The following is a 71,471-nucleotide window of genomic DNA, read 5'->3' as shown; positions in this document are numbered from 1 at the left end:
AGCTTGGACGGATCGGCTCTTCGATGGTATAATCAACTCGGTAGAAAAAAGATCTGATCATGAAAAGACTTGGCGTCAGCATTTTGTGAACAATACAAGCATGTATCCGACATGGTGCCTGATCGACTAACTCTACAGATGATGGAAAAGAAGCCGACAGAGACTTTTAGACAATATGCGCAAAGATGGAGGGATATCTCGGCTCAAGTAGAACCCCCATTGACTAAAACTGAAATAACGGTCCTCTTCATCAACACTTTAAAATCACCATTTTATGATAAGTTGGTAGGAAGTGCCACGAAAGACTTCGTAGATATTGTAATATCTAGCGAACTTATAGAAAATGCCATCAAAAGTGGAAGGATGGAAGGTTCTGAGAGCTCGAAAAGGGCAGCACCTGTAAAGAAAAAAGGGGCAGAAGCCCATATGGTGGGAATTGAGAGCCACCACACTTCTAATCTTTACCCAGTCCAGCCACAACTTTGATATCACCCACCTCCAAACTTTTATTATCCACCCCAAAGCCCTTACTACCAAGCACCTCTTCCTTACCCCGTCTACGCCACAGATAACCAAAAACCATTTGCCATGTTCCCACCAAATACCATGTCTACTCAAATCCAACCCAAAAATGAACAAAGACCGACAAGATCCAATCCTGAAAAACCCCAGTTCACCCTAATTCCCGTGTCATACAGAGAGCTGTACCCAAAACTGTTGGAAAAATAATTAATATCCCCACATTATATGGCACCCCTGAAGCCTCCATACCTAAAATGGTACGATCCTAATGCCAGTTGCATGTACCACGCCGGAAACCAGGGGCATTCTACAGAAAATTGTCTAGCTTTTAAAAGGAGGGTTCAAGGTCTTATCAATGCAGGTATTTTACGATTTGATGGTGCTAGCAATATGGCTGGAAATCCGTTCCCTAACCATACTGAAGGAAACGTGAGTGCGTTGACAAAAGAAAATATGTGACGTACCAAAAGTTGTGTTTTTGAAATAAAGACACCACTGCGAAAGATTTGGGAAGTAATGGTTGAAAGGGGTTGTTCTGTCAGCGTAACAGAATTTTCAAAGTAGGAAATACAAAAATTCAATATTTTTGTGATTTTTATGGGATCGAGGGGCATGACATCCAGTCTTGTGAAGGATTTAGAAAACTACTTCAAGACATGATAGACAACAAGGAAGTCGAGATTTTTAACAAAAGGGAAGAGGCCAATGAAGGAGAAGTATACACTTCTGAAAATCAATTATCAGTTTTCCCTTATAGTGCCAATCGACCATTGGTGATTTATTACGATGCAAAAAAAGAACAAGTGAAACCAAAGATGATAATTAAAGTACCATCTCCTTTCCCTTACAAAGACAATAATGCAGTACTATGGACATATGATGTTAACATTATCATACCTGAAGGTGAAAAATCCAAAGTCACGGCTGAAAATGTTGGTGAAGTAGGACACTTCACACAGCAGGAGGTGTTATTCTAAAGTGGTCGAACCAATGAAGAAGACTAATGACTTGAAGCAGAAAGGAAAGGCACCAATGCATAAGGCCGAGGTCAAACTTGAGACTCCGTCCAAACAAGAAGTTAAAAGGCCTGTGAATGAAGAGGAAGCACATGAATTCTTGAAGTTCATCAAACATAGTGAATATAACGTCGTGGAATAGTTAAGCAAACAACCGGCACGAATCTTGGTATTCTCCCTACTGTTGAATTCAGAACTATATCGGAATTCTTTACTGAAAGGGTTAAATCAAGCTTACATGGCAAGCAATATATCTGTCGAAAAACTTGATAGGTGGGTGAATAACCTAAACGCGGATAGTTTTATTTCTTTCAGTGATGACGAAATACCGCCAAATGGTAGGGGCTCCATAAAAGCATTACATATCACAACCCATTGCAAAGGTTATATAATACCGAATGTGCTCATTGATAACGGGTCAGCACTCAATGTCATGCCTTTGGCCACGCTTTCTAGAATTCCAATTGATATATCTTATCTGAGGCCTTGTCACTCTACAGTAAGAACATTCGATAGGACAATATGAAAAGTCATGGGAAAAATCAAAATTCCTCTAGAAGTGGGCCTCTATATATATGACATCGAGTTTCAGGTTATAGACATCACGCCTTCGTATAATTGCCTTTTAGGAAGGCCTTGGATCCACTTGCTGGGGCAGTTCCTTCATCTCTCCATCAAAAAGTGAAGTTTATAATGGATGGTCTTTTGGTCACTGTCGTGGGTGAGGAAGACATTGTCGCATCTATCTCTGCTGATACACCATGCCTCGAAGTAAACAATGATGCAGTAGAATGTTCCTTCCATTCCTTCGAATTTATCAATGCTACGTTCGTTGCTGAAGGGAATAAAATTCCCATGCCAAGCTGTCAAGGAATACCAAGATGGGAGTTGAGCTGACTGTGGGAAAGGGAGCCCGAGCAAGGAAAGGTTTGGGAAGATATTAGCAAAGGATAGTTAGAGCTCTAAAACCAATGGCCCATAAGGCTCGATATGGTTTAGGGTTCGAACCGGATATGCGAAAAAGAAGAAAACAGTTGCAGAAAGTTCGAGAAAGGCGGATTGCAAGAGCCTTAGGCCGATAATTAGAATGGGAACCCATAACGTACCCTCCTTTGTAAAAACATTTACATCTGTAGGAATGATATACTCCGGGTAAGATAATCCACGAAGCACGCACTTATTAATTGAAAAGGGTCTTCAGAATGTCAGTATAAATGTCATTGACAAAGGAAATGATGCAATTGAAGATGTTTCAATGATACGCCATTGTCCTCCTGGATTCGTTTTGAACAACTAGATTGTTGTGGATCTCCTTGTAGTTTCTAAGTCTTCTACAGAGTGCTTGGATATCAACGATATGAACAAACCCGTTATAAATCTTGAAATCGATTTCGAGAAGGCTATTTGTTTAGGAGAGTTTTAAACTGAGGAAAATGCTAAAGACTATATCTCGTCTCCTGACTTATTAAGAATGGTAGAACAAGAAGATAAATAGATTCTACCTCTTCAAGAATCTGTTGAGACAGTAAACTTGAGAAATAAAGAAAAGAAGCAAGAAGTAAAGATTAGGACCTCCATTTCAGATAACACCAAACATGATTTGATCGCTTTGCTTCATGAGTATAAAGATGTATTTGTATGGTCGTATCAGGACATGCCAGGATTGGATGAGGATGTAATGGTCCATAGACTCCCACTGAAACCAGAATGCAAACCCATTCAACAGAAGCTAAGACAAATGAGACTTGAAATGTTGTTAAAGATAAAAAAAGAAGTCAAAAAACAATTCGATGTTGGCTTCCTACAAGTCTCCAATTACCCACAATGGGTAGCTAACATAGTCCCAGTACCGAAGAAAGACGTCAAGGTACAAATGTGTGTGGATTATCGCGACTTGAATCGAGCAAGTCCTAAAGATAATTTTCCCTTGTCACACATCGATTCATTGGTGGATAATACAGCCAAACATTCATTGTTTTCATTCATTGATGGACTCTCGAGTTATAATCAGATAAAGATGGCTCTTGAGGATATGGAGAAAACTACTTTCGTAACGATGTGGGGAACATTCTGTTATAAGGTGATGTCATTCGGATTAAAGAACGTTGGGGCAACATATCAGAGGGCCATGGTGATGTTGTTTCATGACATGATACACAAAGAAATAGAAGTCTACGTCGATGATATGATCGCCAAATCCAAGGAGGAAAGAGAGCATATTGGGAACCTCAGGAAGTTGTTCGAAAGACTGAGAAAGTTCCAGTTGAAGCTTAATCCAGCTAAGTGTACGTTTGGGGCTACCTCGGGAAAATTGCTAGGCTTCATTGTCAGCGAGAGAGGCATCGAAGTTAATCCAGATAAGATAAAAGCCATACAAGAACTACCACCTGTAACATTCCGAAATAGGGCCTAAACGGAATAGTGGTTGCGAAACCACAAATTCGGGGTAGAAAAAAATTTTAATTTATTATTATTTTGAGGTTCATGGTATGATTACATGATTGTGCGAAAATTTCATAATAAAATTCTATGCATAAAGTGCTTAAGTTGAGGTTAGGGACTAAATCGAATAAATTGCAAAACTTGCATTCTAGAAGTTTTTAGTATGAAATTATTTTGGAATATTAATTAGGAGATCTTAAATGGTAATTTGACCAATTTTAAGTTCATGGACAAAATTAGGACATGGAAGGAATTTTTGAAAGTTTATTAAAGAGGGGCATTTTGGTCATTTGGTTATTAACATTAATAAAAAGGTAAAAAGATGATAAAATTGTATCATCTTCTTCAAGTTACCAGCAGAACCTTACCTCTCTCCATAGATGGGGTTTTTTTCCAACTTTCAAGCTTCATAGTAAGTGATTCCAAGCCCCGTTTTTAATGATCTTTACGTTTTTGAAGTCCCGGTAGCTCGATAAAGCTTATGCTAGCAATAATTTAAGTTAGGAATCAAATTTGGAAAAATACCCATAGGTAAAATTTGTGTATTTTGATGTTTTATGATGGAATATGAGGTTTTAAATTATGTTAGACAACTTGTGCTACTTGGTTTTAAGTGAAAACGAGTAAAAAGGCTTAATCGGTAAAAATACCTAATAGTCATAAGTACATGTTAGTGTGTGAATTTGATGTTTTCATAGAAGGGAAAAATGATCAGAATGTCATAAAACATAAGAAAATAGGATGAAGTTTAATTTACGAGCCTTGGGGAAAAAGTGCAAATATGTGAAAGTTTAGGGGCAAAAATGTAATTTTGCAAAAGTTTGAGTAAAGGGTTGTTTTGATAAATGTTGATATTAAATAAGCTAAATTTGCTATTATAGATCAAGAAGAGCGAAATTCGAGAGTAGATCGGGGAAAAGAAAAAGTAAAGGACTAAATTGTAAAGTTTAGTCACATTTTGTATCGAGGTAAGTTTACAGTAAATAAATGCAATATTATTTTATTTTACATTATTATTGTCAATTTCCAGCATTTATATATTTATGTTATGAAAATATTTAAAGTCGAATTTAAGGTGAAGTGACAGAGGAAAAGTGTTAGAAAGCCCCGGTTGAACCCTAGGAATGTTAGGATATTAGGGTTGTGAGATGAACAAAATGAGCCATGTAAGTCCATATTAGAAATATGGCTTTGGAGACAGGATTGAGCCATGTAAGTCCATATTATATATGGCATTGGAGATGTGAATAATTCATGTAAGTCCATGTCAAAGACATGGCATTGGCAGGATATTGATAGACAGGAACGACCCTAGTATCCTTAGTATTTCGAGTGGTTCAACGGGTCAGGATAAGAGTTAAATTACAGTGAATTAACAGCAAAGGAAAAGTAGATTATACTTATGAAAAAGGAAAAGTCAGGTAAGAAAGAAGGTAAGGGAATAAAGAAGAAGATAGAAATTGAGAAGTAAAGAAATTTATGATGTTAGATGATATTATGCATAATTATCCATTATGTTGAATGTTGTGATTTATTTGCTTGTAAGTTTACTAAGCCTAGTGCTTAATCTCTTTATTTTCTTCTTCTTATAGTACTTATCTAGCCACTCGGGGATCGAAAGAAACATCGGAGGCCGATCACACTATCAAAGAAATAACTCGGTATAATTAGACGTTTTGTTTTGTGTATGGCATGTATAGAAACTTAGCCACTTTTGGTATAATATGAACAAGGAATGATGTGTAAATACTTGCTAGTGATTAGCTAATAAAAATGGCCGATGATATGCATGTTTATTAATATGTATGATTGAATGGTGATTATCACATGAAAATTATGAAAAATGTGAAAGTAACCTAAAAACAGATTCAAGTAACAGCAATGACGTAACTTTGAAAAATCACTAAAAATTGTATAAACATAGTTTGAAGATGAATAATATATGAAATTAAATCTTATTATGTCTATTTTCTTACGGAATAAGAAAAATAGGTAAAGGTATTATATTTCATGATATATCTGAGTTTTAGTGAAACAGGGTCAGAGCGATTTCTGGAACCCCTATTTCAACTTTGGAAATTCACCATAAATTGTACAAAACTAATTATAAGGTATACTTTATATGGTTATAATCCTTGTTGAGTCTAGTTTTAATAGAAATAAACGGCTTAGTGATATGAATTTTTTACAGGAAGAAACATGGTTCGTAGTAACAAGAGGTTAGTGCAGTGGAGTTTTGAAATAGGGGAAACTTTAACTAATAAACTGTACTAATTGGCTAAGTAAAAAATCTATGAAAAAAATTAGTAGATAGATATATGAGTCTAGTTTCAGAAAAAATTTACGGATCTTAATTTCGAGTTTCGGAACTCAAGATATGAATTTTTAGGCGACTACGACGCAGAATGGCAGCACATTCCGAAATGCTTAAATAAACAATTTAAAACTATTTAAGTGATAGATTAAGTTTAGTAATGCCTCGTGCTCGATTCTCGACAACAGTCTCGGTAAGGAGTGTTACATTTATTGGTATCGAGCAGGTTTAGTCGGTTCTCAAACAGTTAGTGTGAGAAAAGTCTAGCTATACATGCCATACTTGTATTTTGATAGTGTGACGACTCTCGACGATTTTTTTAAATATTTTGTTTTATAGTAATGGATCCCGGCAGCTGGTGATGATGATGTAGAAAGTAATGCTGCTTCCACGTATGGGCAGCGCCATCGAGAATAGGCCAGAATAGTTGATCGGGAAGAGTGACTCGAGAAGCTCTCTTCGAGCTTTGAATGATTTGTTTGCCGAGTTCGTTCGCACGAATCCGCGATTAGACCTCCACCCCCGATGATTCTCGGGCTACCCATGTAGCTCAAGCTTCCCCGATCCACAGTACAATGGTAAGAGAAAACCACCAGTTGATAGAATCAGGAAACAAGGGGCAGAAGAGTTCCGAGCAACAAAAGATGATGATGCAGAAAGAGCAGAATTTTGGTTAGAAAATACTATCAGAGTCTTTGACGAATTATCTTGTACACCCGAGGAATGTATGAAATGTGTAGTATCACTTCTTAGAGACTCAGCCTACTACTGGTGGAAGACACTTGTATCAGTTGTACCGAAAGAGAGGGTCACTTGGGATTTCTTTCAGGAAGAATTTCGTAAAAAGTACATCATCGAGGTTTATTGACCGTAAGAGAAAGGAATTCTGGAATTGAAACAAGGCAATATGACGGTGACCGATTATGAGCGTGAATTTGTCAGGCTCAGTAAATATGCTCAAGAATGTGTGTCCACAGAGGCTCTCCTGTGTAAAAGGTTTGAGGATGGGTTAAATGATGATATCCGACTGTCAGTGGGTGTCCTAGAAATAAAAGAGTTCGTTATTTTAGTTGAGAGAGCTTGTAAGGCAGAGGAGTTATTAAAAAGAAAAGGCAAAGTTGAGACAGAGACACAAGATACAAAGAAGAGACAGATGAGCAGATCATTTCAGGCTACATCCAAGAGGCCCAGAGAGTTTTCTACCAGATCTAGCTTTTCGACAGGGCAATCTAGTCAGAATAGAGGTAGCAGATTTAAGGATCCGAAGGCTCAAACCACCTCGACTACGAGTGTAGGTAATGTCAGACAGGGTAGATCAGGGTGTCCACGGTGTGGTAGACTTCATTATGGTCATTGTCGGGCGGGCGAAAATGTTTGCTATAAATGTGGTGCTCCAGATCATTTTGTACGAGAATGTCCAGAAGTGGCTAACCGAGAGGTAACACAGAGTGCTAGATCCGGAAATGCTCCTACTAGAGGCAGATCACCGAGGCAACCGGGAGTAGGAGCAAGTAATGAGGTACCTCTAGAGATTCGGTGTGAGACCGGATGTTAGAGCCCCGCAAGGACTTATGCTATTCGTGCACGCCAAGAGGCATCCTCCCCGATGTGATTACGGGTACATTTTCTCTACATGATATTAATGTCATTGCTCTGATTGATCCGGGTTCAACTCATTCTTATGTTTGTATGAAATTGATGCCTAGTATAAGTATGCCTATAGAATCTCTGAATTTGTGATTAAAGTATCGAATCCATTAGGCAAGCATGTATTAGTAGATAAAGTATGTAGAAATTGTCCTGTAATGATTAGAGGCTCTGTTTTTCTACCGATCTCATGCTATTACCATTTGATGAGTTTGATGTGATTCTTGGTATGGATTGGTTGACTACACATGATGTGATAGTGAATTGTGGAAAGAAATTCATTGAGTTGAAGTGTGAAAATGGTGAAATTCTTGAGTTAATTCGGAAGAGTCGATAGTTCATTTCCATAATTTCGTATTATGTCCGCTTTCGTAAATACTTGAGAAAAGGGTATGAAGCTTATCTTGCTTTTGTGTTGAACACTAAATATCCGAATTGAAAATTGAATCAAGTGTTCGTGGTATGTGAGTTTCCGATGTGTTTAGGAAGAACTACCGTGTTTGCCTCCGTTAGAGAAGTTGAGTTTGGTATTGAGTTGATTCGGTACCACGCCCATTTCTATTGCTCCCTATAGAATGGCTCCATTGGAATTGAAAGAATTGAAAGCTCGCCAGTGAATTAACAGATAAAGGCTTTGTAAGACCCAAGAGTTCACCATGGGTGCACCAGTGCTATTTGTGAAAAAAAGACGGATCAATGAGATTGTGCATAGATTATCGGCAACTTAACAAGGTAACAGTAAAGAACAAGTATCCATTGCCTAGAATTGATGATTTGTTTGATCAATTGAAGGGAGCTACTGTGTTTTCCAAGATAGATTTGAGATCCGGATACTATCAGTTGCGAGTTAAAGAGTCAGATGTCCTGAAAACTGCTTTTCGGACTAGGTATGGTCATTATGAGTTCCTTGTGATGCCATTTGGCTTGACTAATGCTCCTGCCATTTTCATGGACTTAATGAACCGAATTTTTAGACTATACTTAGATAAGTTTGTAGTTGTGTTCATTGATGATATTTTGATTTATTCTCATGATGAGACTGAGCATGCAGAGCATTTGAGAACAGTTTTACAAATTCTGAGAGATAATCAGTTGTATGCCAAGTTCAGCAAAAGTGAGTTCTGGTTACGAGAAGTTGGTTTTCTTGGACATATTGTCTCAGGTGAAGGTATTAAGGTTGATACGAGTAAGATTTCAGCCATTGTTGATTGGAAGCCTCCTAGAAATGTATCAGAAGTTAGAAGTTTTCTTGGTCTTGCTGGATATTATAGACGATTTGTGGAGGGATTTTCCATGATAGCTACCCCGTTGACGAGACTGCTACGGAAGGATGTTAAGTTTGAATGGACTGATAAGTGCCAACAAAGTTTTGACAAGTTAAAAGCATTGTTGACGGAAGCTCCTATCTTAGTACTGACCCGTAAGGGTAAAGAATTTGTGATTTACAATGATGCATCCTTGAATGGGCTTGGTTGTGTACTCATGCAGAAGGAAAGGTAATTGCTTATGCCTCTAGACAATTGAAGCCACATGAGAAAAATTATCCGACACATGATTTAGAGCTAGTCGCTATTGTATTTGCATTGAAGATTTGGAGACATTATTTGTATGGTGAAAGGTGCTGGGATATTTACCGATCATAAAAGCTTGAAATACTTGATGACTCAAAAAGATTTGAATTTGAGGCAAAGAAGATGGTTGGAATTGCTTAAAGATTATGAGTTAGTGATTGATTATCACCCAAGTAAGGCAAATGTAGTTGCTGACGCTTTAAGCAGGAAACTTTTATTTACATTGCGAGCTTTGAATACCAACTTAGCCATGTCAGATGATGGTTCTATTTTAGCTGAATTTAGAGCTAAACCGGTATTTCTTGAAGAGATTTGTGAAGCTCAGAAAGATGATAATGAGTTACAAGCTAAAAGAGTTCAATGTGAGTCAGGCATAGAATCGATTTCGGATTGGTTCGATGGTTGTTTGATGTTTAGAGACGTAATTTGTGTACCAAAGAATGATGAGCTTATTCGGAAGATTTTACAGAAGCACATAGCGTTCTTTATCTATTCATCCAGCAAGTACAAAAATGTATAATGATTTGAAGAAATTGTATTGGTGGGTAGGAATGAAAAGAGATATTTCGAGTTTGTTTCTAGATGCTTGATTTGTCAACGTGTAAAGGCCGAACATCGGTACCCTCGTGGATTATTGCAACTGTGCTAGTTCCTAATGGAAATGGGACAGAGTTACTATAGATTTTGTGACAGGATTACCGTTAACACTCGAAAAAGAAAGATGCGTATGGGTTGTGATTGATAAGCTAACTAAGTCGGCTCATTTTATCCCAATCCGTATGGATTATTCACTTGACAAGTTGGCCGAGTTATACATTTCGTAGATAGTTAGACTACATGGAGTGCCATTATCGATCATTTCGCATGAGATCCAAGATTTACTTCACGGTTGTGGAAGAAGTTACAAAAGGCTTTAGGTACGAAGTTGAGTTTTAGTACGGCTTTTCACCTCTCGATCGATGGTCAGTCAGAGAGAGTTATTCAGGTACTTGAAGATATGCTTAGATGTTGTGTATTAGAATTTCAAGGTAGTTGGGAAAAATACTTACCATTGGTAGAGTTTGCCTACAATAATAGTTATTAGTCAAGTTTGAAGATGGCACCTTATGAAGCTTTGTATGGACGTAAATGCCGCACACCTTTATATTGATGAGCTTAAAGAAAGCCGATTTACGGGTTGATCTAGTTAAAGAAATGAAGAAAAGTGAAAGTTATCGAAATTGTTTAAAAGCGACTTTGAGACGAAGCGTAAGTCGATGCGATTTAAAAAGAAAAGAGATCGAATATCAAGTTGGTGACAAAGTTTTTTGAAAGTATCCCCGTGGAAGAAAGTTCTCAGATTTGGCAAGAAAGGCAAACTAAGTCTACGTTTTATTGGACCGTTTGAAGTGATTGAGAGAGTCGGACCATTAGCATATCGGTTAGCTTTGCCGATTGAGTTAGAGAAGATTCATAATGTATTTCATGTGTCTATGCTACGTCGTTATCGTTCAGATCCGTCACATGTGATTTCTCAAACAGAGGTTGAGATTCAGCCAGACATGACTTACGATGAAGAACCGGTAAAGATTCTAGCTCGAGAGGTAAAGCAATTAAGGAACAAAAGTATTGTACTTGTGAAAGTATTATGGAATAGACATGGGGTAGACGAGGCTACATGGGAACCCGAAGAGGCTATGCGAAAACAGTACCCATATCTCTTCACAGGTAAGATTTTCGGGACGAAAATCCCTAAAGGGGGGGAGAAATGTAACATTCCGAAATAGGGCCTAAACGGAATAGTGGTTGCGAAACCACAAATTTGGGGTAGAAAAAAATTTTATTTTATTATTATTTTGAATTTCATGGTATGATTACATGATTGTGCGAAAATTTCATAATAAAATTCTATGCATAAAGTGCTTAAGTTGAGGTTAGGGACTAAATCGAATAAATTGCAAAACTTGCATTCTAGAAGTTTTTAGTATGAAATTATTTTGGAATATTAATTAGGAGATCTTAAATGGTAATTTGACCAATTTTAAGTTCATGGACAAAATTAGGACATGGAAGGAATTTTTGAAAGTTTATTAAGGAGGGCATTTTGGTCATTTGGTTATTAACATTAATAAAAGGTAAAAGATGATAAAATTGTATCATCTTCTTCAAGTTACCAGCAGAACCTTACCTCTCTCCATAGCTGGGGTTTTTTCCAACTTTCAAGCTTCATAGTAAGTGATTCTAAGCCCCGTTTTTAATGATCTTTACGTTTTTGAAGTCCCTAGCTCGATAAAGCTTATGCTAGCAATAATTTAAGTTAGAATCAAATTTGGAAAAATACCCATAGGTAAAATTTGTGTATTTTGATGTTTTATGATGGAAAATAAGGTTTTAAATTATGTTAGACAACTTGTGCTACTTGGTTTTAAGTGAAAACGAGTAAAAAGGCTTAATCGGTAAAAATACCTAATAGTCATAAGTACATGTTAGTGTGTGAATTTGATGTTTTCATAGAAGGAAAAATGATCAGCATGTCATAAAACATAAGAAAATAGGATGAAGTTTAATTTACGAGCCTTGGGAAAAAGTGCAAATATGTGAAAGTTTAGGGCAAAATGTAATTATGCAAAAGTTTGAGTAAAGGGTTGTTTTGATAAATGTTGATATTAAATAATCTAAATTTGCTATTATAGATCAAGAAGAGCGAAATTCGAGAGTAGATCGGGGAAAAGAAAAAGTAAAGGACTAAATTGTAAAGTTTAGTCACATTTTGTATCGAGGTAAGTTTACAATAAATAAATGCAATATTATTTTATTTTACATTATTATTGTCAATTTCCAACATTTATATATTTATGTTATGAAAATATTTAAAGTCGAATTTAAGGTGAAGTGGCAGAGGAAAAGTGTTAGAAAGCCCCGGTTGAACCCTAGGAATGTTAGGATATTAGGGTTGACAGATGTAATGAAATGAGCCATGTAAGTCCATATTAGAAATATGGCTTTGGATACAGGATTGAGCCATGTAAGTCCATATTATATATGGCATTGGAGACAGGAATAATTCATGTAAGTCCATGTCAAAGACATGGCATTGGCAGGATATTGATAGACAGGAACAACCCTAGTATCCTTAGTATTTCGAGTGGTTCAACGGGTCAGGATAAGAGTTAAATTACAGTGAATTAACAGCAAAGGAAAAGTAGATTATACTTATGAAAAAGGAAAAGTCAGGTAAGAAAGAAGGTAAGGGAATAAAGAAGAAGATAGAAATTGAGAAGTAAAGAAATTTATGATGTTAGATGATATTATGCATAATTATCCATTATGTTGAATGTTGTGATTTATTTGCTTGTAAGCTTACTAAACCTAGTGCTTAATCTCTTTATTTTCTTCTTCTTATAGTACTTATCTAGCCACTCGGGGATCGAAGGAAACGTTAGAGGCCGATCACACTATCAAAGAAATAACTCGGTATAATTAGACGTTTTGTTTTGTGTATGGCATGTATAGAAACTTAGCCACTTTTGGTATAATATGAACAATGAATGATGTGTAAATACTTGCTAGTGATTAGCTAATAAAAATGGCCGATGATATGCATGTTTATTAATATGTATGATTGAATGGTGATTATCACATGAAAATTATGAAAAATGTGAAAGTAACCTAAAAACAGATTCAAGTAACAGCAATAATGTAACTTTGAAAAATCACTAAAAATTGTATAAACATAGTTTGAAGATGAATAATATATGAAATTAAATCTTATTATGTATATTATCTTACGGAATAAGAAAAATAGGTAAAGGTATTATATTTCATGATATATCTGAGTTTTAGTGAAATAGGGTCAGAGCGATTTCTGGAACCCCTATTTCAACTTTGGAAATTCACCATAAATTGTACAAAACTAATTAGAAGGTATACTTTATATGGTTATAATCCTTGTTGAGTCTAGTTTTAAGAGAAATAAACAGCTTAGTGATATGAATTTTTTACTGGAAGAAACATGGTTCGTAGTAACAAGAGGTTAGTGCAGTAGAGTTTTGAAACAGGGGAAACTTTAACTAATAAACTGTACTAATTGGCCAAGTAAAAAATCTATGAAAAAAATTAGTAGATAGATATATGAGTCTAGTTTCAGGAAAAATTTACGGATCTTAATTTCGAGTTTGAACTCAAGATATGAATTTTAGGCGAATCTGACGCAGAATGGCAGCACATTCCGAAATGCTTAAATAAACAATTTAAAACTATTTAAGTGATAGATTAAGTTTAGTAATGCCTCGTGCTCGATTCTGACAACAGTCTCGGGTAAGGAGTGCTACACCACCTCTGTGCACGCAAAAAGAAGTCAGAGGATTTTTAGGGAGGTTGAACTACATCGCTCGATTCATTGCTCAACTTACCAACCAGTGTGACCCAATTTTTTGACTCCTTCGAAAACATAATCCGGGAGAATGGAATAAGGAGTGCCAAGTGGCTTTTGACAAGATAAAATAGTATTTGTCTAGTCCTCCGGTGCTAGTACCGCCAACTCTAGGAAGACCGTTAATATTGTATCTGACTGTGTTAAAAAATTCAATGGGTTGCATACTGAGGCAACATGATGAGTCAGGGAAAAGAGAAAAGGCGATTTACTATCTCAGCAAAAAGTTCACAGAATATGAGACAAAGTACTCGTCCATTGAAAAATTCTGTTGTGCTTTGGTTTGGGTAGCTCAAAGACTCAAGCAATATATGTTTTATCATACGACATGGTTAATTTCAAAGTTGGACCCCATAAAGAACATGATGGAATCACCCGCACTCTTAGGAAAAATGGCGCGATGGCAGACCCTATTATCAAAATACGACATCGTATATGTGAGCCAAAAGTCGATAAAAGGGAGTGAAATAGCTGACTTCTTAGCAACTCGAACAACGGATGAATACGAGCCATTGAGATTTGATTTCTCAGATGAAGACTTGATGTGTATTACAGAGAAAAAGTGCGAGTCATCAAAAGAGAAGTCATGGAAGATGAGCTTTGATGGTGCATCTAACGCATTGGGGCATGGGATTGGAACAGTCTTAGTATCACCGGAAGGGAACCATTATCCGTTCATTGCCATGCTGAGTTTCTTTTGTACCAATAACATAGCGGAAAATGAAGCCTGTATCATAGGACTTCGTGCTGCTATTGAACAAAACGTCAAAATCTTAGAGGTGTACGGGGACTCAGCGTTGGTGATATACCAAATCCGTCGTGCTGCTATTGAACAAAACGTCAAAATCTTAGAGGTGTACGGGGACTCAGCTTTGGTGATATACCAAATCCGTGGAGATTGGGAAGTGAGAGATTCGAAACTAGTTAAATATAGTGATCTAGTGGCAAAACTGATTAAAGAATTCAAAAAAATAACTTTTAGTTACTTCCCACGAGAAGAAAACCAATTGACTGATGCCCTGGCCACTTTGGCTTCAATGTTCAAAGCGAACAGAGAAACAAAAATAATGCCTCTTCAAATGAGCATATATAAAGTCCTTGCACATTATTTCAACATTGAAAAAGAGTCAGATGGACGGCCATGGTTCCATGATATCTTAAAATATGTCAAGAATCAAAAGTATCCCGAACAAGCAAATGAGAACGATAAAAGAACATCAGAAGAATGGCAGTAGGATTCGTTCTTGATGGGGGCATTCTGTACAAAAGAGGAAAATGTCAAGTGCTATTCAGATGCGTAGATGCTGTTGAAGCCAGAAAAATACTTGAGGATTTCCATGAGGGAATTTGTGGGACACATGCCAATGGTTTCACTATAGTCAGGAAGTCGGTTATTACTGGCTGACAATAGAAAGCGACTGCATTAGTTATGCAAGAAAATGCCACAAATGTCAAATTTATGGCGATAAGATTCATGTAGCCCCTTCGCTCCTTCATATCATGACTTCTCCGTGGCCTTTTTCTATATGGGGTATGGATGTTATAGGGCCAATTTCCCCAAAAGCTTCTAATGGACACCGATTCATTTTTGTGGTTATTGATTACTTCATAAAATGGATAGAAGCCGCTTCGTTTGCCAATGTGACGAAGACTGCAGTTTGTAGGTTTTTGAAAAAGGAAATCATTTGTCGGTATGGTTTGCCTGAAAGAATTATTTCAGATAACGCCTTGCATCTGAACAACAAGATGATGAAGGAAGTGTGTGAGCAATTTCAAATAAAGCATCATAACTCATCATCCTATCGCCCGAAAATGAACGGAGCTGTTGAAGCGGCCAACAAGAATATTAAGAAGATTATTGGGAAAATGACCGAGATATATAAAGACTGGTACGAGAAACTACCACTTGCTTTGTATGCATATCGCACATCTGTACGGACATCTACGGGAGAAACTCCTTTCTCTCTGGTCTATGGAATGGAAACTATGCTACCTATCGAAGTTGAGATCCCCTCTCTACGAGTCTTAATGAAGTCGAAACTAGAGGAAGTAGAATAGGTTCAAACTCGATATGACCAGCTAAACCTTATCGAAGAAAAACGTTTGAAGGCAATCTGTCACTCGATATGACCAGCTAAACCTTATCGAAGAAAAATGTTTGAAGACAATCTGTCATGGACAGATGTACCAGAAGAGAATGATCGCGGCCCATGATAAGAAAATACGGCCAAGAGAATTCCACGAAAGAGAACTCATACTGAGAAAGATTCTCCCAACACAAAAAGACTTGCGAGGAAAATGGGCACCAAATTGGGAAGGACCATACGTCGTAAAGAAGGCCTTCTCGGGTGGAGCTTTGATTCTCACTGAGATGGATGGGAAGGAGTTACCAAATCCAGTGAACTCAGATGCTGTGAAGAAATATTATGCTTGAAAAAAAAAGATCAATGTGAAAACCCGAAAAGGGCGTCTTGATTAACACAAAAGATTAGGATGAAAACCCGAAAGGGCATCCTAATGAAGCAAACACTGGGCTTAAAAAAGCAAGGCGTTTTGAATGATGGGTCAAACAGTGAGACTACAGTATTTGAAGCATTTCTGAAAACTCGAGATCTTCTACGCAAGAAGCCATGCTTGAAAAGATTCTTGATTAAGAAACATGGAAGAGTTCATGCGTTGAAAATCTAAGCATTTGTATCCGCTGAATGCGATCCCCTTTCTTTTTATTACACTTTTTACTATTCTTGGTTAACTTTCTTTGTTTGTCAAATTTGAAATAAATAAATGGAGGTATCCCTTTCGTACCTACCTGACCATTTTCATGCATCTCATTGTGTGGTTTATTTAAATAATAAATAGTAAAATGACATACTCTGAACAAAAGAAATGTTAAGCATTACCCGGATAAGAATTTGATAAGTACAAGAGCCTCAAAGCAAGGACAAAGTTCAACCAGGGACAAAAGAGTGATATCTGAGAAACGCAGATTGTTTGTGAACCTTGAGGACAGGTACAGGGCCTAAAGAGAAAGTCAAGAGCCGAAGTAATAAATGCAGATCATCACAAAAATCGTGACGAAAAAGGACATACGACAAACATGCCTAAGGCACATAGCATAATCATGTAGGCATAAAGGCATTTAAGACAAACATGTACATATCATGATAACATCATGCATGACATATACAGGTATTCCAGCAGAGAAAGAGGTTATGATGATAGTTGTACTGAATCAAGGAAAAGACACCCGAGCTCCACCAGATGACATGTTTTGGTACTCGGATGTTTTAATTTCTGTTTTTCAAAAATCAACTCATATTGCGAGAGGTGAGTTGAACCTCGGACATGCTGAGGTATTTTCAATTTCTGTTTTTTATTTTTGTTTTCAAAAATCAACTCATATTGCGAGAGGTGAGTTGAGCCTCAAGACACGTTGAAGTAATTTTAATTTCTGTTCAAAAAAATCAACTCATATTGCGAGAGGTGAGTTGAGCCTCGGCTCACATGGTGAGGTATTTTCAATTTCTGTTTTTTAATTTTTGTTCGTCAAAATCAACTCATATTGCGAGAGGTGAGTTGAGCCTCAGGACGCGCTGAGGTAATTTTAATTTCTGTTCTTCAAATTATGTTTCAAAAAAAAAAAATCAACTCATATTGCAAGAGGTGAGTTGAGCCTCAGGACACGCTAAGGTATTTTTAATTTCTGTTTTTCATCAAAATCAACTCATATTGCGAGAGGTGAGTTAGCCTCGGGTCACATACCGAGATATTTTCAAATTCTGTTTTTTTAATGTCTGTTTTTTAAAAAAATCAACTCATATCATGAGAGGTGAGTTGAACCCAGGGTCACGGGCTAAGTAAAGAATAAAGATTGGAGCTGATCGAAGACACCAGATTTTGCCTCCCTGAAGTTGCAGTAGAGCAGGTCGAAGTTACAAGTCTTAGTGGAGCGGGTTGGAGGTATCAGATCTTACATTTCTGAAGTTGTAGAAGAGAATACCACAAACCTCATCTCCCTGAAGTTGTAGCGGAGCAGATTGAAGATATCAGATCTCATCTCTCTGAAGTTGCAGAAAGCAGATCACGACGAATCTTATATCATTGAAGATGCAAATAGATTGAAAATATAAGTTTCTATCTCTTTGAAGTTACAGTCGATTGAACCAAAGCTACAAGATGCGGTGGACTGGAAAGAGACTACCCGAACAAAAAAAACACCAAAGAAGTCAAGACTCAGCAAGACCGGGCAAAATTGGCCTTTCTTTGTGTCTTTACTCTATTCCCGTTACACGACTATGAACAAAGAGGGGTAGCTGTTGTAGGCCAATTTTGGCCCGTTTACATCTAAACCCGAGTGGCCCAATTACTAAACTAAAACCCAACAAATTAAACCCAAGCCCAATACCTAAACTAACCCAAACAACAAACCTAACAGAAGCCCACCTAAGCTAGCCCAATCCTGAAACCCTAACCCTAACCACCTAGCTGAATCAGCCTCCCCACTTGCCTCTGATGACCCTGCAGCACCGGCCACCAACTCGGGTCAAATCCACAGCCCAAGCACCGCCACTTGCACCTGCAGATTAGATGAAGAAAAGACAGAAGTAATAAAAGAAAAAGCTTGTATAATGGCTATATAAAGCCAATTAAAAATCTGTTGTAAAAGAAGAGATTTCGGATTTGAGAAAATACATACAGTATTTTAAAAACAAAAAAACAGTAGATCAATACCACAGATCGTTCGAATACCAAAACCAAGACCGAAAGTAAAAAATGTGATTAAATTTTTTTTGTTTACCGAATCTATTTTTTTTCTTTTTTCTTTTCTATTCAAACACATATCCATATACATATATATATCATATTATTTAACTAAAAAAACAAAAAAATAAAAATAAAAAAAAAGTTTTACCTTTTTACTACCATCGGCGCTACAAGACGGCGGTCAAAGCGACCGAATCAGCGATCACCTTGTGGTGGAAATTGCCTCTCCTTCTCCCCTCTCTCCCCTTTTTTTTTCTTTGCTCTACAGAAAATGAATTTTTTTTGAAGATTTTGGCCCTTTTATAGCTTTCCAAAACGACGTCATTTTGGGGCTGCCCTTTAACCCAAAAACGACGTCGTTTTGTCCTGGATCGGGTCAACCCGACCCTACCCATTCAGGATCTACGTGTTTTTGCTCTTAGGGGCTAATTGCGCGCGCGGTCCTTCCGTATTTTTTATATTTTTCAATCATATTTTTATGTATTTTAATTTGGCCCTATAATTTGTTGCGTTTTCCAATTTTGTCCTCAATGCTGCTGCGCGTTTTGGTTGAAGGGATTTATTTCGTTTTTAGTCCCTCCACTATTTATGCGCGTTGAAATAGGTCATTTTCTTTTTTTTTTAGATTTCCCCCCAAACTTCATTTTTAATTCAATTTTGTCCTTTTTTACTTTTTCTCAATTTTAAATATGTATACTATTATATTTTATTACTATTATTATTATATTTATTATTTATTAGCATTAGTATTATTTTTACTTAATACTTATATATATTATATAGTATTATTAATAGTTTTTTTGTTATTATTATTTTTCTTAATATTATATTATGTATATATTCTTTTAATATATTAGGCATATTTTATATTCTATATTACATATATATATACATTTCTTATACTATATTATGTATACATTCTTAAATATTATTAGTTATATATTTTATATTATCATATATATATGTCTAATGTTATATTACATGTATATTTTTAAATGCTATATCAAATAATGTATATATTATATACAGCTTTTTCTTAAATATTATTTATATGTATTTAAATACTAATACTATGTATATATGTTTTCAATGTATATATATATATGTTTACGTATATATAGCGTTACTAATTTTCTTTTATTATTTTTATTTTCCCTGTACATATTGTCGCTTTATCGTTCTTATTATTATTATATCTATTATTTATTAGTATTTTACTATTACTATTATTAGTATTATTTTTAATCAATACTTATATGTATATTTTTAATACTATATTTTTAATACCATATATATTGTGTATATTCTTAATACTATATATTGTATGTATTTTTTAATAACTATATTATATGTATATATATTATGTACGTATTTTTAATATTATTATGTATTTTTTAATATATATATATATGTGTATATTTATGTAGTATTATTAATAGTTGTTTTAATATTATTATTATTTCTAATATGTATATATTATGTATATATTTTAATACTATGTATATATTTTTAATACTATTATTATGTTTATATTTTAATGTATATACGTATGTATATAGATAAAATTATTAGTGATTTTTTAATATCATGTTTCCGTCACTTTACTAACTATTATTATATGTATATATATATTTATTGTTTTTATTTCGTGTTTAACACTATTATTACGTTTAATATCGCATGCATGATTATTGTTTTTAATATTATTATCATATTTATTATTTGCTTGATGTATTTCTAATTCTTTTATTTTTGTTTCTTACCCTCTCATATCGACTTGCTTTTCTTATTATGTTATTAGCATATCATTTTTATTATTATTTTCTTTTTATTGTAAGTATTGTTTTTATTATTATCCTAATGCTCTTATATTATATGTTAATATTTTTTCATTCATTATGTCATTGTGTGCCGTTTATTTATTTATGAATTTTCTATTTTAAAAATATTTTTTCATTTTTTTCAATAAACAAGGCAATGCACCGATTTAACATTAAGTCATCAACTTCATCGCTATGTTGGGTGAAATTCGTTGGCTCGTGTTAAAAACGGAATATCCTTCAAAAAAAAACCAAAAACTTGAAATTTCTAGTGTTTTGGTCAGATCGTGATTAAATGTTACATTGAACTCGCATTTTTGAAAATTAAGACAACACATGTTTAATGAGATACCAATTTTGGGAGTCGCGAGGGTGCTATTACCTTCCTCGTGCGTAACCGATTCCCGAACCCTATTTATTTTTTTCTCTGGCTTTTGACGTAGTCCTAAACTCGGCCTTCTTTTTGTTTAAAAAATAAATTTTCTTTTAGAAAAAAGAGGATTTATTAGGTGTTCGATCACACTTAGAAAAAGGATCGGTGGCGACTCCCTTTTTTAAAATCAAAGGTCGGTTTTTAAATTTTCAATAAATCGCCTCAATTAGCGACCAAAGCAAAATTTTTACGTCGCTACAGACGTAATGGAAAGTTGACCTATCATTTAATTGGCCATGTTGGCATTCTACCAGTCATTTAATCGGCCCCAATTTAAGAACCCTAGCTAGGCAGTAGAAGAAAAAGAAGAAGAAGAAGAGAAAAATTCTAAATCTCAATCTTTATGACTTGAATCTAAATCAACAAAATAAATAAAACATGAAACTGAAACGCCCAATGCCAAAACACACATTAAAGATCCGTTAGAGATATATTAGTGCCGTCAAAGAGGGGTGGTGAACGCATGGCGGTGGTGGGCTAGTGCCTTGGTGGACACCGAATGGGTGTTGTCGTGTGGCCTCCGATAGTGATGATGGTGCAGTGGGAGATTCATGCGAAGCAGCAAAGGTAGAGTTATTAGCATTGTGGAATCGATCGAAAGAGAAAGAGTTGGTGGAAGAGTATAGGAAGGTTGGGAGAATGGATTGTTTGGAAGAATCTGAAAAAAATAAAATAAAAAAAAATAATTGCTTTAAAATTTGATAATTGAAAGCGAAGCGTCAAACAAGGAAGTTTTAGTTTTAATGTTTCCTTACAAATTCGCCTTTCTTGCAGCCAAATACTATATTAAAATAGGAAAAGCTAGCAATGACAATGGCACTTCGTTGATTCAAATTCGCGTCTCTCTTGTTTTGGCATCTCCATTTCTTCTCTTCTTTTTCTCTTCTTCTTCTCTTCTTCTTCTACTTGTTTTTCATCTTCTTTTCTTCTTCTTCTTTTACTATTTTGTTTGGTTCTTAAATTGGGTTTCCACCATGGCTAGTTAGCTGATCACGTCAACTAGTTAATGAACCACGTCAGTTATTTCATTAGACTTGTATTGGAAAATATCAGTGGGTGACTAATTTGTCACTTTTCAATAATATTAGTGACTGATTTGTTCTTTTTTTAAAGTTGAATGACTATTTTATTATTAGAACCAAAATTGAGTGACTATTGATATATTCAGTTTTAGAATTTTTATCAAATATTTATTTAATATTAAAAAAGAAGAAGAAGAGTTTATCCTTAAAAAGTCGTGGGAGGTAGGAAAATGTCCCTCGTGATAATTTCGGTGAAATTAAGATTCCACAGCTATCAGAGGGTGAAATTGTTAATTAATGTTTTGTTGGTAGCACATGTTCTTCACTTGGTTGATTTTTTCCATATTTATTCTGTCAAAGAAACTTTTGGTTGGCCTGTTTCTTGTCAAAATTTTGTCACTTTTGCTGCAATTTTCCTTATTCTAGTAAACATTTCTATGGAAACTTCATTACAACATTAATGAATCCCCCCGACTTATTACACAAGGATTCCTGCCTTTGACAAATTGTGCAGCGAAAAGGGAGACGAAACCGTGTGTGCCCTGTTCCAAACTCCACCACCACACCAAACATTATCCAATTACATGTTTCTCAACTCCTTTCGTCTTACTTTTGGTATAATTTTTAAGTTCCAATTTTATGTTCCATCATATACACGAAACAATATCTTAAACTTATAAAATTATTTTTTTTTTGGCTTAAGGAATAAAAATCCCTCAAATTTTTCAAAAAAATAATTGAACCTTTTTTTTGCTTTCAATTGGGAATTTAAATTTTTAAAATACATCAACAAGGTGCTCAATTTTTTCAAAAAAAGCAATTAAGTCATTGTTTTTTTTTTTTACACTCAATTGGATATTTGAACTGTCAAAATACATTAAAAAGGCTCTTTGACAGTTTAAGTTAATTACTTCTAATTTTTTTCAGTTAAAGTTACCTTGTGCCACAACCACAGCAAAACATATGGCAAAAATTATAAAAATAAAAATTAATAAAAGTTATAAAAATATTAAATTTTAATAAAAATATAAAAAATATTTAAATTTTATTAAAATTAAAAATAAAAACATAAAATTTTATAAAAATCATTAAAATTTATAAAAATGCATCAAAAGGCCTTTCAATTATTAACTTTAACAGTTGATTATTAAAGTTAAAGACTCTCTTTTTCAATTAAAGCCATCACGTTTGCAACATAGCATGACATGTGGTAAAAATGATAAAAAAATAAAAATCAATAAAGTTATAGAAAAATTATAAAATTTCTTTTGGTATGATAATTTTTATAATTTTTATGAATTTTATATTTTTACATTTTTATAATTTTCTTATAAAATTTTACAATTTTATATTTTATGACTTTTATAAAAATTTACAATTTTTTTCCTAATTTTAAAATTTTAATTAAATTTTATTAATTTTTAGAGTTTTTATTGATTTTTATTTTTATAATTTGTTTGCCACATGTCACGTCATAGTTGTGACGGGTGACTTTAACTGAAAAAAAATAAGAGTAGTCAACAAAGAGCAAAACTCTTTTAATGTTATTTTCACCATTCATGAGACTCGAACATAAGAAGATCTTGACAAAAAAAGACATTGAATTCCTTACCACTCGATAAAACATGCCTTGATAATTTGAGTTAAATTTTATTTTAAATAAAAGAATATAAATATATAGATAATTTAAAGTAATCAAAATTTAAAATAATTTGAATTTCAATATACCTTCTCAGCAATTATTTTCCTTTACATTTTTCCATCTTTTTACTTTTCTACAACTTTAATTTTTATCTTTTCATTTTCATTTTGCAAGAAGTTATGAAAACCATCACAAAGCTTTTTTTAAAAGGTTAAATTCTATAAAAGGTCTCATACTATTATTATATAATTGGATTGTAGGCCACAGTTTAATTCAACACCTTTTTTAAACTAAAAGGAGAAAAAGGACTCAAGAATATATCGCCATTATTACATTAATTTGAGATAATCTTAAAAAAGAAGATGATCTGTTCCACTAACCTATGTTTCATTCTCCCTTCCAAACTTTGTAATAACAATTTTCAAAAAGTTGTTTGTAATACCCCGAAAATTTTTACAGTAAAATATTATCCATGATATAGTAAAATAAAGAAATAAAGTGTCAAAAAGGGAATTTTTGAGTTATGTCAATATTGGGAAGTATATTATGATATATTAATTCAAGAAAGGACTAAATTGTAAAGATGAGAAAAGTCTTGTTGCACAAGAGTAAATACTCAAAATTTGAGGGGTTAAAGTGTAAATATAAAAAAGTTGAAGGACTAATGGTGCAAATATTTTAAGGGTGGAATGATCTAGAAACCAAGAAAAATTGATGAATTAGGACCAAATTGAATAGGTGAAAAATTATGAGGGACTAAATCAAAATTTTACCAAATTAAGTGATGACTCAAGGATGGAATTCTAAAAGATCATGAAGGGCAAAATGGTCAATTAAGTAAGAGAGAGAATTCTAGAATGTAATGATTATGTTGATGATATTTTAAATTAATTAATTAGATAAATATTATTTTATTAATATTTTTATGAGATGTTTATTATTATTATATTATTATTTATTTAGTATAAAAGGAAGGAAAGATAAAGAATTAACATCACATTTCCTTTCCCATGCAACCAACGTTAGAAGAGAAGGAAAAGAAAGAAATTTTATTTTCTTTACAATTTGGTCCTTTTACCAAAAATTCACCATTTTCACCTAGAAATCAAAAGAATTTCCATAACTACTAAGAGAGAAAAATGTTAAGGAGACCATGGGGAGTTAGAATATCAAGTTGGATTCAAGAAATAGAAGCTGGAGGAGAGAGAAAATCAAGTTAAAGATTAGTATCAATAGAACAAGGTAAGTATATCAAGATTTCAATATGTTTTTAAGTTTGTTATTATTGACAAAGCATGGAAATAATGTTATAGTAGAGTTTTCTTACATAAGGTCCTATGTTCTTGATATGTTAGTGAAGAGAAAATAAGAGAAAGTGATGAGAAATGGTGTAGAAAAAGAAAATAAGGGTGTTATAACATGGTAATTAATATCTTGTACTAAAACAGTTTTGGACAGCAACAATAGTCTAATTTTGAAAAATCATAAAAATTGTAGAAATCTAATTATAGGATGAATAAAATATGAAATTAAATATTATTAAGTCTAGTTTCTTATAGAAGAAATGATGTAAGCAATGGAATTGTAAATCATGAGATATGATGACTTTTATGAGACAAGGTCAGAATGATTTTGGGTTTCCCTATTCTGACTTTATAAAATCATAAAAAATTGGATAGAAATAATTATGGGATTAAATTTATATTTTTAGAATCCTTAATGAGTCTATTTTCAATAGAAACAAACGGGAACATCATTCGAATTCTGTACGAGGAGATAATTAATTTTTAGTGAAGAAAGGCTAGAACTGTAAGACAAACAAGGGTAACTTTAAAGAATAAACTGTACTTATTGGCTAAACCAAAAATTATGAAAATTTTATGGTAAGAATATATATGAGTCTAGTTTCAGGGAAAATTAGCAGATCTTAATTTGGAGTTCTATAGATCCAGATATAAATAATTTAGTGACTATGATGCAGATAGACAGCTTGAATATTCATAAAAGTAAATAATAAAAATTATGGATAATGTTACTTACAAGTGTGTTATCTACATTAAGGATGTGGAGTGGAGAGGAGGAGGAGGAAAAATATGTATGAATATTCATCTAGCATGGCTAATTTGTATATTTTAGGCTCAAGGACTAAATTGAATAAAAATAAAACTTTATGGGAAATTGTAAAAATTTTAGAAATGACCAAATTGTATGAAATGGATTATTTTATTATTTAAATTACAAAATTGAATGAAATTATTAATTTAGTTCAAGATCCGGGAAAAACATGTTTTAGGGATTAAATTGAAAAGTGTTGAAATTACGGAAAATTCTGATATTTTATAGAATTCATGAACTTTTATCAATACATATGAGAATAATAGCTGGAAATAAGGATTAAATTGCAAGAATTTTATTTTCCCTGACCCTAAGGATGAAATCGTCATTAATTAAAAGTTTAGGGGCAAAATGGTAATTTTGCCTAGAGCATTAATTAAATGCATTAGAATATGAAATGAATGAAAATGATGATAAAATTTATTTATAAAGATCCGGACGACTCAAATATGAGACTTGATCGTAGAAAAGAAAAGATATCGGATTAATGAAATTATAAACACAAACAAGCAATGAGGTAAGTTCATGTAACTTGAATTATATTCTTAAATGCTTGAAATGTATGTTATTGATGTGAAAATAATTTGAATGTTCATTGTATGAAAATTGATGGAACATTGATATATTTGATAAAAAGGGGAAGAAATCCCGGTTGAATAAAAGGAAATTTCGATGGATCTCTGAAAAGGAATTGACGGTAAAAAGGATCTAGCCCGAATGGGTGATCTTATCCTGATATAGCCCTCCCGAAGAATACGTGTAAATGGATTTAGCCCGGACGGGTAATCCAAATTAGGGTCTGAATTTAGCCTAGACTGGTAATTCAAATCCAAGCTCATTAGAGTAATTGTCGTTCTGGGATTTAGCACGGACCGGTAATCCCGACAATACTCTATGAGTTTATATTCTGAGGATTTAGCCTGGATGGTAATCCCTTTGTAAGGATGAGGTTCAGCGAGTGTGCTCTCGATATGAAATGTGTAAGACCATGGTTGAAAGATACCATGGCAACTCGATATGAAATGTGTAAGACCATGGTTGAAAGATAGCATGGCAACCTGATATGAAATGTGTAAGACCATGGTTGAAAGATACCATGGCAACCTGATATGAAATGAATAAGACCATTGTTGAAAGATACCATGGCAACATGACGGGAAATGAATAAGACCATGGTTGAAAGATACCATGGCAGCGTGACATGAAATGAATAAGACCATGGTTGAAAGATACCATGGCAACATGATAGAAAATTAGTAAGACCATAGTTGAAAGACACTATGGCATCATGTCAAAGATAAATAAGACCGTGGATGGGAGACGCGATGACATCTATTGAACAATATTCAGGTAATATATATCAGATGACAAATGGTTATATGAAATAGTTGTGTGAAATGTTTACAAGAACTAGTCATATGGAAATATATGTACAAAATAGTTGTATGAAATAATTATAAAGATAGATAAACAAAATAAGAATAAGTCCATAGAATATAATTTATGTTAAGTTTGATATAAACTTTACAGGAATAAATATACATAAAATATATGGAAATGATGGTGCATGAAATATTGATATAATGAAATGATTGATATATACTTATGAAGAAACGATAAGAGAATGATATGTTTCATGACATGTACATATATGATTATCTTTGATATGTTAATACAAGGAAATTATGTAAGTAAAGACAATTATTAAACTCAAGTGTAACATGTCGAGAAAATAAGTATATAAATGTTAAATTTATATGAAATATATGCAAGTATACTAACAATGATGTTGTTTGACGCTTAGACAAGTGTCAAGCTATTGATTGAATGGTAACATGTTTAATTATAAGAAGTATTGAAATGGTAAGTATTTAGATGAAAATAAAATTTAAGATTTTGCGAAATTTTTTTTTATGATCCCAATTTAATTTTGGTTGGTTTTTAATGTATGTTTGGGGCTTCGAGGGCCCAATAGAGAGACGTTATGATTATTTTCAAAATATGAATAATAAATGACTCGGAATTATCTGAAAATATTCAAGAACTCGGTAATGCCTCGTACCTATTCCGGCAATGGATACAGGTAGGGCGTGTTACATTGTTCGCATATTAAACTCGGGACTATTTGTTTTTTTATAACAATCTATGTCCTTTGCCATTATATCAATTCATTAATCCATAATTTCACTAAAACTTTAAACATAAAATCATTGTAATTTTTGCGATGTAATTTTATTATTTTAATAATATATATTATTTTAATTTTAAAATATTAAATCAACTTTTATCATTTTTAGAGGAAAAAATATAATTTTACCAGTCAACCCCTAATTACGCCATTGGAATTATTATGTTTATTAACGTTTTCATATTATATTAAGAATGATAAATTTTATTTTTAGTCCTAAATTATTAATTCCGCCCATTACAACACATATTTTTTCATTCTCTCATTTTCAGAGAAACGGAAGGGTATGATTTTATAGAGGAAGAAGATGCCATGAGGCTTCCCCGTCAAGGTTTCCGGTCTTGAGCTCCGCAACCTATCAAATAAACAAATTTTGACATTAAAAACACAAACTAAAAAGGAATCAAATCTTTGTTTTTTTAATGTCAAATAGGTCTCATATTTAATATATAGATTTATAATCGACTTATTATAAATTTTTGAGTTTTTTTTTTATAATCACATTAAATTTTGATTATATTTGAAATTTAGTTAAATCAAACTTTTAAATAAAAAGTTATATTCTCTCAATATTATTTTCCCATCCACAATATTTATGTCCTATACTTAAAAAACATCTTACAAAGTTCCACAAATTATTGGACAAAAACTCGTGTTGAGATTGATTAATTAAAATAGGTATAAATAATCTAAAGCGTATGAGACAAAGTTGGTAAGATTTTTCTCTGGTTGGGGTTCCAGCTTGTTAAGACCGCGGGCGCTGGTCACATCACGTGTGCTTGTTCCTAACATGTAAACAATCACCATTGGCCAGCAGCTGTACATTCATGATTTTGGACCAATTCCTTTTTGTGGTTGATTTTTTGAGACCAGTCAATAATGATAACAAAAATAAATCTTCTTGTTTTAGAAGCTTAAAAAGATGGTATAAGGTTTCAGATTATGTTTTGAGAGGTACTTCGAATTTTAAAATATTGCGTTACACCCAGATGTTATTATAAAGCATAGGTTGCTTAACATGGTTACAAAATAATTAGTGTCTATCATCTTCAAGTTGAAGATAAATAGACAGAAATTAAGTTTCAAAACTAAAAACAAAAGACACGGCTCAATTCTCTTTGTAGTTACTTATTGATTTATATTATTATCTTTTACCGTGTATAATATCTTTAACTTATAACCACTAAATTATCGAAAGAAATAACTTCGTGTATATATTCTTAAATTATATTGATATTCGGTATTTACGATTAAACAATAAAATATTGACCAAAGATTACCCACGATAACCTTGTCAAAACCTTTGTATTTATCATCAATAAAGCAAAATTTGGCCACATAATAATTGTTTTCCAAATCCATTATAATTGGAACAATTGATTAGTCTTCCAAAGCATAAGAGTTTTACTGCGAAGAGCGTTAAAACCAATCCGCCTCCCAAGTAATTTAAGAACAATGGTTTTAGACATACTCTCATTGACCAAATTATTAACACTTTCTAAAAACTTTATTGAAGGAATCTCATTCTCCATGCACATAAGAACATCACCCTCGAGAAGTTTGATATCATCTTCTTCAACATCAACCATTAATGGCATGCTTTCATTCGAGTTTCCATTCCCTCCATTCATTAGTATGTCTTTAAACGACATGTTATTTGCAGCCGGAGTAGTCATATCTTCATCCGGTCCATCTGGTGGATCATCTTCCCTCATGTAGACTTTCTTGATGGCTAAACCACCACCACTACCAAAGTCACATCTAGTGCTACCTCCGATGATCATCTTTTTTTGGAAGTTTGAAATTTTAAACATAACGAAATTTTAACCCCATTTATAGAATTAAAAATTTTTATCACTTGTGTATTAAATAATTACTTAATAAATAAAAATTATCTTATATATGAAACAATTTGAGAATATGACAAATGTCTCAAAGATTTAATTAAAAAATTTCAAAAGCTAAATATATATATATATATATATATATATATTGTACACCTTGTCACATTTTCAATATGATTTTGGAGTTTTAGACTTGTAAGTTGTATATGAAATAATTACTCAAATATGAATTTTATGAATTAAGGGAGCAAGTAAACGAAACGATTTGTATCTTTATTAGCCTTGTTTTCTCTTTGCCAGCTGAGCGGGGGCCTTAGGAGATGATGACTACGTAGTCACGGATTTTGGCCTTTTTTTCTTAATTTCAATTTTGGTTTCCTTTTATTTGTCCCAGTTTTAGCAAGAAACGGTCACGTTACTAGGAAGTAGTTTGGTTCAAAATGCTATCTTTGCCAAGGTGAGATTGTTGAAAGAATTATTTTTAAGATTATATTTAAATAAAAATTAAAATGATGTTGAGTTTAGAAAATTAAGTTTATATCGATTGAATATTATTATTAATATAAAAAATATAAATTCAAATACGTTAAAATGTACTTAAAAATTAAAAATATATATGAATAATTCTAAACTCTTTATATATAATTAGATTTATTTATAGATTCAATTTTGGAGCAGGGCTAATTGACCCAAAATAAGAAGTAAAACTATTTGACACAAGTTTAGATGTCTTACTTATACCCATTGCACCTTTATCACATGTCTTAACCTAGAGTAAATTAAACCCTGCTTGATGTGACGGTAGCGACGCGGACGCGGCTGACGCAGAGCCTACAAAATGTGAAAAATCTCAAAAAGACGAACATGTTTAGTTGGTGGCTGCAGCAGAGACCATCCAGCATCCGCCGTCCAAGGTCCTTACCAACAAACCGCCTCAGCTAAGTCTTCCCGGGATTCTACTTCGTTAGCTTCGCGCTCCTATGATGTGATTTTTGTCGTTATACATTTTGCACAAAATTTATAAAAAAGAAACAATATTATTGTATAATTGTTTGTGTTTTTCATTATATGAAATTAGAAAAGTTGAAATTATGACTTTAAATTTTTTTAAAAATTACTTTTGCCAATTTAAATTTGTCATTCCAATCAAAATATCATTAATTTTAAATAATTTTTATTTACATAAAAGAAATTTATCCGAAGTGTGTTATACTCTTTAATTTTTTATATGTTATTTTCGAATATAAATGGTACCAGCCATTAATTATTAATGGAAATTTTGGAGAATGTTTTTGTTTTGCTTATAAGATTCAATTAAAGACTTTCTTTTATATTTTTTATGATTTATGAGTGTGTAATTCAATCATTAATCATTATATTTGGGTTTATTATAAATATTCGTATATTTTTATATATAAAAAATTGACCTTTTAACTACATGTGAAACAATATTTTTTGAACATAAAAATGCTATTGTATCAATTTAAAATTTTAGATTTATCACAAATATGATTATTTATAATATATAATTATTTATTGTATTATTAAATTATATTATAAAAAAATTTATCACATTTTAGCAAATAAAAGTTCATACAAGTAAATCTTGTTTTCATATCAAATTACACTTTGACAATAATTTATTAAAATTGGTACATTAGAAAAGATGCCATTGTCCTGGATCTCAAAATAATATTGTAATTATATAAAAATTAAATTAAGATTTACTTCTATAATATAGGTCTTTTGGCATGCATCATTTAAGCTTTGAATAGAAAGTTCATAAAAGTACCTCTTGGAATCTACAAATCCTTCAATAAATTTAATATTATATTTAGTAGAAAATTTGTCTTTTAATTTCTAAAGACACGACAAGTTTATAAAATTTCAGTATAAATTTTGTTTCCTAACTTAATCGAGATTTAAATATTTAAATGATTGACAAATTTTAAAATAAGAGATACCTGTTTATAAAATTGAATTTCAATTTAAACTCTTCAAAATTTACAAAATATTAGTGAGTAAGAATATTACCACTGTATTAACATAGCAATTACTCTATAAATATTTTATTTAGATTCTAGTCATTAATGATTATTTCATTTCCAGAATAATTTCTTTAATCCCTGGACAGATTTCGACATAATTAAATTAAATGGCTTTAAAAGGTAAAATTAAAGCTATATGTCGATTTTAGAACAAGAATAGAGATATAAATTAAAATTTTGATTATTTAGGAAATAGTTCATATTTTTATAGATGTGACAAAAATGCGTATTGAGAAAAATATTTTTGAAAAATATATTTCACAAAAGCGTTTTCTTTTGTTACCTGTTAGTGTTTTTATCATTGAGTCACAAGTTCAATTCTTCTCTACATTTGTGTTTTCTATGTCATGTTGTTTCAATTTTTTTTATTTTTAATTAATAATTATTTTATTTGTATAAATAAAATAATAAATATGTAATTATATAATGAATATATTATTGATATTTATCATTATGTTGAATATATTTTATTTTTAAAAAATCAATTAATTTTTGAAATATTTTTCTTGGGAGGATCCACTTACATTGGTGTAAAATTTAATTAGTTTTACACCTTTTCATAACTTTTTATACAATTCATATTTTAACAATTTAATCGTAATATTTCATGCTTCATTCATGTAGATCATGCATAGACCAAATCATAAGTTGGGTCATTTGCCCAAACCCGAAAGCCAGCCTGAAAAGTGGGAGGGTTTAGATAGAAAAATGGCACCGAAAGATAGGTTTGGATAAAAAAAAATGCATGATTTCTAAATGGGTTGGGCCTCAAGTAGGATTTTTTTGGCCCGGCCCTGACTCGAATAAGCCTAAACTTTTTTCTTGTTATTTTTTTGTTGTCATGTTCTTGTTTTATTGTTGTTTTACTACCATTTTGTTATTATATTGTTACTATTTGGTTGTTATTGTTTAGATATTGTATAACTATTATTTTATTGTTAATTTTTCTACTATTTTAAAGATATTTACTTACTAAATTGTAACTATCTTTATGTTATTTAATTATAAATTTTTTAATATATTTTTAATTTGTTGGAAAATATTTATTTTAATTTTTTAGTGTATTTGATGTATTATATTTTTAAATTTATTTTTATATAAAAAATTTAAAAAATTAATATCTTGGGTTGTGCTGTGCTCGAGTTTAGTATTTCTAATCTAGACTTGGCTTAGAGTAATTTTACGCCCATTTTATTGGGCGGGCTAGCTCTTGCCTAGAAAATAAGCCTAAAATTTTACTTGTCTTAGCCCATGATCAAGTCTAAATTCACATTACTAGATGCAAAAATAATGGTATTTGAAATAATTAATTAAAATATTTCACATATAAAAATAATAATATTTAAAATATTTTACCTATAAAAATAATAATAATTTTAAAATAATTATTTAGTTTTAGAATATTAAAATTTATCATAGTCAAGTCAAAAAATAATTTTTGACATATAAAAAAATTATATATAAGGAAAAATAAATAAATAAAATAGTTGATACTCTTAAAAAACATTTTTACATAATGATAGATATAAAAATATATTTATTATATAATTACATATTTATTATTTTATTGATATAACTAAAAGAATTATTAATTAAAAATAAAAAAATTGAAAACAACATATTTATTAATTAAAAGTTTTAATTAAAATTAACAAAAAAACTTAAAGAACATGAAATTTAAAAAAAACACATATGCCTGAGAGAGTAATCGAACTAGGGAAAGCATTTTCTGAAAAGCATTATTGCGACATATAAGAAAAACCAATCTATTTCCTTAAATAATCGAAAGTTGAATTTATGTCTCTAATTTTTTCATAAAATCGGCAGGTAAGTTATTTTTTAAATGTTTTATTTAGTTTGGGATATTGTTTACTAATATTACCGTACACAAAATCATATTTATGTTTATAATATTTTTATTATTATAACTTCTTTGGTAAATTAATTAATAGTTTATATCATCTTAAAACAGACATGTCGAGATTTAATTTAACACTAGGGTTGGATTTGCTGACCAACTGGGCAACTACATTACGTTCAAGGGTTGCCCAGTTAGGAGTTGGTCATCCATTTACGTTTTAGTTAAGTATTAAGCAAGCTAACCATTTTATTTTTAATAATTTACAAAAAAAAAATCAAATTTCAACTTATCATTTCTTATCAAAATTCTTTGCGAATTAACATAATCCAACTCTTTGAATTAAAAATTAATTTAATTTGGTTTAATTGTTGATTGATTCTTAATTCGATTGACATAGTATTATTGTCGATATAGGATAATATTAATTTAAGTACATTGAATATATTATCCTCTTATTTATAAGTTAAGTAAGATTATGAGTAATTTTAGATATTATATGATAAAAAAATTATGATCGTAACCTATAACAAAAATGTTAACTTGGCTTAATTGATAATTGTATTTGTAATTTTTTACTTTTTTTAATAAAAAAATTAAAAAGACTTTTTTTTTTTTTTTAAGGCCGAAAACAGAGAAAGCGCCCCCAAAAATGGAAAACAGACTGAAACAGCAAAGTCAACATGAAGAAGTCTGCTTTGTGGCAGCTTTTTTTTTTTTTTCATTATATTGTTAACGATTCCTTTTTCACATAAATATTATGATATATCATATCAAATAGCAAAGGCAAACTCTTCCTAGAACAGTCACAAATAATCATTCAGGCAAAAGCTCCATTCCTTTTCTCCAAATTCCAACCTTTTTTTAATATTAAGCACTACTTTTTAACCCTTTAGAAGAAAGCTTTCAAATATTATTCAATTGCTTGTGCAAACTAACAAAAGCCAACCAATAACAAAAAGAGGAAGAAAACCCCAGCTGATAAACATAAAGGAGAGCTGTTGTAGCGGACACCTACTTCACCCAGCAGTAGCAGAAGCAAGGCATATTTTGGCCTTTTAATTGATTCTTTATCTTGGTGATTCTTTCATGCTCATCTTTTTGTTTTTGCTCTCTTTTTTTTTTATTTGTGGCTTTGAGGGTTTTCCTTTAACGATATTTTTTTTGTTGGGGTTTTGATGATATCTTTAAATTGACCAGGAACTTGATGCTGAAGAGAATTTAGTCAGGCAAATTAGAGGTTTTTGCAGAAATTTTATTTTCTATGGATTGGTTGTGCTGCTTTAATTCCTCTCAGGTAAAGCATATTTGCTGTACTCTTTTAAGGCTTTTCTTAGTACTCCTATGTTTGGGCAAATAAAACTTTTAATTAATTGTGATGATACTTGGAATTTTTATATAGGTTAGTTGTGTGATTAATTTTGAGGTTATGTTGCTTGATTTCAGTAGGTATCTTATATGAGCTACTTAAGAGTGATGAATTTGGGTTGCAAGAATGGTCTGCATATTGAAAGGATTTCATCATTCATCTTAGATGTGTGTTGGGATTGCTATAATTTTTCATGAACGCTTCCTAATGATGATCTGTATGGCATATAGTCATTAATATGTTCTTTTCTTTTATTTATTTATTATTGTGTGAGATTATAATGCAGATGCTCCTAACTTGGTAAACCAATTTAGAGTTTTTCTTTTAATACAGGTTATGCAATTAATTTTTTTTTTTTTAAATCTATTTACTCAACAGTCTTGTACAAGAAGTTCATCATATGATCCTGTATATTGATTTATTATGAACAGTCAGTACACAGCTTGTTTAGAAGGGAAATTTGGATGAACTTTCCATGCTACAAGAATTTACTCTTTGGGATTCTTTTTCCCTTTTCGTCGTGTCATCTTTTTCATAATGTTATGTTGATGCAACATATTTGATGGTTTTTTATAGTAACCGGATTGGTATAGGTTTTCTTTTGTTTGGTGTTAAGCAACGTGGCTAAGTGAGGCTTACAAAGAGACTTATTGTTACTGTTTTATCATTTTAGCATGGAGGGGGGCGTTCATCATCTACTTCTGGCAAGGGGAAAAGCCATGAGGGTATAATGCGGTTTGGATTCAGCCTAGTAAAAGGGAAAGCAAGTCATCCTATGGAGGATTATCATGTCGCTAAGTTCATGCAGATTCAAGGTCACGAGTTGGGGCTTTTTGCTATCTATGATGGTCATCTGGGAGATAGTGTACCTGCCTACCTACAAAAGCATCTGTTTGCCAATATCCTAAAGGAGGTGGGATGTGCCATACCATTTTTAATAGGGTAATTACATGTTTTGGCTTATTACTTTCAAATCAACTTATGCTTTCATTTCTTACTTTTTCTAGGAAGAGTTTTGGGTTGATCCCCGCAGAGCCATTTCAAAAGCTTATGACAAAACAGACCAGGCAATTCTTTCACGTACTGCTGACTTGGGTCGTGGTGGATCCACTGCTGTAACTGCAATATTGATAAATGGAAAAAGTCTATGGGTGGCAAATGTTGGAGATTCTCGTGCTGTTCTTTCAAGTAGGGGTCAGACTAGACAGATGACTACAGATCATGAACCAAACACCGAACGAGGCAGCATTGAGAACAGAGGAGGATTTGTATCAAATATGCCAGGTCTTCTACTGCATCCAATGTTTACAAGTTCATTTGTTATTATGCACATACAGTCTAATATGATAATAATTTATAACATGTTTTGGCAAAGAAGTTGAATGTTTGAATCTGCTGATGATCTTTAAGCTGTTTGCAGCTTCAAATGCTTAGACACTTATGTAGGAAGTTCCTAAAAGAACTTATTATCCATGTAGTTTCGATCCCCATTAAGACGCCGATGGTTCAGTTAGTTACTTCATCTACCAAGAACACATCAATTACATTGAAAAGAATTTTTGTCTTCACGGTTCACTACCTTGTAATTCACTAATTTTTCTTCTTTTTATGGGCGCATACATTTAATTAGTGGTTAAATTTACTTTTTATTGCCAAGTCTTAGTTAGCTTGTTAAGTCAATGAAGACGATAGGCTGATTTTGTCTTGTTGCTGCCTATTGTGGGCATTTATTAGATTTAAGTTACTGATTCTTCCTTCATTACAAATATGGAATCTGCGATAATTTTAGGTTATGATAATTTCTCTGTAAGTTGGTTGCTTTACTCAAAATCCACATCATGAGCTTCCTTTGCATTTTTCTTGATGTATCCATTGAAAAGGAAACTGCAAGTTGCCATGATTTTTTTTTTTAATTAATTTTTATTATTTTGCTTCTCTTGCCTTGGCCTGAAATACATTCAAAGATACCACAAAAGAATTGATGGCCCGAAAACATCAGTTCAGCTAATTCTAATCCATGGAAATTCTCACTATAGAGTGAAACATAAGGCTCTTACTCCTATAATTTTTTTTCGGTTTGAAATTGTTGAATTTGCTGTTTTGTCATGCTTAACAGGAGATGTTCCTAGAGTTAACGGACAACTGGCAGTTTCACGTGCTTTTGGGGACAAGAGCCTTAAATCACATCTGCGGTCAGATCCAGACATTCAAAACACCAAGGTAGATGGCAATACAGACGTTTTAGTCCTTGCTAGTGATGGTCTTTGGAAGGTAAATTCTTTTGGTTTTGATGCCTCTGTTCATTTATATATATTCACTTTGTGCACATGCAAGAAATTGTCTCAATGATGCATGAGCTAGTAATAGTTCAGCAGGAGTTATATTTCCCGTTCTTTATGCTTAATCCAGGTGATGACTAATCAAGAGGCGGTTGATATTGCAAAAAGGTTCAAAGACCCACAGAAGGCCGCAAAGCAACTGACCACCGAAGCAGTTAAAAGAGACAGCAAAGATGACATATCTTGCGTCGTAGTTAGATTTAGGGGACAGAATCGTTTAAATCATATTGCTCTCGGGTGAAGTGCTGAAATAAGAGTTCGTTTACCCAGGATGTCAATTTGTGGATTAGACCAACATGAAAATGCATATAGCTGCTTGGGGTAATCCTTGAAGTTCTGCAGAATCAAAGGTTTGGAATTTACGAAATTATTATTCAAAAACAAAATACAGGTTTTGACTCATGTAAATTTGTTTTATCTATTAGGCTTTGATGTTTGATTATTATTATTATTAGGAATTCATTGTATATGATAATGGTTGTCACTAAAAATTTCTCAAGTCTTGGAGTCCAGATGAAGTTGCCTGTTTTAAATTGTGAGTGCAGGAATTTGAATTAAAAGTTTGTTTTTCAGCAAATTGGGTTATCTGATTGTATCCGACTCAGAAGCATATGTATCATGGAATTTTTATACAAGGCTAAAACCTTGATTCATAATGCAACAAACTATTCCTACTTCTTCGTACGGATGCGGAAACCATTAACTGCTTTCAATTTCATATACATGACCTGATGATTCCCACATTTATTATTTTATCCAACTTTACCTTCCTTTTTGCTTGCTTACTTGATTGGACGTTGCAATTAACTTTAAAACATTATACATGAAAAATATTATCTAGCCTACTTATCAAATACTTTTTCAACTTACCATGTCAAACGGAAAATTAAATATGGTGATGACACATGACACTATTTATTTATTTAAAAAATATTTTTTTCTTAAATCGTACCCATTATGTCACATGACCGATTCAACATGGTGGTGACACGTTGTTATGCATATTTATTTTAAAAAATTATTATTTTCTCTAAAAATTTTATAGATCTGTCATTTTCATTATATTGAATTTATCATAAAATAAAATAAAAAAGTAGGAAGACAAAATTTCAAATGTATGAAAACTACAGAAATATGAAATATATTTTAATCTTCAAATAATTACACTATAATCTAGCTTAAAATAATTAACTCAACACAAAGCGTGGTAGAAATCATATTAGTATAATATAAAAATTAAGTCTATAAACTATTTTCTACATGAATTCAAGTGTAGGTATTTTTATCTAGGATTGGATTTATGTGAAATTTAGCTATATATATTAAAGACTTAATACATAATTTTGTTATTTGAGTTTGATATTTGTTTTATGTGGTATCAATGTTTTTTTTGTATAATATAATATTTATATTTAACAAAAATTATACATTTTGATATCTAGAGATAATAATGTTAATTTTTTAATGTTTAGTCTAGGTTTTTATAGTTGATTTGATGGAAATAAATAATTAACTAATAATAATAGTAATTAACTCTAACAATTGAATTAAAAATTAAACCTAAAGTTAAACAAATTTAGAATTAACACTATTTTTTATTGAAAAATTAAATATTATAATATTAGAAATTAAGTTTCACCAATCAACTTTAAAATCTAAATTAAACACTAAAATTTAACACCGTTACCTTTAAATACTAAAATATATAATATTTGTCAAATACAAAAATAGATTAGATTAAAAAAACAACATAAATATCAGTTTGAAATAATATATTAATTTTAAATGAAATTATTAAACATAGAGTAAGAGCAATTATAGTGTTGGTGGATTTGATGTTGATTAATCAAAGAGCTAGATTTTTCTCAAATTTCAAAATAGATAGAAGACTAGAAGCGCACGTCCCCCAAATGTGATTAAGGAGAGAGCCGCACGATAAGCGCTGTTACGTTTCCCACTTTCCCGGATGCTTTTATAAACACTGCACCTTTTTCTCTCTACTTACTTTTAATCCTTCCATTTGAAAATAAAAATAGTTTTTTTATTCAAATTAGTTTCTGTGATTATATCTGTTTTGTCATTACATGAAATTTTAAATAATTTGTATAAATTTTAAAAATATATTTTAAATATATTTTAAAAATTGTAAAAATCTAGTTGATGATTAACATTTTCTCATACTTTTAACAGAATTTAAGTTTAGAGATTAAATTAAGAAAAACAATCAAATTATGAATAAATTTTTTTCAAAAGTTAGGGAGAAAATGTTGTCAACCTTGAATGTCACTTATCATTAATAATAATAATAATAATAATAATAATAAGCTTAGCAGCAGTTCAACGACTAGTATGCTTTACTTACATCCACACAGTTTTTATCCGGTAATTCATCTCCGAATGGAAGTTCAACTAAACAAAACTTACCCCTGATGACTGCTTCCTTGACTATTATAGGCAGGGGCGGCGCCACTGGGACTTTGGCCTAAAAACTTTTAGTTTTAATTATTTAAATAAACATTAAAATAATAATAATAAAATAATTATACTTTGTTTTAAAATATTTATAATTTAATCATGAAATATCATTTAAAAAAATTTGACTTGCCAATAAAAGATTAGATTAAATGAAAAGCAGAAAACAGAATAACCCCAGCCAGACCCACATGGTCCCGACAACACCATCTCTTTCTTTCACACAGATTCCAATCTTTTCTATTGGATATAGCATTTAATGTCCCCCCAAAAAAAAAAAACCATATAAAAAAGAAAAGAACTTGCTGGAGGAAATTGGCTTCAATCGCTTTGGTTGGTCATATTACATTTACATATCCTTTTATCTCTCATCTTTCTTCTTCCATTGTTTTGAGTTTTAATCTCTCTCTCAAATCAGACCAAGATCTGATGTAACTCTTTATTCCTCTACACCCACAAATTTTTATTCCTCAAAAATCCATTTTAATAGTGCTGTCTATGTCCCTCTCAAATCACATAAACTAAACCAAAATCCATCATTATCAAGTGATTAGAGGACAATCATTTCCCTCCCTTGGTGGAAGAGTTTAGGTTGTATGATTCCTTAGGTTTTCTAAGGAAAGAAAATGACAAGGTGTTTCAGCTTAACCGCAGCCAGAAACCGGTGTTACAAATCATCATTCATCAAAGCGGGGCTTCGATCCACCATCACGGACCTCCAAGATGGCACCGTCATGCACTGTTGGGTCCCCAGGACACATAATGACTCCAAGCCTAACCTCCTCCTCATCCATGGACTGGGAGCCAACACAATGTGGCAATGGGGTGACACCATTCGTAAGATGATCCCTTTCTTCAACATCTTCGTACCCGACCTTGTCTTCTTCGGGGACTCCTACACGACTCGGCCTGAACGCTCCGAATCATTTCAGGCTCAGTGCGTGATGCGTCTGATGGAAGCCAACTCGGTGAAGAAACTCAGCCTGGTAGGCCTCAGCTATGGTGGGTTTGTTGGGTACAGTTTAGCAGCGCAGTTCAGTGAAGCTGTTGAGAGAGTGGTGATATGCTGCGCTGGAGTTTGCATGGAAGAGAAAGATTTGAAGGAAGGAGTTTTCAAGGTATCTGATTTGGAAGAAGCTGCCGAGATTTTAGTACCCCAAACGCCCGAGAAGCTTAGGGAACTCTTGGGTTTTGCTATGTTCAAGTCGCCTCCTTCGACTTTGGTCCCTTCTTGTCTGCTTGCGGATTTCATTGACGTAAGTGAACCAACGATTTCAGTCTCTAGAACCAGCACAAATTTCTCATCTTTGTTAATAGCCAATCGACTGCCTCAATACGTCTGCTTTTCATTTGGGGTTGTCTTTTTCTCTATGTTATGTCTTGATGTAATTGGGAACATATACAAACAGGTTATGTGTACAGAGTACACGGAAGAAAAGAAAGAGCTGATCCGAGCAATACCCAAAGATCGAAAATTATCAAACATTACCAGAATCTCTCAGGTTCATCTTAATTTTAAACCGTTCTTTGTTTTTTTAACCATTTGCTGCTTTTTTCTGAACCAAGTTTGCTTTCAACCTTTGTGACTTCACTATTTTCAGCCCACCTTGATTTTATGGGGAGAATATGATAAAATTTTCCCTTTGGAATTGGGTCACAGGTTACAAAGGTTCGCATCTTCTTCAAAGCTTTGGGAATCAAATTACTTAAAAAAACCTTTCTGCTGATCGAGGAATTTTTTTTCTTTTTTTTTTTTTAAAAAAAATGCAGGCATCTGGGAGATAATGCTCACCTCGTCGTCATCAAGGGCACGGGACACGCATTCATCGTAGAGAAGCCCAAAGAGTGTTACAGGCACTTGAAATCATTTCTAGTTGATTTGCAGCCTCCTCCGTCCACCCCATCTCCCATTCCCAACAATGAAAACCATCTTTTATCTTGCAAAGGAGAAGCAGAGAAGATAACCTTGAAAACAGCCTAGATTTTATGCATCATTTACGTCCATATGAAAAATCAAAATCAACACAGGGAGACACAGAATCTATTAAGCTATTCCAAAGGAGCCCCTGTTAGATGCTGCCCTTCCACTTTTCTTCTGAGCATCAGATGCTTAGTTTTATTGTTAGGGAAATCCATAACATAAATTCTTGCTAAGGAATTGATTATTCAGTAAAATTCATCTTCCTTTAATGAATTTCAACCATTATTCCTCATACGTATTGTATCAATCTGCTACCATTTGCCAACGAGTTAGTAGTCTCGAATACCGAATTCAACAACCAGGCCAATATATTCAAGGATATAATATTTCTGTTAGATTCTTAATTTCATTTTGAAATTTTAGCTCACGTTAAATTCAAGATTCAAATCTAAACAACAAACCCTCCCTAGGCTCTTACTATATATATAAATATTCCAGTTCACAATTGAGTTCAATGAAAAAGATAATTTATCCCAAAGAACCCTTTCAGTAGGACTGGGGAGGGTGGTCATTTGCTTATTTGGAGGCCAAAATATGGATGTCTGAAAGTAGACAATGACCCATGTCATGAATTTTGCAAAAAGGTCCACACACAGAATCGAACACTCCTGCTACACAAATATCAATCCCCTTGTTCAGAAAACTTCTCAAACAAATTGGGCATTTAAGCTATGTTAAGATCAAAACCAAGCAAAAAACTGAAGAATGAGCGAGGTGTGGTGTGCTTCAATCAGAAACATGTGGAAAAACAAGAAGCTAAGACAACAAAAAATTGAACATAAGGAAGTAAGTCATAAAGACTATAAAGTGTAACCGATTCAATTATGTTTAAACAGAAGAGAACACAGAACAACAGTCTGAAAACATCTGATAAACAAATCGAACCATGTCATAGGTAACAAATCCTGGTACTACTACCATGAGTTGAAAGCAGGTCACTCTAGCAGCAAGCCCCTTTCCTATCTCGACAAGCCCAGTCTTAAAAGAATACTCTTTCATCCAATTAACTCTGCCAAGATATTGAACAATTTTGAGAAGACAGAAAAAGAGGTTTATTTGTAGACAGCAGAATGAAAGAGTAAGAATGCAATCAAGATTCACACCACAGTAAAATCTAACATGCCAGAGATAAAATTCATCGGTTGATCAATGATCAGTCCAGCTCAAAAAATTAAAATTTTCTTACCTCAGCCTGAGGTTCATCTGCTTTTGATTGCTCACCTGGATTACCAAATAACAAATTTGCAAAAAGGAAATTATCAGAGGCAGTTGACAATAGAAATTACTAGTATTAGCAGAAAGTGATTAGTAGGAGGAGATCATGCTTCTTGAAACTAACTATAAATACATAAAATCCAGTCAGACAAGAAGTGAACCATAGCAATCCAAATGTGCCCATACATATATATATTCTCTTATTAATCACAGAAACATACACAAAATACTTACCTCCTTCCTCTGGCAGATCCGAGGTCCACAAGGTGAGGTTGTCCCTAAGAAGCTGCATGATAAGGGTGCTATCCTTGTAAGATTCTTCATTAAGGCTATCAAGCTCAGCAATAGCCTCATCAAATGCTTGTTTAGCCAGATGACAAGCCCTGCTCAGATTTGCATCTCATTAGATAAACACTAGCTGCTAAAGTGGAACTCATATAATAGCCATCTATAATTATTAAAATAAATAAACAGCAACAATGGTTACCAAGGAAAGTATTTCTGAAACTACCACAAAATGAAAAGAAAAATTAGCATTGGGATCATTCTCCCCAATTGAAAGAAAATTTTCAAGTAGGTTACATGATTGTGCATGAACAGGGGGTAGAAAGATTCCTTCTATTTCTAACCTCTCGGGAGAATTTAATATCTCATAGTAGAAAACTGAGAAGTTCAAAGCCAGGCCAAGTCTAATTGGGTGAGTTGGAGGCAAATCTGAGCTTGCAGTGGAAGTGGCAGCCTACAATAAAAATCAAAATAGGATAAGAGGAGGGCTGATTAAAGGTAAAAGAAGAGCAAAAAAAAAAAGGAAGAAGAAGCAGGATTTGGTGGGAATTCAACACACCTCATAAGCCTTAAGTGACTGATCAGCAGCTTCTTTACGATCATCTCCTGCCTTAAATTCTGCCAAATAACGAAAATAATCTCCTTTCCTGTTACACGAAAAGCAACAAATAAGGAAATATTCACACTCAAACCGCCCCATAAAACAAAAACAAAAGTAAGATGATCCTCACATCTTATAGTAGAAAACAGTTGATTCCCCGGTGGAGGAAGATGGAATGAGGTGCTTATCAATGACTGAGAGTATGTCATTGCATATCTTTGAGAGTTCATCTTCGACCCTTTGCCTATAATCCTTTATCCTCTTCACATTTTGTTCGTTACCTTTGGCCTCCTCCTTCTGTTCAATTGAAGACAGTATCCGCCAGGATGCCCTTCTTGCTCCAATCACATTCTTATATCCCACAGATAACAGATTCCTCTCCTCCACAGTCAGCTCAACATCCAACTTAGCAACACTCTTCATGGCCTCAACCATCTCTGAAATAGTAAAGTTTTTTACAATTTTAAAACAGATTCCAAATAAGCTGAGGTTCCAACAAACCAAAAAATGAGCCCCAAACATACATATATTTGCTAATTTGTCTTTTGCTTCTTCAAATTTGTTAAAATGGGAAACCTAATAGCAAATTCAAAAGAAAAAAAAAACACCGTTTTTTTAAGAAAATGAGCAACAACTTAAAATGTAAAAACTTAAACATAAACATCTCAAATGATAGTAAAAAACAAGCATTTTATTTCTCCACAAGTTTTTAACCTTAATTAATAAAAAAGTGCTAGCAATTGCTTTATCAAATCGGACTTCTTTATGCCTAGATAAGCTAATATTTATCTACTGCTACAAATTTTGTTTTAAAAAAAGGTTGTAACTCAAGTCTCAACTTCATCATCTCTTTTCAGTATATTATCATCAAATCAGAACCAAAGCCTCTACTATTCTCTAAACTACAGATCAAGCTAGAAATCAAGTTAAAACGACAAAAACGAAACAGAATAAGACTACCGATCAAATCAGAGAAAATAAAGGATTAAAAAAGTAAGCAAACAAAATCTCACGAATAAATTGAAAGATCCACAAAAAGATAGTTACCATCGTATCTTTCAGCTTGCTCAGCGAGCCTTGCCAAGTAAACTTGTTGCTCTCTTTCCTTCTCCATGGCCGCTTTCTTTCTCTTTGAGTCTTTGATCTTTAGATTTTGCGGTTTGAGGGAGCTGGGGAAAGGAAGGGAAACTGCATTTTAAGGAATGCCGTACTTTGTTTTCTGGCCGTTAGATGTGGTTCGCTTTGGAGGGTGAATCGACGGTCTGGATTGAGTTTTCTGAGAGGGACTTTTGAGGATGATGAAAAAGTCGGAAAAACCCTTGGAGAAGTCAAAAAATGTGGGGTGCGGATGAGGGTTCAATCAACGCGGTGCATGTGAGGGATTTAGGAGTAGTTTTGATCGTTGGATTGACAATTGGCAGTGATCACATGGAAAGTAGTGATGTTGACCTGGAGGAACACGATTGATTGTGAATCCATGGGGTCTACACTTTTTTTTTATTTTTTCTGATGACTTTGTCAGATTCCTTGGATACCCCTTTCCACAAAATTTACTCCGTTTAATTATTAATTCTAAAAATATTTAAAAACAAAAAAAGTTCATTTATGAATAGATTTCTTTTATTAAATTTTGAAAAAAATATTCTCAGAACATTTTTTCTTTAATATTCAACCACTTCAACACTCATGGAATAAAATGTAAATTTAGCTAAGTAAATGTACTAATTAAGACTTTATATTCTGTTTTTTCTATAAAATGTAATCTATATTCTTTAATTTGTTACTGTTGTATTTTCCTAATTAAAGAAAACGCTGTCAATATTTGCAAAATAGGGAAGTCATTATAGAAGCAGTTAAAATTGTTCGCAGAACTACAAAACAATAAACATCAACTCAGTTCGGTTTTTTTATATTTGCGAGACTTTTTATAGAGTGATAATCTATTGTCTCTAACACTAAACAAATAATGATTTAAGTTTTGTTATACATCAATACAGTAAATTCATTTTACACTTAAGATTTAAATTTATCTCCACTAAGTTTTTCTTAAAAATTGTGTGTAAATCAATTGGCTCACTTGTTTATTTATAAAATACCCTTACAATAATTAATTTCTAATAAACAAAATAGGTGCTAAACTCTCTGTACAAAATTTATACAAATATTTTATTCTCAATATATGTTTTTTCGACTTGCTAACTATTAGACCAAATACAATCAATCTTTCTATGCAGCTAAAGAAGCATAAGCAATATCCTGATAAAGTTCAAGATATTTCAAAGATAGGACTGATCCTCAATTTGGTACCTAAACAATATCAATTCTCACATCTTGGTACCTAAACTTTGTTTTGGTCACAAGTGGTACCTAAACTACTTTTTCCCTCAAATTGGTACCTATGTTAGGCAAACCATTAAGTCTATTGAAAAAAAAAAAAAAGACTTATCCCACAAATTGGTACCTAAACCTAAACTATGCATTTTTTTCTCATTTTGGAACCTAAACATCTTTTTTAGTCATAAGTAGTACCTAAACTATTTTTCCCCAAGTTGGTATCTCTAGTAGTTCAATCGTTAGTTAAACAATTAATTTTATTTTTAAAAAATAACCAATTAAAATTTGACATGTGACAAAAAAGACAAAAAATATTATTTTCTCTTATATATTTCATTTTTTCTTTCCTATATGTAACAACCCAATTTCTAGTGGTGTCAGAAAATGTGGTTTTGGGATCCCGTTTTCTTAAACCGAGTCTGTAAATATCTCTATAATATTTATATGAATTGAAATTTGAATAGTCAATTTAGTCGAAATTGTGTTTAATTGAGGCCCAGGGACTAAATTTTAAAAGTCCAATCACTATATATTTTTAATTAGGAAATGTCTTGGTGACTTAAATTGTAATTATTCAAAGGACCAAAATAGTTAATAAACCACTTTTAAACATTCTCTAGTGGACCGTAATAATGACTATAGATTAATTTAGTAAATTAAGATTAATTAAAACTAAAACATGATTAATTAAATTTAGATAATCATTAATTTAAGTACAAAATTGAGAATTGGTGGATGGAAACATAAATTTCATCTTCTCCAACTGACCATAAATGAAAAATAAAAATAAGAATGTCGTTGCTAGGGTATTGAAGCTTTTAGTCTTTAATTCAAGTAAGTCTCTAGCTACTTTTCTTTTATTTTTATAAATTTTTTACCTTGGGAGCTTGACTAAGTTAACCTAATGATTAGTTTGATCAATTGGTGAAGTTTTAATAAGATGTCATTGTTGAGGATTGAATGATTTAGGTGTTAAATTAATCAAAATTAAGCTTAGACTAAGAAAAAGACTTAATTGTGCAATCTAATTGTTAGTTTCATACATTAGGGATCAAATTGAATAAAATAAAAAATTTTATGAAATTTTATTAGGAATAGAAATTATAAGTTCCCTAACAAATATATGTGAAATTAGATTTTAATTCGAAGTCTAGATCAAAACTTATGCTTGTCCTAAGTTTAGAGACTAAATTGAATAAATTGTAAAATATATTTGACTTTGTAATTGAAAGTGGTTTGATATAAAATTTGATATTTTGTATTGTTGAATTATTATTTGTAACTAAAGATGAAATAGGGCCATCGAGAGGGAAAGGAAATGCGAGAGCTGACGATGAGTAACTCAAGTCTTCAGTTTGTATTTGTATGATTCAAATCACTTTAATTGTTGAATATTTATATTGTTTTGCATGGTATGATATTGATGTGAGCTGGAAATGATTATTTGAGTTGAATTGCTACAGTTGAGATTAATTATAGAAATAGAGGACTAAATTGAATAAAATAGAAAATAGTATAACTTGATGAATGTATGATACTGGGTTTGAATTAGGTTGAAATATGTTATGTTATTTATAAAATAATTAATTAGATTATGAATTGAAAATGATGAAATGTAAATTGAGCTATATAATGAAATTGGATTATTGGTTACCCTTTTAACAATTCGAGTAGAGTTGGATATAGTTAGCATGCCATAGGACATAACGAATATAGGTTACTTCGACTATTTGTTGATGAGTGTTGGGCGCATTTTCCTTTGGACATTCTGATAAGTGCAGGGCACAATTTTTATTTTGGTTATACCAGTGAGCGCTGGACGCAATCTATTTACTTCGGACATTCTGATGAGACACTGGGAGCCAAATTAGTGTGTTGGTTGGGATCAGTGTATCCGTTCGAGTCCGAATCATGTTAACAGGGAATATAAATTATGAATTGGTTAATTAATATTTGAAAATGATTAAATGTTATAAAATTTATTACAGATATTTATAAATGATATTTGATTATCGATAGCATGTGAAAGACCATGCGAACCGGTTAATGAGCCTGAGGGTTAATACAATAATATAAAGAATGAATGATTCGATTTGGAATTGAAATGCGGATTTGATTGTATGTGTTAAATTGGATAAGAAAATAAATATTAATGATATTGGTATTGTATGATTAACTAGCTTGTTATTTAAGTAACACATAGTTGATTCATTTGGTATATTTGGTGCACTTTGTGGCTTATATATATTGATGTGTGATTTAAGGATTAGCATGAAATATGTATGAATTTGTTGTTAATGGTCTTTGAATTGGATGTATGCAATTGATATAAACTTGTAATTCTTTGATTTGAATCATGGAACTACCATTGAGATTTATTGTTCAACGTACGATTTGTTTTTCGTTCTTGAGCATCAACTTCAACATCCAGACAAAGATCCTAGACTCAACAAAGTTTGTATAGTTTATTTTGTTGTTTATACGACACATATCTAGGTTGAGTTAGAATTAATAATTTTAATTGGTCATATATTCATGAACATGATATTGTGAATGTCGCAACTTTTGGTTAGACATATTTTGTGGTATGTTAATAGGCTAATTGGTAATATTTCTATATACATATGTATATAAATGCCAACTAGTTCAATGAATTGGACATGGATAAATTATTTCATGTACTTGAGTGAATTTATTGAAATAGATGAAGGCGTGTATATATAAATGCTATTTTAGACATAATAGATCTCATTAGGTATATAGATTTGGTTGAAATTATAATTGCAAACGAATTTGAAAAGTTTTAGGTGATTGCAAACAAGTACCAAAGCTTAACCATTTGAAAACAGTATGTCACGTTGCGACATTGAATGGTTGACTTCGCGACGAGACCAAGTTGTCATACCATGGTGTGACACCGAGTATTAAATATTGCGATGAGGTCAACCCAATATGTTACGTCGAGACGTCAACTCGGTATTTTAGAATCTTTATAATTTAGCCCTAATTTGACCCCGAGTTAGTTTTAAAGCTTTCATAAGCTCTTATAAGACCTGAAAATAGTTATATTTTGTATTGTATGATTGTATTGGTTTAAATTTATCATTTAATAGATGTAATTGAATATAGTTTGACCGTAGTTGCTCCAGCAACGAATGTGACACATCGTAACTCAGACCTAACGATTGGTTGGGTATTGGGGTATTACACTAATAACCAAGCTAATAGTTAAATTGATCAGGCCCATATCCCAATTTCATCAGTTCATCCGGTTCGATCAAATAAATTATTACAAAATTCATAAAAATAAAAAATATTTAAATAATTGAGAAAATTGATTTAACCAGTTTGTATCAGTTCGCATGTCAATCAGTTTAACCACTATTTTTAGATTAGTTCCTCGACTAGTTCCTAGTTTGACCAACCGGTTAGGTCTCATTCTGAAAACACTAATTTTGATAGATGAAATATAGCGCCCTGAAATTTATGTGTTTGTTTTTGTGCATGTGTAACACACAAATATCTGTCTGCTTCAGTGGTTAAATGTTTTGGGTGTAGTTAAGAGGTCCCAAGTTTAAGCATTGGCTTAGGCAAAATCCTTGTTTTTATATGAATAAATCTCTATCCCTGGTCAGTAGGTTTATAAGGAAAAATGTGTAAAAATATAACAAAATGGGTTTGCTGGTCTGGTGGCTAAGTTGGGTGTTAAGTTATTAGAGGTTTGGAGTTCAAATCTTTGTGCGAGCAAGGGAATTGTTTTTGTTGGAGGTCGTGAGAGTGTTTGAGTAAAATTGGATTTTGAGTAGTGAAGTTTGAGTGGGCAAGTGGGGGATTAGGGAATTATCGGGATTTTATTTTATTTTCCATTATCGAAATTTCTCTCTCTTTCCAAAAGACTCCACCGTTTTCTCTTCTTTTACTGCCGAAAATTCTATTATTTTCCCCTGTTTTTCTGTTTTTGTCTTCCCTTTTTAATCGTTTCTGTTGTTCTTTAATTGGTTGCACGTTTGGTAAGATAAAGGTACGTTTTTGTGTTTTAATTAATTAATTGATAGGTTACTAAGGATTCGTTTGGTGATTAGGGGCTGGTTATCGTTCATCGACATTCTAAGGGCGTGGAATTTTTGCTAATCAATTAAAGGTACTAGCTTATCACTCGAAAGCTAGTTACCTTGTTTTGGGATTAGATGAATTCAGTTTCTAAGCGATTAATCGAATATAAATTTATAAATATTTAGGTTCATGAGTACTCGGAGTTCAGATTAGCTTCTAACAATTCCAGGTGTGTACCCGAAAACACAGAAAACGAGAATCGGTGAAAGCTGAAAAATGAATATGTCGACGCCACATGGGCGTATGGTCATCTGTGTGGTAGGCCGTGTGACGGTGCATGGGCGTGTGATCGACAAACCATGTCGTGTGCACATGACACGGCCATGTGATGGCCGGATGAAGCCGTGTGCGACACGCGAGCTCTACCAATTGGGCTATATGGGCCACATGAGCGTGTGGGCCCATACAGGTAAACCATACGGGCGTGTGAAATTTTGGACCAGGCCGTGTGATCTACACAGCCAAGGTCAATTTGGGTCTTGTGGGCCACAAGGGTGTGTGAGCCCATTTTCTGAAATGATCTGTAAGGTTACACGGGTCACCCAAGTCTACTGTAGACATAACGTAGGGTCAATAAGCGCTATTTAGACTCCTCATTGAGTATTCTGACTGTCTGATTTCTGTATCGAGCATGAACTGCGATAATCAAACTGAATGTATGATTTGATAAATTGCATATTAGCATGTTATTTTTGTATGTTGCATTGCATCGGGGTGGGATGATGTTATTTGGAGGAAGTATTCTGAAAGGCTCTAAAGTCTGATATCTGGCAGCTCAGCTGCAATTATCCGATTATGTGCTGCATTTCGGTACAGCATGGTGTGTAGGGATGGGTGGGTCGATTTTATCCCCACATGGTGTGTAGGGTTGGACAGAGATAGTGTGTAGAGGCTGGTGGGTAGGATTCTGATATTCTGTCTGCATTCTGTGTCTGACATGAGCTAAGGCCCTAAGTTATATCTGATTTTGTATCTGATGGGCTAAGGCCCTAACCGATTTTGTAAAGGGCTCCGGCCCCAAACTGTTTATGTATGACACCTGACGTGTATTCTGTATGTGTGATTTCTTTGGGGATTACACACTGAGTTTATGAAAACTCACCATTTTCTGTTTAATTTGTGTAGGTAATCCCCAGTAATAGACAGATTGGAGCAGCGGGGGGCTCGGCGATGACCACCACGATTTCATACTATATTAATGCAGTTTTTCTTAGGTATTTGTTTCCTCTTTTAATTTGGGTTTTACTTTGTAATTTTTGGGACTTTGGACTATCTGGCTTTAACTCGGTTTTATATTGTTGATGTTTTATTTTTGACAAGCATGATCAAAACTCTGCTTTCACTAAAAATAAATGGTTTTTCTTATAAACTAAGGTTTTCGGAGTTAATTACGGATTTCCCTAAAATAGTTTGTTTTCAAAGCTTCCGCTAAAAAGAGATACGTTTTGATCATGACAAAGATTAAGTAACTAGAACGATTTTTACTCGTCAAGTACGATTTCAAAAGCACTATCATGTGACATCACCAAATTCGGCCATAACGTCCAGGCCGGGTTTCGGTGTTACATGAAATAAATTTTTCGACTTTGTCCAGTCGAGCAAGCAAGTGGTGAAGCTTGAAAACATAATTAATTGCCAACATCTTGACCTTGAGAAGGCAAGATTCTAGCATTGTTGGTATTGTTAGACATTATAAAGGAATTAAAAAAGATCATTTTTAAGGTTATTTGATGTGACAGTTCATTATTTGATTGAATTTTTTTACGGATATAATAATTTCGTTTAAAATGAATACCAAAAGAATAGTTTATGTAACGACCCGATAGTCACAGGTATCAGAAAGTGTATTTTCGGGTCTCCGTTTTCGTAAAACAGATTCGTAAATATTTATTAAAAATATTTATGGAGTTAGTTGTTTAGTTAATTGAGTTTTGGCTAAGTGAATTAGCTTGAATTAAGTAATAATTAAGTAAAAGGAATAAATTGAATAAAGGGTGAAAGTTTAATTATTAATTAAAGAAAAGTAAAGGGATTAAACGAGAAAATAAACCATATGTAACACTTGTATGGTAATAAGTAAATACAAGTGTACAAATACTATACATATGCATAAAATATTAATATATGAATACTTAATATTTAAGTATATAATATAAAAATTTATTATTACAATAATAATTAAATAATAAATAAATAATAAATAAATAAAATAAACAAAAGAAAAGAAAGAACAAGCTGAAAACGAAATAGGGAGGAAAAGAAAGGAAAAAAAGAAAAGAAAAAAAAGAAATGAGAAACTAGGGTTTTAAGATTCAAAGTTTAATTGGTAAACCAATTTAGTTCTTTTTCTTATAATTTTTATGTTTTTGAAATCCTAGTTGTAACAGGCCCATTTTGTCCGGACCCATAATAAACCAGAAAGCAAAAAAAAAAATTAAAAAATAAAACCAATGCCCATTTACAAAACTCCGAGCCCATAAAAGAACTCAAATAAAACAAAGAATAAAAAATCAATATAATAAAAGTCCATTAGCTTAGGACCCAATTAACCTAAATAATATCCGACCCAAATATTAAATCTAAATTCTAGCCCAAATAAATTAACACCCTAGTAGGCCCAATCCCGAAATTAGTCCAAACTGCCCAGACGGGTGAAGACTCTGGAATCCCAGGACACCAAACCACTTGCATCACAGCCTTACCATCAGTGGTCTTCTTCCGTACATTCGAACCTGCAAGAAGAAATGGATTAACAGAATATGCAGCAATTTACAGCAAAGCAATTTGATTTTTTGGATTTATTTTATTATCATTTTTAGGCTGTAAAAAGCCACTGAATGTACCTTGTATTTTTACGCATATTGAAATACGAAAACTCAATACAAAGAATCAGCAAAAAAATCAAAAGGTGATTTCAGGTTTTTTTTTTTCTCTTCCCTCGTCTTTAATATTTTTGTTTCTTTTTGCATCTATTTTGTTTCGTAGAATAATCTTGTTTTTTTTTTTTTAAAAAAGGGAAATGAAAGAGTTTTACCTAGATTCATCCACGAGATCCTTATTTCCTTAGTCGAAATTAGAGTTTGAAATGGGAATTTCCGAGTGAAAGCAGGCCTTAAGTTTAGACTTTGATGGAAATAAGGAGCGTCTCTGCATCATCCAGCAATTTTAATGGTGAACTGATGGTTGAATTGCCGGATTGGATGGAAGAGGGCTGCTGCGCTGAAACCCTAGTAATTGGGTATTCAGTTAGTGGCTTGAAGAAATGGCCAATTTCCATTCAATGGCTTTTAATTTTGAAACAAAATGAAACGGTGGCGTTTAAGGGCAGGAAGATCCGCACGTTGACCCATTCCCCACCCGGATCCGCGCCTCTACGCTTCAAGGGGGAAATTTGCGCGGCTAATCCCTCCTTTTTGCGCTGCATTTCAGTTGACCCCTATTGGCATCCCCAAAAGTTTGTATGCTATTTCATTTTAGTCCGCACCTAGGTGCTGCGTTTTGGGGTTTGGAATATTTCCAATTTTAGTCCCTAAGCATTCGTGCGTGTTTTGCATCGATCCTTATTTCAATTCCATTAGTTTATTTTATTTATAAACTATCCCTTTCATTTTAAATTTATTTTTATTAAGTTTCCCATTTATATAATCCATTGTTTTAAGGATATTCACTTAATTTTTTTAAATACTTTAATAATTTTTACTTTGTTTAAAAGAATCATTGCTTTGAAGTTTTACATTATATTATTTTAACATTATGTAAAATATTTTGTTTATATATTTTTATATACTTGTGTACATATAATATTTTAGTTGAGCTTTCCATTTGGAAATACTTATAATTTAAAATCAATCTATGTATATTTATTAATCTATTTTAATTATTTTGCTCTATTTTCATCTGTATAATTATTTTGAAGTTATTTTAACATTTTTGTATAATATCTCATCTAAATTTTTTGTGTATATTTGTACATATATTATTTTAATGGCTAAATTGTTGTTTTAAAATTCATTTTTGTGCTTATAAAATTATTGTTTTGAAATTCTTCTTTATATCATATTATTTTAATGTCTCATTTTAAACACCTTTATACATATTTGTACATATATAACAAAATTAATTTAATCCTGTATATATTTCCACTTTATTTTTACAAACAATTATTTCTAAATTTATTTACATATGTATATAATTTGTAAATCTATTATGTTCTTAAAATTATATTTCATTATATATTTTACTATCTTTGCATATTTTATACATAATTTAAATTCTCCTTTATTGTATGTAAATTGTCAATTTTAAACTAATATTCTTTAACACTTAGTATATTATTCGATTTAAAAATATTCATTCTATAACATATATTTTAATAATTACGTATATATCTCTAGTTTGTTCTTGCAAATAGTTTTAAATCTATCAATTCATTAATTCATATATTGTATAAATTATGGGTTCATTAGTTAAATCTTTGTTTTAAAATTATCTCACCACATTGACTTCTAATTTTCATTTTGTTTTGAACATGTTTGGTTGATTGTTTTATATTGTGCCATATTTATTGTTGTTGTATATTATTCATCGTTTTATTTGTTATATTAATTGATTTCCATCCATGCTTAAAAATTTGATCACATTTTACTTAGAATAGTTGTATTTAATTGTTGGATTTATTAATTACAGTTTATTGCATTTTATGTGTGCATATTATTTCATGTTTATTAATCCTTTGTCATACAAATGTTTCTTTGTAATCCATTAAGTGTTCCATCGTATTTTAAAACAAATAAATGTGTTTTGAGTTAATTTCCGATTTTCTTTATTCAAAGATTCTAAAATAAGGCAATATTCAATATTTGGAAATTCGGGAAATCGTGCCTTATTGTGCTGGGTATGATTTTTCGTCGGACTAAATATCTGGATATCCTTTTATAATTTTTGGCGTACGAGCTTTTGAAAGTAAAAAATCAATCGTATTTTTTAAGGTATAAAGGATCGTGTCCAATTGTGCTGGATATGATGCTGCATACCTTTGAAACGAGAGAATTTTGACGATCAACTTGAACCACTTAAGTGTTTTAATAAGAATCATGTTTCAAAACTTCTTCTTCTTTTTTTTTTTAAAATCTAGACATAAGGATAACACTTAATTAATCTAGTACCAGTTTTTGGGCGTATTGAGGGTGTTAACCCTTCCTCATACGTAATCTACTCCCGAACCCATTTTTAAGTTTACGCGGACCAAAATGGATCTAAATGGAACAAAATGTTTTATTAAGTGATCCAATCACACTAAACAAAAAGATTGGTGGTGACTCCACATTTTGGTTTTAAAAGCCATCCCTGTTTTTCCAAAAATAAAAATGGTTTCGACACTAGTGTTAAACACTACTTAATTTATGTTGAAATTTTAGGAATTAGTGGATTTTAGTGTTGTTCACCTTGGATAATTTAAGTATTGGGGTTAAATTGATAGAATTTTAGGTTAGAAATTAAAAAGGATTGAATTGTAAAATAAATTATAAGTTTTGAGTAATAGGGACTAAATTGAAAAAATTTAAAATTTAAGGATTTAAGTGAAATTAGATAGTTGAAATTAGTATAAAGTGGAAATTGAATGAAAATATGGAATTAGTTTGGAGAAATAAAGTTAGTCTCGATTTAGGGACTAAATTGGAATTTAGGAAAAAGTTGAATATAAATTGAAATATTCAATGTGAAATTGTGTAGTATTGATGATTTTTAATTGTTTAATTTCCGTAGCTAACGTTGTGCCGGAAACTTTGGCTAAGAAAGGAAAAGAAAAATTCAACGAAAAATAGCTCAGAAATTACGGTTTGTATGTCTATAATCCAAATTTAATTTCTAATTGTTGTATTTTGATTTAAATGTTTATGATAAGTAAATAAGGTAAGTGCTAGCATTTTTGATATTGAATTGAATGTATATGAAATTGTGATTTATGTGATAATTGAGTATTGAATAATTGTGGTATTTTAAAAGTGAATTGAAACCCTATTAACTGTATCAGGCTGAGTCGGATATAGATGGCATGCCATAGGATTGGAAGAGTTCAGGAATACTTCGACTTTGAGTAAATGAGGGACTGGGTCTCAAATCATTACTTCGGATAAATTCGATGAGGTATTGGTTACCAACTTACTTCGGCAGGGCCGATGAGACACTGGGTGTTAACCTATTACTGCGAATTATCCGATGAGGCACTGGGTGCCAAATTGATGTGTTTTGGTTGGATCCGTGTATCCGTCCAAGTCCGAGTCATGTTAATAGGGGTTATTGAAATAAACAGTATTATGATTGATATTGAATAGTGAAATGAATTATGGCTAAAGACACATGAAACGAGTATTTGTGAATTGAATATGAATGATCAATATTATGGTTCAAGTAATATGTGTTGATATTGTGAAAAGCTATTTGGGATAGCAATTGATGAGAATTGAATGTATTATGAATAAATTGATCAAATGATTGATTATTATTAATGTAGGTTTAAATGTGAATATTAAATTACTCTACTTTTAAGCATTCGAATTATAGAAATACTACTGAGTTCATACTCAGTGTACGGTTTGTTTTTTATTCTCAGGTTAGGTGTTAAAGTTGATCATTGATTCGACATCTACAACAATCCCGAACTCAAAACGTGGTGACGTATGTTTCTTTTTGGTAATGGCATGTACCTAGGATGTCTAAGTGTATATCATTTTGTGGAATGGTTGTAAATGATTTTCTAAGTTGATTGGTAGATTATATGTGTTGTGATGATATTATGATGTGGTATGTTAAGTTAAGGTATATATGGATATGATATAAGCAAGTTGGGATTGAAATTTGGCATGATTTTGAATTGGCTTGGACGGTGTCTTATCGAAATGCTTTGATAAAATATTGGGGTATCTTTGAGGATACATTTGATTAGGCAACTAGGTTGGTAGTTTTGACATGATTTAGATGTACTTGGTTGTGTTTTGGATTGGTTGAATGATTGGTTATGAATTACTTGATGTCTAAGATTGCAGGGAATGGTAAACTTGATGTTTAAGGTTCATATTGAGTCCACATGGCCAGACACACAGGCGTGTGACTGGACCGTGTGAGACACACGGGCTTGTGACTGGACCGTGTGAGACACACGGGTAACACATGAGCATGTGATTTGGCCGTGTGTCCCCTGTAACTTTAAAATTTCAAAAACAGAATGCTCAGGTAATTTTACACGGGCAGAGACACAGACATGTGTCTCAGTCGTTTGAGACACACTGCCTAGCACATAGACGTGTGGCTGGCTGTGCGACCTACGTTAGAGAGTTACACGGGATAGAACATGGCCTGAGGCACGAAAATGTTCATGGTTACTTAGGCGTATCCCTTGACCACACGGGTGTGTATGCCCTGCATCTAGGAAATTTTTTGAAATTTCATAAAAGAATATCTTAGAGTACTCGATTTAGTCCCGATTTGTTTCTAACACGTATTTTGGGTCTCGAGGGCTTAAAAGAGGGACAATATAACTAAGTAATGATGTAATTGGTAAATGATTATAAAATATTTGTATTTGATTTGGAAAGTTCGGTAATGCTCCGTAACCTTATTTCGGCGACGAATAAGGGTTAGGGGGTGTTACAATTTAGGTACCATTTGCAACCAAAAAAAAGTTTAGGTACCAACTTGGGAAAAAATATACTTTATGTTTTAATTTGTGGGTCAAGCCTTTTCTAAAATAGACTTAATGATTTGACTCATGAAGTTACCAACTTGGGAAAAAATAGCTAGGTATCACTTGTGACCAAAAAAAAGTTTAGTACCAAGATAAGAAGAAAGGTATAGCTTAGGTTCCAATTTGTGGGTTAAGCCTCAAAGATATCTAAGTCTTTAACTAGACAATCTAATCTCCTTAAATTCAGAGATTTTATTTTTTGTTTCGATTTAAATTGATCCAATCTGTAAGATATGTTTCTTCATATGAATCGATCTTCATAGATGGGTCAATTGTTGGAAAAATCGGTTTAGAAAACAATATTTTTAGACACAATAGAAGTCATGGAGTCATTCTATTCTAATGCCATGATTGATCTTTCCCTTAATATATATCGTTATGAAAGTTACTTTACTAAGTGCTCGTACAATGACATTGTCGTAAATGTGTTAGGATATCTTTAATCTATTTACAATAAAATCAGTTATCCCAATATAATTTTATTTTATTTCATTATTTTCTTTAGCTAAACATATGATACCAAACCACTTTATCCACTAAAATGACTTAACACGTGGTACCTTGGGACAATGGGCAATATATATATATAACTCGTGGCATGAGGGAAGGGGCAAGAAATCCGCACTCCTCATTCTCCTACCTTTGCTACAACGCCACCTTCTCTTCTCAGGCCACTGTACTAGACTGCTTCTGTCCTGTTATAAACATTGTGAACCACTTGTTTTCACTACCTAGTCCCCTATGTATCAATATCTTCAAAATGAAAGATCGACCAAATAAATCGAATCAACTGAAAATTATTTCAACTTCATTTGATTTGGTTTAACCAATATGTTGTATACCCTTAAAATTTGAACACAGCTGACGAAGAAGAGATCCTTTGGATCGAAGGAAAAAGACGTGCAGCCTGCGACGAACCCATATGCAGACTTTTGTCATCCAACTAGTTTCAGCTCAGTGCTTTCTATGAAAATATAGAAGCCATTAGCTCACCTATATGTAATTATGGTCTACCATCTTTAATGGCCGTTGTCTGTTATTCTCCCGTTAAGGTTTAGGAGTGTCAAGGTTGAGAGGGAACAGACAGAAGTGCAATGAATGCAGATGGATAACATAAAAGAGAGCAATAATAAATTAGAGACTGTCATTCATTTCGTTTTTCCATGCATGAGTTAAGACCCAAAAAGACATGCACTTTCGGTTAAAAATAGAAACCTATGGCTACACCAAGTTGCCAATGTTGATTGAAAGCAAAAGAAGGATATTTAAATGGGATAAACCTGAATCCAAAACAGGCTCTTTTTAACTCAAATATTAACTAAATCAGTTATTTTGGGCTCATCATTAGCCAACGGATGATTCAGAGTCAAAGAGAAGCTAAGTTCCGTCTGATGGTGTTAATATATATTACCGTGTCGGAAAGAAAGAGAGATTGTAGCTTGACCCTAAATGTCAAATTTAGGTAGTGTCTATAGATCAAATGCAATGCAATCAAGTGTAAAAGCGACAAAAAAGGGGAAAACAAAACAGCAATAAAATCCAATTCGTTTTCCCAGATTTATATTTTCTCTGCCTCCTTTTGGCACACTATTCATGGCCCTTGATGTTCCCAAGAGCTATATATTATTAGTTATTACCCAATATATATTTTAGACCAAAACAGGCTTGAAATTTTAAAAATGTTCCAAATAGGAACAGTGCCATATTCTATTTAGGAAATAATAAGAGGTTGGTTTTCAGTCCACGACATGGATACAGGGGAACAACTTCAAAAACAAAAACCCATTATTTTTCATGTCATAATCAAAATCATAATTCAACTTTAAAAAACCTTCAATCCAGTACCATTTGAGAGGAAATATTTTGCATGCGCTGTTGCATCATAAATAGGTCGGCAAAAACACTGTATTTATACTCGTAATTCGTATGTACTTGAACTCGATTTTCATTTCTTCTTTTTCCCGGAAAATCTGGGAGATGTGTAGATATAATTATGAACAGTAGAGGATATGAGATTGTTGATGCAATTATATGTAGGGAAGTAGCTAAGAAGCAAATCAATATCATAGCACGTGGACGTCATAGTCATGTAATAAAGAAAAGTCACTTTTTTTCCTGCATGACCATGGCATGGCTGGTGTCCGTCCTGATCATTGTGTTGTTTCAGATGAGAAATAATTTTTAAGGGTCCATTTGTTTGGTAAAAAACTGATTTTTTATTTTGATTAAGGAATAAGAAGAATGATGATGATTGATTGAGTTGAGGGAGGGAGGGAGCGCGTGGTAAGGATAAATGCTAATTGAATTATTGATCTTCCTTTATGCTGATTTCGTGGTTCACAAAATTTGCGTAATTTAAGCAATAATATCTAAAAGAGAATATGGAAAAGAATCAGATCAAAACAAAAAATAAAATTAAAATGAAGGTTAGACGTCAGAAGCAAGATAAAGACAGGAAGATAAAAGAGGACGTTTACAGTTGGGATGAAATTGCACGGCAATGCAATTTGGCTGTCTTCATATGCCTGTCTGCAATGGAATGATTTATGATGAAGGCAAGCTGGAAAATGGGCCGTACTCTGATAAGTGCAGTCTACGGTAGCATTGTCGGTTCATCAACTTTTTTTCTATTTCATTGCCACTAAAACTGAATAACAAGCACCCAATAAAACTATCGATTTTTAGATCACATGCAACACCCAATTAACTTGCAGACGTGACGAAAGACATCTGTCTGAGCAGGAGAAATCTAGGAAAGCTTGTAAAGTCAAAAGCACCGATGACCGAACCAAAGGCAGGAGAGTTCCATGAAACTCTTGGATCCTATGTACTTTCCAAATCACTCTTTAACTCACAAAGACATTTTCTACTTTCCAAAAAAAAAAAAAATACGGACCCTTTTTTTCCACATGACAAAAATTTGATAATAAATCTCTTTCATTTTAGCCCAAATTAGTCTCCCTGATTCTTCCAATCACTCAAATTAAATATGATCCATACACTGGTTTTGCTAAAAAATAATTAATAGGTAGGTTGAGAATTGAGATTCCATTCCATAACCATTACACCGTGTTTCATGCGCGTATGTTATTTTACTATATTACTTTACAACCAGCCATCTCTCGCTATTTCCAGTCTCTTCTTCCCATATTTTAGCACCTCTCTACCTTTCTTCTCAAATAATCTGCTTTTTCATTTATCCAAAGCTTCGAAACCATTTCCTTGCTTTTTGCTCAACAAAGGCGTTCCAAGGATAACAATCTGGTGGAGATTAGCTTCAATAGGTTAGTTTTTCTTTTTTTCCAACTTTCTGCTTTGTTTTTTCTTCTTTAACTAATCTGTGCCAGAAACTTCACTTGCATTCCAGATCCCATGTTTTAAGTTACGAATCTGAGAGTGTTGTAATCCATTTGATGTCATCCTTAAAAGGTTATGGGGTTATGTAATACTTCAATGTGGAGTTGGGAGACGTCTTGAGCGAGATTCTTTTATTAATGGGGTTATGTAATAACAAGGCAAACTGACACAGATATTTGCTCAAATAGGTGTGAAAAATTAACTCTACCTTAAAGGAGCTTTGGAGTCTTCTTAACCACTTGGTTGCTTTTCTTCTTAAACAGGATAGATTTAAAAGTAGCTTCTGGAAAGAAGCTGGGTCTTCAACTCTGGCCGACAATCTAGTGACACCTTCTCGAGCCGGAGAAGGCGTTGGCCCTTTCATTTCTGGTGGTCATTCGCCTTCAGATTCTACACGCTCCTTGGTTTGGTGCCTTCCTGTTGATTATGGCTAACGTTTAAACCACAAACTCAAGTTCCATTGTTAATTAGAATCGGTTAGAGATGTGAGGTTATTAGATAGTTTACGTTCAAGAGGCGGAAGAGCGAAAATAAAACGGTGCACTCATTGCATATATACATTTAGGCTTCTCTTAGATTTTGACCCAGGTCCTTCATAAAATGGCCAAATTCAATTGTTTCTCTTTGTTGACCTCGAGGAAAAAGAAAGATAAGGTAAGAATGGGATTTAAAAGTCTAACATAAGACTTCAATTTTGTGCATGTAATGATTTCCTGCTTCATCTGGCTTGAATCTGTTTCACTTGTAGGGGGCTGGTGAGCAAAAGAATGGTAGAACCCTCCAAATTAAGCTCCAACAGCAACCGGTGAAGCCCTTAGAGAGCGATGAATTGAAATCGACAACTTTTAGTGTCCCAGCACCTGTTGGGTTTAAGGAGGATTGCAATGTCAAGGTGATCAGGCATGGGAGCCCTGTTGGATGTGAAGCAGTAGAGAAAGCATATGAAGGGGAAGATGAGCATGAAGAGAATGCATCAATCAAGAGAGAATTCTCTGACTTTGATCTCCAAGTCCATGTGGTCAACTCAAGTGAAGAATTTGATTTTGGAACCAAAAGGGTTGCTTCTTCAGATTCATTTGAAACTGAAGCCAAGGAAGAGGTTGAAAAGGCTGTTGATAAGTTCCAAAGTGGACATGTTAGTGATCCTGGGATGAGGAGGGCTGAGTTCTGGGCTTCACCTATGCTTAAGCGCTCGTGTTCTGATTTGGAGAGGAGGAATGTGCTAAGAGAGGTAGCTGATCATTTCCCTCCATCTCAGTCATTTGAAGACTTGCAGGACTTATCTGCAGGACTTAATCTCGTTAGCCCTGCTTCTGTGATGACTCGCTGCAGTGCCGACCGAGTGATGTTGAAAAAACATTCTTCGAGTCAAGTTCTACCTTCCAGAAGCAGAAAGTTATGGTGGAAGTTCTTCCTCTGGAGCCATCGGAACTCTCACAACTGGACGACCAAACCGCAACCTGCTCCTATCACTGCTACTTTGAACCAGCAAGGTGGGTATTCTTCAGACACAATTGATCTACATCAAGCAATGAAACCGAGCAAGATGGAATCACCGGGATCGTTTACGGGAGAGTCCTTGAACAAAGGCTTCACTGGCAACTGCGATGACAACCGGAGCTGGAAAGGTTTTCATAATGGAGTTTCTGGTTTATGGACCCAGAACCAATGGGTTGCATTCCCTGCTCCATCATCATCGTTCTCAAGAGTCGATGAATGGGTGAGAGATCTCGAAACCGAAATTGTGCAGCCTGCTGATGATGTGAATGATGAAGAGGGCATCACATTTCCACCTTCTCCAGACACTGGTAAATCACCAGCAAGAAACACTGCCTACTTCACTCGCCGTTCGGATATCAATCTTTCTGAGGAGATTTTACATGCCAATAGTGTCATTCAGACTCTCAATTCTTCCTCAACCGTTGCTCACATATCAGGAATAGGTTTGAAAGCTATTCCAATCATCTCAGGTTTCACCAGCCTTCGGTCTGTCAACTTGTCGAACAACTTTATAAGTAAGCTCTTGAAAAGAAGTTGATGATATAACTAATTTGCAGTTTGCACTCTGATATATGACTATGATTCTTGCTTTCTCGGCAGCCCATATTACTCCTGGATCACTGCCAAAGGGCGTTCACATACTCAACTTGTCAAGAAACAAGATCAGCACCATCGAAGGACTCAGGGAGTTAACTCGATTGCGAGTTGTTGACCTTAGTTATAACCGCATTGCTCGAATTGGACATGGTAGGTAACTAGTTCGTGAATCCGTCACCTAGAAACATTCTCCTTAGACAACTTGCATGTAGTTCTAAAAGTGCATTGTGTTTCATTAATGATGCCAGGGTTGTCAAACTGCATACTGATCAAAGAACTGTACCTTGCTGGGAACAAGATAAGTGATGTTGAAGGGCTACATAGGTTCTTGAAGTTGACAGTATTGGACCTGAGCTTCAACAAGATAACGACAACAAGGGCATTGGGTCAGCTTGTCGCCAACTACAACTCATTGCAAGCATTGAATCTGTTGGGAAATCCAGTTCAGAGCAACATTAGTGATGACCAGCTGCGAAAGGCAGTTTGTAGCTTGCTCCCTAAGCTTACGTACCTGAACAAGCAACCCATTAAACCACAAAGGGCAAGGGAAGTGCTCACTGATAGTGTTGCCAAAGCTGCTCTAGGGAGTGGCAGTTGGAGCTCCAGAAGAAAAGCATCAAAAAGAACAAGCCAAGGTGCTTCAACATCCGCCAGTGTGCATAGGGGCAGTGTGGGATTGGGGCATAAGAACAAGAACAAGTCGAAGAGCCGAAGTCGCTATCACTCATCTGCGAAATCACCTGCACTGGCTTCTTCATCCCGTTAAGATATTTTACCAGTAATTTGCCTGGACAATTCATGGGCACTTTTTTCTTTATTTCCTTGTTTTTGCTTTGTGAGTGAACCTAAAGACTGCTTGCTTCACAGACAAATCAACCCCCGGGGTTTCTTTTTGTATTTTTGGTAATTTGATTTGTGTTCGTGTGGTATAATCAAGTGTTAGTGCATGAAGTTTGTTTTTAAGGATTGCATAAACAAACCCTTTTTATCGTTCCAAATTTTTATATCTTGTTTACATAATCTCAGACAAAACAAATTTAACTCGCCCTGAAACTAATCCTTGATCATGATCCAGATTAAAGTCTTGGTTTCACAGTTTGGTTTGCTTACAAAATTCAGTAGAAAATTCAACTGATAATTCAAATCAAATCCAAAGGAAAACGATTCACTTGAGTTCTCAATTCAATTCAGATCAATAACACCATCCACCATATTGGTTTCGAAGAAGAACATAACATGAATTATAAATTTTCATCATAAATGCACTTACAGGCAATTCTTTCTTTCTTTTCTTTTTCATTCTCTCTGCAATTCATTCTCTTCTCTTTTCTCTATGCTGCACAGCTAGAAGCTTAATCTGTAACCTTTTTTGCACAACCTTAAATCATGTATTTTGTATAGTAATAATGAAACAAAGAACATGAAAACTTTAAACCTAAGCTATACGTTTTTCCCTTGCAATGGCGCCTCCTTTTCGATTAATTACAAAACCCTATCTATGCCTTGCGGCTTTCATTTTTGTTTTTCATCGACTATCTTTGCTGCTTTCTTCTTTCTTTCTGTTCAAAATGCACAAAATGAATTTGAATACCAAGACTTGAAAAATTTTGGGGCTTCTTCTCCAGATATTGTTCTTAGCTTGTTGCTTGTCTCTTAAAGAATGGTTTCTGACAGATTAGGAGTCTCTCATCACTGTTGCTTTCGATTTCTACGACTCTGGCATCCCACTTCAACTGCACAGTTAGAGCTCTAGCTGATTCGATAAGAGGAGCCTTATCATGAATTATTACCCAACCCTGCATCCACCATTGAATCATTAAAACATTGCAGTAAACATTGGTAGCGTTAGAAAGGTCTACTAACAGTTGATAGAATTTAACATATGCATAGATGTTTGCATAGTATGAAAGTGTGAGTCATGTCTCTAAGCCATGATAGAGAAGCAATATGAGACTGCTGAATGAGTACGACTTAAACAAATACTATTTTGAGTGGTATCCATGGAAGAAGTGATCCTCCGGTGATTGGATCTCTTAATTTCAAAGGCCAACCAGCTAAGCGATCATTGTCGCATATACAAATGTTCATACAGACATTCAAATCTACAAGAGAAAGTAACATCAAACCCCAAAAATATAGCTACAAAAGTTCTCAAATCAACATTAGTTACGGAGAAAAACCAAATGAATAAGTGCTTGCTTCTTTTTTTCTTGAGTGTTTACTAAAATTATCAGTTAGAATGACGAGAAAAAGGGGTTTGGCATGAAATAATAACACATTAAGAATTGAACTTAAATCCACTGATCAAGAACAGAGAAACAGAAGGCAACCACAAAAGGAACTAAAATATGGCCTGATTTAAATAATTGATAGCTTTGGTTTAGTACCTCTGGACGAAGCAACCTGTCTATTTCTGTGAAAAGATCAAGCATGGTGCACCTGCGATATTGACTAGTCTCAAGGGATAGAAGTCCATCAGCATGCACCATATCATAAGTTCTAGGATATGTTGGAAATGCTTCACACCTGAATATGATGCAGATGGATCATAAGACAATATAACATAAAACAGAAAAGGAAAGATAAAAGTGGCTAGGAGAAGTACCATCGCAAGAATATCCCATCATTAAAATTAGAAACATGGTTAATCAACTGTGAACCTAATCAACTAATATGCTGTACTAACTTCAAACTTGAGTTACAATAAACACAGCAAACATTAAATAGAAAGATAAGTCTAGCAGAGTTTCCTTCAGTTCAACTCTTAATATTGTTGCATGATGCATACATTTTAAATATACGAATGCTTTCTTCATTCACTGCATTTGATTTTATTTTACTCTTAGAGAGAAAAGCTTATACTAAAGTATATCAAGTTGCTGAAAATCATTCTTTGGCCCCATAGAAATTACTATAAGACTGCTCATATTTTAGATTCATATAAAGAACATACTGAAACAACACTGCAACAAAGAAAAAAAAAAATATAGCTAGAGGAGAGAATCACCAATTGTGTGATACACCGATATATCCCCTGTCAAGAACCAGGGGAAGGTAGTTGGGTCCAGTTGTTGGGACTACGTTCATGACCCAGACAGACTTCCCTGCTTCCAGTAATGCAGCATTAAAACCACCATAGCGAGCATTCATGTCTAGCACATTCCTGAACGTGTTATAAGGTGGAGAAGGATCCTCGTCACCAGGTCTCTTTGGATGATCTGAGAATATTAGGGGGGACAGAAGGGACCAATAATTACGAACAGCTGTTTTGTAGTTTGCAGTATCTACAACAAGTTCTTCCGAGTGTAGACCTGGTAAAACAGATAAATCAGAGTGGCAGTCAGAAATTTCTGTCATCAATGCTTGATGGAATTTACTTCTAATACAACCTTGAAAAGAGCATCAAATTACCGTATAGTTCTAGTTCATTCTTGTTCAAATTAGACCTGAAAGGCCATGTTGCCCTCTCCTCAATAGGAACCCATCGGCGGCTATTTGTTCCACCTATACAGTTTTGAAGAGGCCGATAATATGGAGATTCAGCATCTTGTCCTTTGCTACAAATAGGAGGACAAGAACCAGGCTTCCTGGATACATACATTACAATAACACGATCAGGACAACCTACTGCTCTCAAGTAATAAAGATTTCCAAGATTCACATAGTCAAAATACATAAATGTTTGAAGAAATTTTATGTAAATAGAATTTAAAAAATTGCCTTACCGGGAGCTGTAGCAACTCTTCGTATTGGTCTTCTTCCAAACAACAGTTTCATCTTGTTGTGATATCAACTCCCAGCAGAGATTTTCTGCAAAATCATGAACAAAATTCCACCTTTTCTGCTTCTCTTTGTCCCGAAGAAAAGTATGAACGTTGGTAAGAGGTGAAGTCCACACAAAGTATCCACCCGGTTTCAGAACTCTATCAGCTTCAATCAAGAAAATACCATCTGCGGCACAACATTTTGGCATAAAACTTTTATTACAACAAAATAATAATAATTAAAGAAGTCACACAATTTGGCATAAAATACCATCTGTGGCACACATTTTGCCAACAGATGATAACACATTCAAATTAGGAAAAATAAGAGCTGCTGAAGTGAGGCAAATTTTCAGAACTTTAAGCAATAATAAAGGAAGTTGACCATGGAATTTGTGTATTCTGTTAAATTATCCTTCGGTTGGCAGGAGTTAACTGCCAAAAAACCAATAAAACATTCATAAAGGACCTTTTATATACAGAATATTCAACAGAACTTTTTTCTGTCATACAATAATGATTCTAGCCCTATTTCTATTCCTAACACAAAATGACTCTCTCAACATAAGAAATTATAACAAACCAGGGTAGCGGGAGGGGGGAGAGGGATGAAAAGATGTGGAAAGAGGCAGCAAATTCTACACCACCAAAGTTTAAACTATACCTTTTTTATCCCAGTCAACACCGCAACGTGCACAATGCAGCATATCAAATGAAAGAGATGGATATGGTAACTGTTTCGAATTAAAAGAACCAATCATTGCAGGAAGGCCCCTTTCGAGAGTGAGTTGAACTTGGCTGCCTGAGGACTCATAGTTTGCAATACACATCGTTAAGAGCTGTTTGGAAAAAAGATGAGCTCCAAAGCTACCATAACCACATCCTATATCCAAGATGGTTCGTACCTGCAACAGTAGCGCTAAATTCAGATCAGGTAGGGGGAGTAGAAACATTTTAACTGTTATTGGAAATGCAAAAGAAAGTAAATAGAATTATGGCACTCCAGATCATGGTAGCTATTAAGAAGGCTTTAAGCTAATTCAGGCTTTAAATTCCAAGAAGTGCAATGAGCAACCAAAAGGTATCATTAACAGTTTACTGTCAAGTAAGAGATAATAAAGCAATAAAAAATGCAGGCCAACCTTGAAGCTAAACAGAAATAACCTTATTAATATTAGAATAAAATAGACAAGGGAAAAAAATCATAAAGAATTCAACAGTAGGAGCTCAACATGTATGTTCCAAGGTAAAATTTCGCTTACCCCTGCTTGTATGAAGTTAGATTCATTTCTCAGTCCAATCATTTCAGCAATCTGATGAGAATAATCTTCCACACCATCAAACATAAGTGATGCTGAACGGAAAGAAATCTGATCTTCCTCCAGCATCATCATCCTGCAATGGCACAAGGCAAGGAGCTGAAGAAACACTTAAATAGGTAAGGAGGGAAGGGGAGGGTGGATGAAGGCAATTAGATAACAAAGTTTGGTTGACAAGAGAAACAACCACTCACCTCTTCGTTAAACTGCCAGAGGAAAATACCTCTTGACCAGTAATTTTAACATTAGCAACCCAGATGACGTCTTTCCCAGTTGGCCACCTAAGAGGAATTTTATAGTTCACAGGTGGAAGAACTAAACAACTTTTCCTTGACCCATGCCCACATAGTCGGTCATACTCATTACCATCAGAATAACCCAAAGCAACATTCTCAGAAACATTAAAGCAAGGAATATAGTTCTCAGACTCCTCAGAACAGAATTCTATTTCTTTCAACCGTGAAGGACCAAGAGAAAGTTCCCCTATATCCCACAAATCAGAAACAAGCTGCTCTTGAAGTCGCCTATAACCACGAAATATATGACCCCTAGATGATGTTGAAATGGAGATGGTCCACCAAAATGATCCAGTAAGAGCAAGAATCACGATCACAACTAAACTTAACTTCAAAAACAGCATTGTTAACCTATGCCGGCTTCTTGGAGTCCCACCACGGAAGGGATCGGATGTAAAACCATTCTCAGTGACACCATATTTGGGTGGAGAATTATCTTGAAAAAATAACCGAAAAGGAGACCTGAGGGACAAAAAGCTCTGACTAGAAGAATGATTTCTATCCGACTCTTCCTTCTCTGTTTTATCTTTCACTTCGGCATCCCAAAAGTCATTGCTATTGCCTGAGACCCGTATACCAGATACACCTCGATGCAGAGGCCGGGGCATTTTACTAACCTGAAATTTCAACAGTAAAGTTTGAAGAAATAACACAATGAAGTTAAAGTTGAAACCAAAAAAGGAAGGAAAAAAAATCCCACACAAATCACTCTCTGAACCTAGCTAGCCCAGTAATAAGGACAAGCATGAAATGGTTTTTAACTTAACCAAAGACTTACTGCTCTTAAATAAGATCAAAATTAGACTTACCAATTTTAAGATACTAAATCCATAAACCCTGCTGAAAGTGAAACTCTTAGAGCACCTATCAAATTTTAAACTTCTAAAGGAAGAAGAAGAAGAAAGGCGTTTTGGATGATTCTAAGACTGAAACTAGAAAAGGAAGAAAATAAAGGAAAGTAAGTAGATAAATTTCCATACAAAAATCTATGAGTGAGTGCCGCCACCCGAAAGTAATAAATATAGTAAGCTCATTTCCATTCAAAATCACGTCCTTTTCATTATAATTAACTGATATTTGCTATCCAATACTAAAATCTAACGAAAACCCAGGTTAAAAAATGAGCAAAACCCATGTTGGCTCAAATATTTGAAAATCGGAGCTCATATCAAATCAGACAAATTTAAACTGTTAGAAAACACGAACAAGGAAATACAACACAAAAAAAAAAAAAAGGTACCTTGTTGGTGGGAGCAGAGCTAGAAATGGAAGGAAAAAAAAAGCAGAAAACCAGCCTCAAAATCAGCGTAATTTCATCAAATGGAGATACTAAGAAGAAATTTTCCTTTTGTTTAATCTACAGAAAAAAATTACTGTTTTCTTTATCGCGATTTTGCGAGCTCCCTTTAATACTGTAAGAAATGTAAGCGATTTTTCGCAAGGAACCAATCAAGACAGAGCTCGTGAAAAGCTGAGAAAAAAAACTACTCTCCTTTTATATAATCGCAGTAATCATTGAAATAGACAATGGAGAAAAAAGAATTTCAAATTGAAATTGTTTTAAAAAAAAAAAAAGCTCGTAAAAGATTTTAATTTAATTTAAAATTTAAAAGTAATTAAATGACAATCGAGATAAATATTTTAAATTGATAGGTTTTACGAAGGTTCCATTATATAAATTAATTGAATTATCAGAAAATTTTGCCCCGATTATTTAGCAGTAAATTTGTTTCACCGGTGGACTTTAAATCTTTAGTGGCAAATTAATCACCATAGAATAGTACTTCAATAACAAAAAAGAGTTCAACTAAGATTCCCCTATTTTCTTTGAAAACAAAATCTAGAATCAACTTTCTTTAAATCTAACCTATTTGTACACATTTTTATTGATTTATTGTTACTATTTACACAAAAAATTACCTACGATGTCAAATTTAGGGTTAAATTTTAAATAGTTATAAAAATGAAACAAATAGAAAAAATTGAATTTATATTTATTCTTTTATTTATTTATGAAAATATTTGTTTTAATCAAATCATGTATAAGTTTTAAAATTTTAAATAAAATTTAAAAGCTTTTGAGAATATATTTTTCTATTTGCGAGAGAAATAAAAGATATATTAATTTTTCAAAACATTTAAAATTAAAATGATAAGAAGATAAAAAAATAGAATTTTTGAACTAAGTGTATGTATTTATAAGATAATTCATTATTTAATAAATCATTATCTTCTTATCTCAACTTTAAAAAATTAAAATTTCAGTTTTTTATTCTGGTAAGTATTTATTAAAAGGTGTCAATTTTTATTTATGATTATAAATTGGACTTCAATTTATTATGATTATGCTTGTAGTTAGCATAATTAAGGTGTAGATTTGGGATCCAAAGCTGTATAAAACCGACAGTAGAGCAACGAATTAAGACATTAATTTTGTTTAATAGAACATAAATATAATATTTGACTCGTGCCGGAAACGCTAGACGTACGGTGACAAATCTTGCCTCCTAAATTTATTTATTTATTTT

The 71,471-nt window shown here is 33.1% G+C and overlaps 5 protein-coding genes and 1 long non-coding RNA gene across 8 annotated transcripts; 3 read left to right on the top strand and 3 right to left on the bottom strand.

Annotated features, from left to right (window-relative positions):
• Window positions 1-34,315: 34,315 nt before the first annotated feature.
• Window positions 34,316-38,049, top strand: LOC108473446 (probable protein phosphatase 2C 9). The gene is made up of 6 exons (XM_017775004.2): window positions 34,316-34,735; window positions 34,858-34,954; window positions 35,700-35,939; window positions 36,034-36,310; window positions 37,143-37,297; window positions 37,436-38,049. The coding sequence occupies exons 2-6, from the start codon at window positions 34,922-34,924 to the stop codon at window positions 37,604-37,606; spliced, it is 876 nt and encodes a 291-aa protein (XP_017630493.1). The 5' UTR covers window positions 34,316-34,735; window positions 34,858-34,921; the 3' UTR covers window positions 37,607-38,049.
• A 2,110-nt stretch (window positions 38,050-40,159) lies between these two features.
• Window positions 40,160-42,037, top strand: LOC108473445 (uncharacterized). Its single transcript, XM_017775003.2, has 4 exons — window positions 40,160-41,093; window positions 41,247-41,339; window positions 41,439-41,506; window positions 41,608-42,037. The coding sequence occupies exons 1-4, from the start codon at window positions 40,464-40,466 to the stop codon at window positions 41,816-41,818; spliced, it is 1,002 nt and encodes a 333-aa protein (XP_017630492.1). The 5' UTR covers window positions 40,160-40,463; the 3' UTR covers window positions 41,819-42,037.
• A 553-nt stretch (window positions 42,038-42,590) lies between these two features.
• LOC108473447 (14-3-3 protein 7) lies at window positions 42,591-45,180 on the bottom strand. The gene is made up of 7 exons (XM_017775005.2): window positions 44,967-45,180; window positions 44,050-44,356; window positions 43,878-43,965; window positions 43,663-43,772; window positions 43,268-43,416; window positions 43,005-43,039; window positions 42,591-42,827 (listed from the first exon to the last, which is right to left on the bottom strand). Exons 1-7 carry the CDS (start codon window positions 45,031-45,033, stop codon window positions 42,822-42,824), a joined length of 762 nt encoding a protein of 253 aa, XP_017630494.1. The 5' UTR covers window positions 45,034-45,180; the 3' UTR covers window positions 42,591-42,821.
• Window positions 45,181-52,876: 7,696 nt separating this feature from the next.
• Window positions 52,877-53,473, bottom strand: LOC128292933 (uncharacterized). The gene is made up of 2 exons (XR_008282922.1): window positions 53,401-53,473; window positions 52,877-53,098 (listed from the first exon to the last, which is right to left on the bottom strand). It is a non-coding gene; the product is annotated as an uncharacterized LOC128292933 (long non-coding RNA).
• A 6,384-nt stretch (window positions 53,474-59,857) lies between these two features.
• On the top strand, window positions 59,858-65,175 carry LOC108473751 (uncharacterized). Of its 2 annotated transcripts, XM_017775488.2 has the most exons (6): window positions 59,858-61,394; window positions 61,478-61,655; window positions 61,731-62,121; window positions 62,216-63,482; window positions 63,568-63,714; window positions 63,813-65,175. In XM_017775488.2, the coding sequence occupies exons 3-6, from the start codon at window positions 62,068-62,070 to the stop codon at window positions 64,328-64,330; spliced, it is 1,986 nt and encodes a 661-aa protein (XP_017630977.1). In that variant the 5' UTR covers window positions 59,858-61,394; window positions 61,478-61,655; window positions 61,731-62,067; the 3' UTR covers window positions 64,331-65,175. The 2 variants fall into 2 exon arrangements, with proteins under 2 accessions (XP_017630977.1, XP_017630976.1); XM_017775487.2 differs by lacking the exon at window positions 61,478-61,655.
• Window positions 64,782-70,470, bottom strand: LOC108470375 (probable pectin methyltransferase QUA2). Of its 2 annotated transcripts, none has more exons than XM_017771649.2 (9): window positions 70,184-70,470; window positions 68,842-69,560; window positions 68,591-68,723; window positions 67,993-68,233; window positions 67,290-67,515; window positions 66,976-67,151; window positions 66,572-66,875; window positions 65,952-66,090; window positions 64,782-65,360 (listed from the first exon to the last, which is right to left on the bottom strand). In XM_017771649.2, the coding sequence occupies exons 2-9, from the start codon at window positions 69,549-69,551 to the stop codon at window positions 65,199-65,201; spliced, it is 2,091 nt and encodes a 696-aa protein (XP_017627138.1). In that variant the 5' UTR covers window positions 69,552-69,560; window positions 70,184-70,470; the 3' UTR covers window positions 64,782-65,198. The 2 variants fall into 2 exon arrangements, with proteins under 2 accessions (XP_017627138.1, XP_017627139.1); XM_017771650.2 differs by lacking the exon at window positions 70,184-70,470 and adding an exon at window positions 69,753-70,160.
• Window positions 70,471-71,471: the final 1,001 nt, after the last annotated feature.

This window comes from Gossypium arboreum, chromosome 5 (genome assembly GCF_025698485.1).
Source record: "Gossypium arboreum isolate Shixiya-1 chromosome 5, ASM2569848v2, whole genome shotgun sequence".
Taxonomy (NCBI): Eukaryota; Viridiplantae; Streptophyta; class Magnoliopsida; order Malvales; family Malvaceae; genus Gossypium; species Gossypium arboreum.
Note: the sequence above shows the minus strand (reverse complement) of the source record. Positions and strands in the feature narration are given on the sequence as shown.

What these genes read in the sequence shown, in the direction of transcription:
- LOC108473446 (XM_017775004.2), top strand. Translation starts at nt 34,922, where the DNA reads ATGGATTGGTTGTGCTGCTTTAATTCCTCTCAG. An exon ending in GCTGCTTTAATTCCTCTCAG is followed by an intron (nt 34,955 to 35,699) that starts GTAAAGCATATT and finishes TTATCATTTTAG; the next exon opens with CATGGAGGGGGGCGTTCATC. An exon ending in ATTTGTATCAAATATGCCAG is followed by an intron (nt 36,311 to 37,142) that starts GTCTTCTACTGC and finishes CATGCTTAACAG; the next exon opens with GAGATGTTCCTAGAGTTAAC.
- LOC108473445 (XM_017775003.2), top strand. Translation starts at nt 40,464, where the DNA reads ATGACAAGGTGTTTCAGCTTAACCGCAGCCAGAAACCGGTGTTACAAA. An exon ending in ACATTACCAGAATCTCTCAG is followed by an intron (nt 41,340 to 41,438) that starts GTTCATCTTAAT and finishes CACTATTTTCAG; the next exon opens with CCCACCTTGATTTTATGGGG. An exon ending in TTGGGTCACAGGTTACAAAG is followed by an intron (nt 41,507 to 41,607) that starts GTTCGCATCTTC and finishes AAAAAAATGCAG; the next exon opens with GCATCTGGGAGATAATGCTC.
- LOC108473447 (XM_017775005.2), bottom strand. Translation starts at nt 45,033, where the DNA reads ATGGAGAAGGAAAGAGAGCAACAAGTTTACTTGGCAAGGCTCGCTGAG. An exon ending in ACTGTTTTCTACTATAAGAT is followed by an intron (nt 43,966 to 44,049) that starts GTGAGGATCATC and finishes TTCGTGTAACAG; the next exon opens with GAAAGGAGATTATTTTCGTT. An exon ending in AGTCACTTAAGGCTTATGAG is followed by an intron (nt 43,773 to 43,877) that starts GTGTGTTGAATT and finishes TTTTTATTGTAG; the next exon opens with GCTGCCACTTCCACTGCAAG.
- LOC108473751 (XM_017775487.2), top strand. Translation starts at nt 62,068, where the DNA reads ATGGCCAAATTCAATTGTTTCTCTTTGTTGACCTCGAGGAAAAAGAAA. An exon ending in CGAGGAAAAAGAAAGATAAG is followed by an intron (nt 62,122 to 62,215) that starts GTAAGAATGGGA and finishes TTTCACTTGTAG; the next exon opens with GGGGCTGGTGAGCAAAAGAA. An exon ending in CATTGCTCGAATTGGACATG is followed by an intron (nt 63,715 to 63,812) that starts GTAGGTAACTAG and finishes TAATGATGCCAG; the next exon opens with GGTTGTCAAACTGCATACTG.
- LOC108470375 (XM_017771649.2), bottom strand. Translation starts at nt 69,551, where the DNA reads ATGCCCCGGCCTCTGCATCGAGGTGTATCTGGTATACGGGTCTCAGGC. An exon ending in TCTGGCAGTTTAACGAAGAG is followed by an intron (nt 68,724 to 68,841) that starts GTGAGTGGTTGT and finishes GTGCCATTGCAG; the next exon opens with GATGATGATGCTGGAGGAAG. An exon ending in AAGAGTTGCTACAGCTCCCG is followed by an intron (nt 67,152 to 67,289) that starts GTAAGGCAATTT and finishes GTATGTATCCAG; the next exon opens with GAAGCCTGGTTCTTGTCCTC.